The sequence below is a fragment of the Aspergillus thermomutatus genome (assembly GCF_002237265.1).
Source record: "Aspergillus thermomutatus strain HMR AF 39 chromosome Unknown NODE_156, whole genome shotgun sequence".
Classification (NCBI taxonomy): Eukaryota; Fungi; Ascomycota; class Eurotiomycetes; order Eurotiales; family Aspergillaceae; genus Aspergillus; species Aspergillus thermomutatus.
The window spans coordinates 1-67849 of NW_020798205.1; the positions used below are offsets into that span (position 1 = coordinate 1).

Consider the following 67849-nt stretch of genomic DNA (forward strand, 5'->3'; position numbering starts at 1 on the left):
CTCAAAGATATCTCCCTACGTTCTGAAGCTCAGGATCGCGCCTCCCAATTTTTTCTACCAGGCTCCAAAGCAGACGCCAGCTGTGGATTTATTTGCAGCACCCAGTGGTCCTTACTTCTTTTATGGCACATTAACAGATCCCTTGATGATCATGGAGATTCTCGAACTGGATGAGGAACCGAAGCTACAGCCTGCATACATTTTGGGATATAGATGTAAGATGTGGGGTCAATATCCAGCCCTACTCGATTGTCCGGGCTCTGTTGTTGAAGGCGCAGCGTATGAGACTGGAAATTACCGTGCCGACTCTTGTCTCATCAGATACACAGATGGCAAGGAACCGTCAGAAGATCTCGGATACACGTTCAAGTTTGTTGGGGATCCGGGGGAACTGAGCGAGGGCGAGTTTGACCTAAAGGTCTGGTTGAGACGGATGGGAAGACAAGCAGCGGCTGATAAGTTGGAAGCTGCTAGAAGCGAAACCTAGTGGATAGCCTTTATTGATTCCATTAAGAACTCGTCAAATCTGGATCTTGGTGGAAGATGAGGAAGGTGTACTCCTTTTTAAGTATCTTTGGCTTTCTCAACCTAAGCATGCGGCATCCTGACCCGTCAAAGGAGGATTTAGCCCGCTCTCAGCCGAGAAATCTTCCACGGTTACAGTCCAGGAATGACCCCAACGTACATGTACGCATTTCCCTATCAAGAAGACACTATCACTGCCAACATAGGAACTCATGACATGGCGACCTTCTTCCCAGAAACACATAAATACGTCCAAACCAAACCACATACAGAAGACTGGACTGGACTGGACTGCACTACACTAATCTGGTTCAAATCAATGGTTGTCTAGTGGAACAGAGGCTACCCTCCCCTACCCCTCAGTACCCCTTCAGCTGCGCCAGTGCAGACCTATCTATCGCCGAGCAAGACAACCCAACCAAGCCCTTGTAGAAAATCTCTTACTGAAGGGGCTGGAGATCCGCTGTAAACCCTGACAATGATCTTGTTCAGGGAAGAGATGCCTCTGAACTGCGCATTGATTTCCAGCAATACCTCTCGAACGAACTTTGTATTGATCAGTTCCTCCTTAATCAGGCCGCCGGAATTTTGGCTATAAATGAGGGTTTCCAGTGTTTTCAAGTTGGTGCACTCTCTTTGGAGAAGTTGTAAAATCTGCAAGCTATCTTCTCTGATCCTGATCTCTCCTGATGGACCCTCTATCCTCTCAGTGGCCGGAAAGTCGATGCATAGGTGGGATAATAAACCTGCATTCACGGGGCCGATGCAGTTTAAGAAGGATCTTAGGAGGCTGCCTTGGCGCTGCGTTGCTTCCTGTAGCGTGAACTGATTCGTACCGTATAGAACCTCGTTGGATATCTGTCGATTGGTGTATAACAGTGCAAGCCACTCATCGGGTTTTTCGGGCGCAAAAGTCTCTATTGGAGATCCCGGGTCCTGAAAAAGATAGAGTGGGTGTGGCACGGTGAGCACTTGTTCATAAATATTATTGCGAGCGTCGATGGGCAAGCTAAAGAAATTAACAGCAGCTGAGGCCCTTTGCGATCTAGAACCCGACATGGTAGGAGAACGTTGAAGTGTTTGCAAGCGGAAGGGAAGTCGTAATATTCTGAGAGGATTGTTGTGCAGGGACAAGGCAGATCTTGCTGTCCCGCCGCTAGGTATCCGCTTCCATCAAAAAGTGTGCCCTGTTTCCGTGTCCGATATGTTGAGAGGAGGAAAAATTGCGGACAGAAATGCCAACGCATAACTGGGGGCAGCTGGGTGATCACTAATGACGGCCCCTGCTGCTTGAAACTTAGAGTTCCGCTGAACTGTAATTCAAAAGGGTTGACAGCTTCTTTTCTTACCTGATATCTATCAAGTTAGTATTCCATCTCATCAGTAAAACGTTGCTGACCAGAGCGAGCAGCCCGCCTTCAATCGCTCAGCGTGAAACATGCACTGCCAGCTCATTGCCTCTCAGTCAAGCGACTAATGCCCCTAGGGAGTCGACCAACACTGGGAATGATGAAGCTTAAGTTCATTTGAATGGCCTTGAACGAAACCTGAATACCAATCAGTCAACTCTTGGTGGTGAGAATGGCAGTGTTATTGTTTCTTCAGACCTTTGGAGTGCAGCATACCACAAGGCAATTGAAAATCTTGGGGAGGAAATAGACATTGCTATTTTAACAGGGAAGGATGTCAACCAGCTGTTCAGAGAACTCGAAGAGATCAAGAAGGATGTTACTAATAAGTCTGCCTTCTTGAGAGGCATAAGATATTTGCATTCTTTACAAGTACCCCTTAAGAGGTTTAAGCTAGTATTAGATCTGGTGAGCTCACTGACCAACCTTGACCCGAGTGCAATAATAGTTCTTAGTGTAGTCAGAGGCGTGACTGCAGTAAGTTCAGTTAATAAAGACTTTATGCATACGAATCTCAGTAGGGAATATACATCAGAAGTATAATGGCTCATATCTACACAGATCGCCATCAGCTTTGCAACTGCTGATTTGAATTTCGCAAAGCAAATTGGAGAAATGCTGGAGCAAATTTCTTATATCGATGATTGCGACACGCTCGGCCAGAAAGCGGATAGGAAAGATATTCACAAGGTATGGCGCGGTGATCTTTTCTAAAGCCTTTCTAATGTTTGCAGGCACTCATGTTAGTATACCAGAAAATCCTAGAGTTCTACAAAGTCATATTTAAGATATTAACCAGGAGAGGAGCAAAGCTGATATTAAAAATAGTGTTAGAGACGGACCACCTTCCAAACATTATCCAAGACTTCTTGAGATATTCCACTAGTCTCCAAAATATCGTACAAAAAGCGACATGGGAGATTGTAGAAGATATCAAAGCCATGCTCTATGATCATGAAAGTAAGTTCCCACACACTCCATCCAACCTTTTGTACACATTCTTACTTAACCCTAGTTGCTAGCTGGCTAGGCGGCGACAAGATGAGCCGCCAGACTTAATACCATGCTGACCTGCAGGATCTCAGAGCCGATCAGGCTTGTGAATTCTTACTAAAAAATACTATTTTCATTAACTGGTATGATGCTCTGGATTCTTAGTAGTTGGTTATCCTTGGCGATATGGGCTGGGGAAAATCTGTTGCTATGACATTTCTTATAGACAGGCTGAGTTTAAGAAATAAGTGTTAACTCCCTCAGCCCAAGATATGCTATTACTATTGCCATGATGAGGAGACTAGTAAGGCTGTCTATGTTATCTCTGCTCTGATTCTTTTGCTCCTTGAGCAGCTTCTAGGCCTAAAAAAGTTATTCTTTTAGTGGTATAAACAGGCCCAGGCTTCTGGAATTTTTAATCTAGTAATAAGTATTAAAAAATAGGAAGAGTTCCTGGAAAGGCTGCTGCAAGCAATTGATTGCCTAGTTTTTATTATGATTGACAGTCTGGATGAATGTGATAGAGCATCTTGAAACTGTCTTCTTAGGTTATTGAAAACTTTATTGCAAAATATTTTGGGGTTTAAAGCACTACTGTCTTCCTGTCCTGAGGAAGAGATCTTGGAGCAGCTGGATGAAATGGCTAGGATTGAACTGGGTCCTGATGCTCAGTGAGATGCCATTCTTGTTGAGAAAATAGTTGCAAGGCAACTGTCTTATCTATTAATGAATGTCAAGGCGCTCGTTATAGTATTCGATATCCCTACTAAGTATTCGAAATCCTTAGTATATAGTATTAGTATTCAATATCACTATTGTGGGTGTGTGGTGTTCCCTACCTGTGGCGTGGGTATATGTAAGGATTGTAAAATTTTGATGTGTCCTTTTTGTACAAATAGTCCGCCGTATTCACCACTGTATATGGCCTAAGGCCACGTACCTTTTGAGGTTGCAGCACCTTAACATCGATTCATCTATGAGACTGTGACCTCAGATGACAAGAGATATCCTATACAACAAATGGCCTACAGAAAACACTACATTCCACTCGAATCCAACCCAGTACTCTTCACGCATCTTATTCATCAACTAGGCGCGTCGCCTATTCTAGCATTTCATGATGTCTTGTCAGTAGACGACCCAGAGCTTCTTGCGATTACCCCACGTCCTGCGCTGGCGCTGGTTCTGGTTTTTCCAACTTCAAGCGACTATGAGAAGAATCTAGAGGAGCAAGGGAGATTAATATCAGATCATTACAAGACAGGGGAAGGTGAAAATGTCATGTGGTACAAACAGACAATCAACAATGCCTGTGGGCTTTACGCTATTCTTCACGCGGTTAGCAATGGCGACGCGAGAGATTTTATCCGTAAGTAGAACATTTGAAAATAGTGATCAATGGGATAAAAACCGTGTAGCCCTGAAATGTACCACTCATGACTTTTTAATTCACTTTTCTCCTGTCTTTGGAAGGGCTGTTGATGTTTATAATCTACTGACTCATCGGAAATTGTATCCTTTAGTTCCAGACTCTCACCTATCTCGTCTGCTTGAGGTATGCGCGTCACTAAATCCAATGGAGCGCGCCCGGGCCATTGAGGATGATGCCGATTTAGAAGCAGCCTATAAGACAGTAGCTCTGCAAGGCGATTCAGAGGTCCCTGAGAACCCTGAGGATGAGGTCGATTTTCATTATGTCTGCTTTGTCAAATCTCATAAGAATGGCCATCTCTATGAATTGGATGGAGATCGAAAAGGACCAATAGACAGGGGGCTGCTAGGTCCAGATGAAGACGTCATTTCAATGAGTGGACTTGGTGTGATCCAAGAGTTTGTTCAAAGAGAAAAGGAAAGGGGAAATCAGTTCAGTTTACTTGTTTTAGCGCCGCAGTAAGTTCATTACTTGGGACCAGTGAGAGGCCTACTGAGAAGAAGTTCATAAAGAATAACCACATGGTAGGCCTGCAAGCGCACCTAAGTGCGAAAGCCTTGCGCGCGAGGACCCCGCCGCATTCAGCTTACTAGTCAACCTCTATGCTGTAGATCTGTACCTGCATGGAGCAGCCATCGACAGGCCGAGCGACGAACATGTTTGGCAGTCGCACTTAGAATGGACAGTATGATTCAGCTGATTATTGGGTTGTCCGGTGGGATGGGGACATGCTTGCTCTCCAGCGGACGTTCATCGGATGGCCGTTGATGAGCATGAGAGCGCGTTGGCAGGAACTGCGATCTTGACGGATGTTACGGCGGATGGCGTCGCGGGCTCGTTGAGGTTCTCGTCTAGTGCATTGGATAAAATTGAGGAAGAAGAAGGGTATTGACATCGTCTCGTGGCCGGTGTGGCTGTAACCCTACAGAAGTGGGAAGAGAGCATGATGGGTATAAATTTGTTGCGGCAGGAGGATCAAAGGAGATCATAGACTTTGCTTCGTTCCTGCGTCATACACGCTTACGCCCAGACCGACTAAAATCTGATATGCTTGCAAATCTGAGACCGCTCTCTCTCCAGTCTCCACTACTGCAACCACGGAGATTGTCGGCCGCGCCTCCAGCGGCCAAAGGAGGGTAACGAGCTGAGGGGTCAGGGTCAGACAAGGAGAAATACTAAGGGCAAAGCCTGGCTGCCTGGAGAACAAGAGACCGCCTGCTTTTCAGTCCTGCAAACTTTTTTCTCAACCCCATCGCATCACAGTCTCAAATCTTCATTCAGGATGGAATCCCCGGCTACAAACCCAGAGATGATCCATGTTGTCTGTAAGGCTGACAACCGCCAACACGCTGTGGTGGCACTTGCTTCGTCTCCGGGTCAAGAGCTCCCTTTCTCGTCGCTCCGTGCGCGACCAATACTTCTAGGATTGACTTCCAACAACCTCAGTTACGCCCGTGGAGGGGATTTACTGCACTGGTATGCCGGCGCGCTGGTCTCCACAGCTACCGTGGCCACTGACAACCACCAGGTGGAAAACGTATCGGGTTCCACCCACCGCCCCGTCCCCATACAACGATCAGTCGTCCTGGGGCATCGTTCCGGCATGGGGATATGCCACCATCACCGAGAGTAGTGTACCTGGAATCACGCCAGGTTCCATCCTCTGGGGATACTGGCCAACCTCGACGACACCCACTCTCCTGCGCTTGGAACCCGGTGATCTTCAGGGTCACTGGGTGGAGGTTAGCAGCCATAGACAACAGCTGATGCCCATATACAACCACTATGAACAAGTACTCCCCGGAGAGGAAGAGGAGCTGGATGAGAGGGGGTGGAGTACGCTCTTCCGAGGGGTCTGGGTAGCGGGATACCTGCTGAGTGAGTACGTGTTTTCTCCTGACCCACGAGCACGAGAACCAGTCCACCCGCTTGGCGCGGCGAGCAAGCTTCGCTGGTCCGCGGATGATGCGGATCTCTCATCTGCCGTTGTAGTGGTTTTGGCTGCGTCAACCAAGGTTGCCCGCTCCTTTTCATGTTGTCTCTTCGATCGGCCCAGGTCAAGTGGAGCCCTGGGATTGGTACAGGTTACTTCATCACCCGGTGCTTTGCAGGGGGTAGCAGAAAAGAGAGGCTGGGGGGATGTGTCCCGGGCATTGGAATATACAGAAATCCACCGAGCAACCGGGTGGATTGAGGGTCTACAGCCATCAAAGGTGGTGATTATAGATTGCGGGGCACGGGACCATGTCCTCAGTCAGATATGCCAGAACCTTCGAGAGTCGGCGCTCCGGTCATGCAAAACTGTTATTGTGCAGGTGGGCAGTCAACAGAAGGTTGGACTCTATGATTTTTTATCCGAGGCATTCCCGTTTGACTTCTGTTTTCCAGGTGTATACAACAGAGGAAGCCCAGGCAGCTCGTGCAGCTATGCAATCATTGGGGAAAATCCAGTACAACACCTCTGGCGTCCAAGACACAGTCATCGACCGGGAGGGGGCTGCAACATATTTCGGAAAGGTCTCGCGCAGGTGGAAAGAATGGTTAGCAGACCGTGTCTCCACCGTCCCAGACATGCATTTAGTCTGGGGACAGGGCATCGCTGGAGAGAATGGAATCTACGGGGGATGGGAACGACTTTCAAATGGAGCAGTGCGCCCTAAAGAGGGACTGGTTTATGTCCTGTAAAGAGATCTCATTGAAGCATGTTCTATCTACACTGTACTTAGTCCTCATGAGCATAACATCTTAAGGAATAGTCAACTGCTCAATATCATGCCATAAAGACAAACTTCTACACCGGTTACGTCCCAGAGAAGCGTGGTGAGTAAGAACTTGACCATGAAAAGCGTGCCCCAGGTCCAAGCTCTGTGTGTATGCACTGAATGGGAATGGGGGGCAATATTCACCAGTTCTTTATCGCAAGCTGTGATCTTTGTGACATGCTTTTGTTAGGCACTGGGGTTTGCTTATTACTAATTACAATTAAGAATGGATCTTCCAGTATTTCCTAGGACTGCTAGTCTAGGGTAGTTTCTCCCAGGTTTATATCAGGATATCTTTTCCAACAAGACGAAAAAAGCAATCTGTTAAGTGTCTATAAGTCTCACCCGTGGCCTGTTACTGTAGACGGCTTCTTAGTTACTGCTAATATTATCATGTTCCTCTGGCTCTAGACCTCTTCTGCATGTTTAGTTGATTATTTGGGCTTATTCCTGGTAGATGTGGATGTAAATAAGCAAGTATTCATGTCTTCCTATTAGGATTATGCCTTTGTCTGATTTCAAATTAAGACAAGAATCCTCTATATCTTCTCAGCGTATAGAAAGGAGCCTGATATAGACAGGGATCCGTGGTACCTGTAAGCCGAGAGCTTAAAATGGCTGGAACAATCGTAATTCATGTCACGATTGATATAGCCTGATCTGGTATTTACATCTTGGCCTGTCTTACAGCCAATGCATTCGTAAGAGACAGCAGACGGTCTCGCTCTTCGGGGGTAAATTCCCGTCTATCTGGACCTCCACGGCTGCCATCTCCTCCCTTCCGGCTCTTCTCCCCAGTGAAGATGTCTTGCCGAGGACGGTCTTTGTACTCGGTATGGAACCTCCATTTCTCAGTCAACTCCGGGGACAATTGTCTCTGGAACGACTTGGCAATATATTGTCCAATGTTAGGGAGGAACTTAAACGCACTATACCAAACGTTAGTATCTTATTGTGTACTTGGGTGGTGTACATACTGCCCGGTCCCGCCTGTAGCAATGAACAGATTGGGATGCTCAGGGTGATAGTCGAAGATAAAGTCGCCCGTCGGCGTCTCATTATACCAGCACAGGCATGTCTTCTCAAAACCTCTGTCCACCAGCTGAGGTAGGATCTCCTTGAGGCCAGCAAGGAGTCTCTGCATACCTTCCGCGGGGATGAAGTTTGCCCGGGCAGAGATGGCCCGACTGGGTGGGGAGGATACTTGCTGATCCGACGACAATGTGTATCCGAAACTGTGGCAGGCGACCTTGAGATATCCGGTCTTTTCGTGCGGCGGAAAGCTGAAGAATCCGGTGGAGAGATTGAAAATAATAGGCAGATCTTTGAGCGCCTTGACCTCCTGTGGTGTAAGCCGCACAAAACCCACAATCTGCGCCGTTGCCACCATTGAATTCCACGAGGGAATCAGACTAGCTGTCCATGCGCCCGTCGCCAGGACGAACCTGTCCGCTGCGATCCGTCCGCCATCGGCTGTCTTGACTGCTGTAATGGTGCCGTCCGAGCTCTTCTCCAACCCCGTAACCTGGCCATGGGGACCCGTCACAAACGACACCCCAGCAGCAATACACCGATCTCTCAGCTCCGCAATCGCGACGCCTGCATCCGCCCACCCAGCGGCATTATTATAGAACCCCTCGAATCCCTCCCCAATCGGCGTCCCACTGACAGCCGGGAACCTCGCGTTCAGCTCCGCCGCATCCGCCAACCCATGCCACTCGGCCCCCATCCTCGTCAGGATCTCCTTCGTCTTCCGGATGAAATCCGACCCCCCGGCCTGAACAAGCCCAGCCGGACCTGTCCTCTGCGCCGTCCACACACACGGCGTGCGGTGGAACGAGTCCGCATAGTCAGGGCTGGTGTTCCACAGATCGTACGCTTCCTTGCCCAGCTCTGCGTATACGGGATCGCCGTAGTCGAATCGGATCACGCGGGAGATATCGTTGCTTGACCCGTCGGGCACTGGAGGCATGTGTCTATCCAGAACTGTTATCGCGGTGAAGCCATCTTGAGCGAGGTTGAGGGCGGTCGAGAGGCCGAAGACGCCCGCGCCGACGATGGCGATGCGTTGGTTCTTGTCCATGGTGTATCAATTCGATAGCAAGGATAGAGTTCTTCACAGGGACAACGATGCTATTATTACTTGTGGTCTCTCATTGGAGGTGTGGGGTTGTATGGACGGATCGGGCAACCAAAACCGAACCGTCTTGGCACGGCTGGCGAGCCGGGCCCACAGGAGCTGCAGCGTTGCTTTCAGATCGGCGGTGGAATTGCACTCTTCTGTTTATGGGGTGTCTCAGGTGCGGGTTATGCTTATCTGTGTGGTGGAGCTCGCGGGGTCCCTTGTGTAGAGAGTACGTTGGGCAGCTGCGTCTGTACTTCACTCTGACCTCAACCTAAGATGATCTTCGAGTGTCTTTTGTTGCTCAGCTAAAACGTCGCCGGGTCGTAGACTGGGGTAGAGGAATAGCAACATTCGCAGACGGTTTTAGTTTATGTGGAAAGGTAACAACAAGAATCCAAAGAGTATACTTTCCAGCAGTCAGGGCATGGTTTGGAGCTCCTACAGGGAGTAAGACACACCATGCCAAGCTGGGAAACATGAATCTACCGTAGTACGGGACAAAATAGGGAATAGTTAGACTATCTAGCGCTTAGGGTATAGTGTTTACAGCTTCGTCGTACCGACTTGGCTATGATTACTGTCGGCATCGGAAGACATTCATAGTTCAACTCCATCGGGCCACCTATGACAAAGGGATAGCATGCCTTTTTCTGGTAATGTCAGTCTATAGTCGTACGTCTGATGTCTAGACTTCACATAGATCTAACCACAAAAATAGCACTTAGCACCTGCCAACCGGCCACACGGTGGAGCTCAACCGTGTCCGGCGCCACCGTCTCACATCGTCCGAACCTTCGAAGCGGACGAGAAGCGTACGCACGTTCCAAAGATCATAGGCACTCATGATGTTCTAGGCTGGTTGATTGTGTGGCAACTATCTGAGAGCATCACGATGGTATCACAAGACTCCGGCAGGTAGGTTGAATTCTCCGTCTCGGTCTCTGATAGCTATCATTCACTCCGATACTGCGGTTCTCCAACCGTTTCCGCTTATCGAGGTCTGAGTGCGAGATGATGAAGTAAGTCAAGTAGTGTTGGACGACGTGTTGCAGCTATATATAAGTCTGTTTGTCTTCGATGAAGAAATCCATCCGAGCAGCAGCCACTCTAAGCAACCTCAACCTGTCATTATATTCGAAGAAAGAAAGCGGTCTTCTCTATCTCATCCACCAAAATGGGCTCCTTATGGAACTACCTTGGCCTTGCCTCCGCCTCAACCAATGACGAGAAGAATGCCATGCGGGCTCTGCCGTCCTCATGGTACACGTCTCAGGAGATGTTCGAGCTAGAACGCCGGGCGATTTTCTCTCGCAAGTGGCTCCTGACCACTCACAAGCTGCGCCTCCCTAACACCGGGGACTGGTTACGCTACGAGGTCTCCGGCTTTCAATTTGTTCTCGTCAAGGACCGCGACGGAAACATCAACGCCTTCCACAATGTCTGCCGCCACCGTGCATTCCCCGTTGTCACCGAAGAGAAAGGAACAGCCCGCATCTTCGCCTGCAAGTACCACGGGTGGTCGTACGGACTAAACGGCAAGCTGGCCAAGGCCCCGGGATATCAGGACCTTGAGGGCTTTGACAAGAGCAAGAACGGCCTCCTGCCAATCCACGTACATATCGACGTCAACGGCTTCATTTGGGTCAACCTTGATGCCGGCGAGAAGCCCGAGATTGCATGGGAGGATGACTTCAAGGGAATCGATGTGCTGCCCCGGTTTGCGGATGTCAAGTGGGACGAATACACCTTCGACCACACTTGGGAGCAGGAGGGCGACTATAACTGGAAGATTCTCGCGGACAACTACAACGAGTGTTATCACTGCGCGACAACGCACCCTGACATTCCGTCCATTGCCGACCTGAGCACCTACTCTGTCGACACCAAGGACGGCGGCATCATCCACGATGCGCACAGCAAGCCCGAGCAGATTGCGGCCGGATTGAAGATCGCCAGCACATATTACTTCCCCAATGCCTCCATGACCGTTTCGTAAGTCTCCATTCCTCGCACCTACTAAGCATAAACCCGACTAACTGAGTACAAGTCCCCACTTCTTCTTCATGCAGCGCTTCGTCCCCCTCTCGCCCACCAGATCCATCATGAAGTACGAGGTCTACCGGAACAAGAACTCCTCGGACGAGGACTTCGAGGTGATCAACCAGATGTACAAGCGCATCATGTCCGAGGACAAGTACCTCTGCGACCTGACCCAGAAGAACCTCAACGCCGGCGTCTTCGTCAACGGCGAGCTGCACCCCACAATGGAAAAGGGACCCCTGTACTTCCAGAAGGTGGTCCGGGATCTCGTGGTGGAGCACTACGAGCGCGAGCAGAAGGCGACGCAGGAAATCTGGCCGGCGAGACAGAGCCTGCCGAAGAATGCGACCGTCAGCGAGAAGGATATCTCGTTTTGCTCGAATCTGAGTTGTCAAGCGACTGAGTGCTGCTCCAGTGTGCCAGTGCAGCCGCCCGCGACTATTGCGTGGTAATTGCGTTCATGCATTTGTCGTATATTTCTAGTAATGAGATTGTCTTTAGATATGAGGAATGAGTTATATATTTGCCTATCACCGCTGTCTGTCAGGCTGTGTCGATGATCCTAATCCCTTGTCTTCATTAGAAACCGTACTTCCCACTGGGTTCTATTGGCAGAAGGCAGGGTAATTGATCCTCAAAGATCATCAGAGATGCATATTATCGGACTGTTAGAGGATCGAGAAAACCGAGATGGATTCCCTGATTCGTCTTGCCATGAGGAGTCGAGCGGGGGATATCCGTCCTACTAGCAAAACAAGCTAGAGAGAGAGGGGAATGCGGGACAGCATAAACTTCCATAACTCGAACGATAGTCATGTTATTCTCTTCTGATTGGTACAGCCTATTGATAGCATTCTTATGGCACCATCCGCCGTCCAATAGGCCATTGTTGTGTCATACCTTGCCACTGATAGGACGCTTTGTGGAAGATCTAGCCAGACATGGACAACACTTCCCTGGTAGCTTAGCTTTTCCATTCATCTACGCAGTAATCAGGGCGATATCACGAGGCCAATCATGCAGGCCTTCTGTTGTCAATGCTCGATTTCCAGTTCCCCGCGCGATTGTGTCCCTTACTTGGACGGTTGATCTCGCTCCTGAGTCTTGAATGTCATCATCATCATCATCATCATCTTCTTCTTCTTCTATTGCTCAAGTATTCGCTCGATACAGTTTGCGAACTCGTTTGATTTGTTTAAGTTCATCTCGTTATAATTATCGTATCTATAATAAGTAATGACCCCACCAGAAGGCACTCGGCGAAGGCTTCGTTCCAACCACGCGTGTCTGAATTGCAGGTTAGCACCTTGCTATTATCCTCTACCGTCAGAGACTGAAGGTGAAAAGGAGAAAAAAATCTCGTTGTCCTGGAGAGAAACCCGCGTGCTCGTGCTGTGTACGGCTTAATCAGTCGTGTTTCTACCCACCCGTGTCCAAGCCAGGGTCAATAGGTGGCCAATCTGTACGAACCCTCTTGCTCGACATGAGCCGCGCTAATGAGATATAGAAGGACCGACTCGCCGAGCTCGAAGAGAAAGTGAACCTCATTCTAAAGGGAAGCTTGTATGTATTGCCCGGATCTGCTGCGACCTATTGCTCAGCCTGGCGCAGACCAAGCCGGGGAAGGGACTCAGCTCTCGAAGACGCCAAGGACCTCACAGAAACAACATTTACACGGAATAGCCAGCCTCAGGCTCGTCGCGGCTCGAGCTACAGCGACCCGTCTCCCCCCAATTTTGGTTTCGATGATGCCAGTCCCCAGCCTTCCTCGTTGGCCGTTGTCCGAGCCGTCGATCTGTACATGAAGTATTGCCACCGACAGCCCGTCTGGTGCTTTGATTTCGAAGAACACGGGGATCTGGACTCTTTACCAGAAGAGCTCATCTGTAGTATCATTGCGCTGACGGCACGGTTCTCGCATGAGGGGGAACACGGGCAGCACCATGCGGATACGGCAAAGAGTTTGATTATGCTCCGGATTGCGAATGGGACGGTGGAGTTGAGTACGATTGAGAGTTTGTGCTTGCTGGCGTATTCTTCATTTATTGGTACGTGTTCCGAATTGACTTCAGAGTTCAGCCTGCGCCCAAGAACTGACTGAAGTAGATGGCGATATGCACCTTGGTCGATTTCACCTCGGACTTGCATTTCAGCTCTGTCGATCTGCTCTGCTTGACACGGAGTCAGCATATACCCCTGAAGACCCCCACACGGAGCGCAAGAAGAGGCTATTTTGGAGTCTACAGCTATTAGAACAGTCTTATGGTCGGCAGACCGGACTGCTGAGCATTCCCTCGGAGATCTGGCGTCCGGTGGACTACTTCTCAGGGAACGGGAAGGAGTTGCAAAGAGATAGCGAGAAGCCTCCCCCATTGCCTCGGGACACAGTCGGCTGCTCTGCGCCAGACGACACCGGCATCTGGAGCATGACGATTCACTTTGGCTGGGTCTGGAGCAAAGTACGCACCTACGTGTCAGATTGTGCAAACAACCGACTACGCGAGCCCTGGCGCCACGAGTCGATGTATTCCATGGTTCTTTCAGACCTGACGGAAATCGAAAATCGCACACCACTCTGCCATCGATACGACCATGTGCGGTTCTACGATCGCCAGCCGGACGAAGTGACGCTCAACCGCGCGTACTGGGTTCCTTGGCTCAAATTGCAGTTCATGTACCATGCGATTCTCACCGTCCTCAACCATCCTTTTCTGTACATCATGGCCTCGCAGCATAATCCCAACCTGGCCATTCCGAATAGTTTCTGGCGCCGTTCGTCGGAGTTGGTACTTCTTCATGCGACGTGGATCGTGCGCATGATTGACATGCTATCGGACAAGGACGTACGGCTTACGGATCCGTTCTTCGCGCATGTGGCTGCTATCGCCGCGACTGTGCAGCTGTATTACTGCTGTGCTGGTGATCCCAGACTGAAGTACAAGTCCCGGGCTGATCTAGCCCGCTGCAGGGATTTTCTGAGGTCTTTTGTCCCGTTTTCTCGGGCCTGTGCAGCGTTGGTATGTTTCCCGTCCCAGGCGATGAAGTCAAAACTGACAGATCAGAACCGAACACTCGATCGTATGACCCGGATTGCATCTGGCTCAGAGAACATAGACTACGATAACTGGGTCCCGTCCAAGATCCATCTGAACATCCCCTTGATGTGGGATATCCTCCAGTTCACCTGCAGCGACAGTTCCTATCCCGATGTCCCACCCGGAAGCCTCCTCCATTCCTCGCTCAGTGCTTCGGTAACCCGAAACGACACAGAGGAAAGCTCTACACTCGAAATCATCGTGACTACCTCCCCTGAAGTGACCGTCAACACTGCAGACGGCGGCCAGGGCGTACCCATGCCTCTTTATCGGACCCCGAATTCGTCAAAGGGCGACGGTACAAGCACAGCTACAGTTCCAAGGTCTATGCCTCCCGCAGACGCAGTGGTAGCTCCAATCGACAGCCTCATGCTCAACACGCCCTGGCTATGGGCCGATTCCGCGCAGTTTGGAGACGTCGATGATCTCGACTATAGCACGTCAGCTCCGGCAGTAGGCGATGTTGAGGGTTCGGCATGGTGGAATCTGGGAAATCTATAACCTGCATACAAGCGCCAAGCGTTATGAAGTTATGATTCACGACTCCAGGATCCTTCAGACTGTGCGCTCCGCTTATATTCTAGGACTAGGACTAAATGCCCTGCCGATACGCGCCTGTACAGCCTGGCCGTCAAGCCACGAATGCAACAGGACTCAACCCAGCGAGCCACCTCCCGTGCGGCTTGAAGGTGATCTTTCCATCAGCAAGATCACAGCACACAGCAACTCCCAAAGTCCTAACGGCGAGTACTACGAATGCAACGTCTCATCGGATGACATCCCAAAGCGACTGCCTCCGCCCAATTTTGATATCCTATGCAATTAATTGAGTCCCCATCACTACGCTCAGCCCCAACGCAGATTGTATAGCTAAGGTTCAATATTTAGGATCAAAGCACTTGCCGTTGTTCCAACGCCGTTTGCCCTCGTTTTGCAATCGGCTTCCTTGCCATGTTCATCTGCGTCCATGACCCCGACGATAGCAACGCGATAAGGTATGATGAATTCTAGACCGGTCCACGACATTGATATCAAAAAAGGGCGTGCCATGGGTGAGTGCAAGGGAAATAAACTTTCATTGGTATAATCGCCAGATTAAGCACAGGGACAAAGTAGCATAGATGAACCAGTAAAAATGCAAGAGGATAAGCAAAGGAATGCGATTCCCAAACCGGCAAACTTTTCCCATCTTAACCCCACTTGGACACTTTGTTAGATCATGGCATATGGAGTTATGGACTTGCTGGGGGAAGTCGAGCCCCCGGAGAATGCTGCTCTACGTTTAGATGACGAAAATCATGAGATATCACAGAGATCAGAAGATATTGGTCTATTTTTACTCCTCTTGTCTGGATCCCCGGCTCCCGTTCCATGGCCGATCATCTGGTCGGTTGGTGCGGTTTGGCAGCCGGTTCGCCTTTGCCGCATCCCACGATTTGTCTATCATTGTCAACACCTTGCACGGCTCTCTATTATCGAGTTGCGGGGTAGTAAGAGGATGACAACACGATCATGCACATACAAGTATCACCATGTAGAGTCAACAGCCAGGACCCAATGCACCATCAAAATGGCACCCTCACCACGCATCGTCATCATCGGCGCCGGTATCGTCGGTGCGAACCTCGCCGATGAGCTGGTCTCTCGCGGATGGACCGACATCACCGTCGTCGAGCAGGGACCTTTGCAGATGCCCGGCGGCTCGACGTCACATGCTCCGGGCCTTGTCTTTCAAACCAATCCGTCCAAGACGATGACCCATTTCGCACAGTACACGGTTGAGAAACTCCTATCTCTAGAGAATGACGGGCAGAGCTGCTTCAACAAGGTCGGTGGCCTGGAGATCGCCACCACACCGGAGAGACTCGAGGATCTGAAGCGGAAGCATGGATATGCGTCCGCGTGGGGAATAGAGGCACGACTCGTTACGCCAGAGGAATGTACAAAGCTGTACCCGCTTCTGAACAAGGAAATTGTGCTTGGGGGTCTGCATATCCCCAGTGACGGTCTGGCGCTTGCAGCGCGGGCAACACAACTGCTGATTGAACGGACGCGGCAGGCAGGCGTGCGATACCTGGAGATGACTCCCGTCACCGGTATCGAAAAGACGAAGAATCGCGTCACCGGCGTCAAGACGTCCACCGGAGTCATCGGGGCGGATATCGTCATCTCCTGCGCAGGGTTTTGGGGCGTCGAGGTGGGCGCCATGGCCGGCGTGCCAATCCCCCTCCTACCTCTGGCGCACCAGTACGCCAAAACCACCCCTGTCGCGGCGCTGGCAGGTCGCAACATCAACAACCGCCCCAACGGGCTGAACGCCGCATTCCCCATCCTCCGTCACCAGGACCAGGACCTCTACTACCGCGAGCACGGCGACGCATACGGCATCGGCTACTACGGCCACCGCCCAATGCCCGTCGAGGCCGCCTCGCTCGGCTTTACACCCAAGCAGGTCGACGAGAAGAACATGCCGTCCAGGCTCGACTTCACAGCCGAGGACTTCGCACCGGCCTGGACAGAAACGCAGAACCTCCTCCCCGCTCTCCGCCAATGCCAGATCGCCGACGGCTTCAACGGCATCTTCTCGTTCACGCCAGACGGCGGGCCGCTCGTTGGGCCCGCCCCCAATCTCGAAGGCTTCTTCGTCGCAGAGGCTGTGTGGGTGACGCACTCGGCGGGGGTGGCGCGCGCACTGGCCGAACTGCTCACCCAGGGCTCCTCGAGCATCGACCTCGCCGAGTGCGAGCTGTCCCGGTTCGAGGAGGTGCAGCTGAGCCGTGCCTACGTCAAGGAGACCTCGTCGCAGAACTTCGTCGAGATCTACGATATCCTGCATCCGGTGCAGCCGCGTGAGTCGCCGCGGCAGTTGCGGGTGAGTCCGTTCTACGTGCGGGAAAAGGAATTGGGCGCGTTCTTCCTCGAGCTGGGCGGGTGGGAGCGGCCGTTCTGGTACGACGCGAATGAGAAGCTCGTTCAGTTTCTTCCGCCCGCGTGGCGGCCGGTTGAGAGGGATGCCTGGTCGGCGCGGTACTACTCCCCCGTGGCGGCGGTTGAGGCATGGAAGACGCGGAACGCGGTGGCAATGTACGATATGACTTCCTTCCACCGGTTCGAGATGTCCGGGCCCGGTGGGACGGAGTTGCTGCAGCGGTTGACGACAAGCGATGCACCGGAGCTGGGACAGATCACTTACACTCTCCTCCTGAACGAGCGGGCCGGAATCCGCAGCGACATTTTTGTGATTAGGCTCGGGGAGGAACTGTTCCAGATCGGCGCAAACACAGCGATTGACCTTGCGTATCTCTCCCGCGAAGCTCGGCGACAGTCACAAAAATCTCCAACGCAATGGGTTCAGGTGCGCGACGTAACAGGACACACCTGCTGTCTCGGCCTCTGGGGCCCTCGCGCCCACGATGTCATCCGGACGCTAACGACAGACGACCTCTCCAACACTGGACTGCCATATATGCATGCTAAGAACGCCACCATCGCCGGTATCCCCGTCACAGTCCTCCGCAAATCCTACGTCGGCGAGAGCGGGTGGGAAATCCAGACGAGCGCCGAGTACGGACTGCGCCTGTGGGATATTCTCTGGGTTGCGGGCCAGCCGCACGGTCTCATCGCCGCGGGACGCGCGGCCCTCAACGCCCTGCGACTGGAGAAGGGGTATAGGACTTGGGGGGTGGATATGAACAGCGAGCATGACCCCTTCGAAGCGGGGGTGGGTTCCGCGGTGCAGATAAATAAACAGGTGGACTTCGTGGGTAAGGCTGCGGTGCAGCGACTTGCAAGGAGACAACCTGTGCGTCGTCTGCGGTGTTTGACAATCGACGATGGACGGTCGACGGTGATGGGTAAGGAGCCGGTGTTTTGGAACAACAAGGCCGTGGGGTACGTGACTACCACTGTGTTTGGGTATACGATTCGCAAACCTATTGCGTATGCTTGGCTTCCTGCATCGATCCAAGAGGGCGAAGGGGTGGAGGTGGAATATTTTGGGAGAAGGATTAGGGCTACGGTTACGAAGGAGCCGGTTTATGATCCTAACGACCGGGTGCTTCTGGGAGGAGAAATCTTTGCTGGGGCCGAGGTGAAGCCGTTGAAGCATCTTCTGTAGGGCATGTGCTCTGTATGCATAGCAAATCCAGGGTTTTCTGAATGATAATGATTATGATTCATCTGCTTTGTATCAACCCGACTATTTTTCGCATAATCGAATTTTGGTTCCACTAGGAGTCACTCTCAACGCAGGATTTGCGAATTGAGTTCGAATTCTAGGCAAGGCTCAAGGAAGAAGCCGAATTAGTGGAATTGACAACGGTATAAATTATCGCAGGATATGTAATGCTGTCAACTCAGATCTGGCCGTCTTCGGCGTCGCTTCCTGCGGGCCAGTACAAGATTCAATCTAACTTGCAAAGCCCATTGTGCTTTCAGTGCATCACTCTATGGCTACGTGATGATGTACTATACAATGAGCAGGTGGACCAAGCGGCCACTTTGGGGAGTTGGATGACCGCATGATCCCAGGGAGACAAGATTTCCAACGACATTTACCTACATCCCAGTCATATTACTCTCATCGTTCACAGGGGATTTACCTCTCATATACACTACCCCTGAATGGACAAAGGCATCTATGAGACCTAATCATATTCTCGGCCCCTTTTGTCCCGAACCCAGATCGACTTATCCACCAGATTGGTGGGATTTGACATCCCCCGTATTCCCCGCATCATGGCCTGAAGATCGATTAGCAAGGCCCCGCAATGATACCGGGATGATGCCATGCGGAGGATTATTCTAAGTTAAGTTACCCCGGAAATCGCTGAAGGAGCCAAGTATGGTGCTGCAGGGACCCCGCGCTGAGCAATCGCCAATAGATGGGAACCGAGAATCCTTCAGTGAAAGCCATTCTCGTCAGCAGATTGACATCCCCCGGGCCAAGGGAACTCTTGCAGGATGGATGGAGGACTCTACTAAATTGCATGAGGGGCAAGTCATCGCCCACATGGGAGGCCCTGATATATATCATCCGGCTTAGCTTCGAGGATTCCCGTCAGAGGATGTGAACAGCTTTGACACTATATTCCGTAAAGATCGGGAATTCGAGAAGGAACAGTGAGCAAGTATGAGAAGCTTCAACTCCTTTTTCTGTGCCTCCGCATTGTTAGCAGGCCTAGCATCCATGAGCAATGCGGCACCCACTATCCGTCCCCAGCGCCAGATCCTCCTCTGTTCCGATAGTACGACGATGCCATATGGGACGAGTAGTCTAATCCAAGGGTAGCTTTTGCCTTCCAAATAAGGGGAAAAGAATGTACTGACCTCTACAGATGGGGCTACTACGTGCACAACTTCTTCGCCCTCAACATCACCAACCTCGCCCGCGGCGGTCGCAGCACTCGCTCCTTCATCAACGAAGGGCTATGGGCGTCTTTACTGGAGCGCATTGTTCCCGGCGAAGGTACATTTGTCCTCATCGAGATGGGACACAACGACAACGGCGATCCGACTACCGACGTGAAAAATCGAGCCACGCTACCCGGCATCGGCCCCGAGAGTGTCGTTGTGGCTAGCAATGCCACAGGTGGCACAACAGAAACAGTGTACACATTTGGCCATTACCTCCGGAAAATGATCCATGACGTGCGCGAGGCTGGCGGTGTTCCATTGCTGAGCGGGATGGTCCCGGTCATGTCCTGGACGGGCGATGTCCTTCGACATGACTGGCCTTTTGCAGATTATGCGCGTGAGGTATGTGCCAACGCCGAAATAGACTGGGAGGCGTGCAGCGGTGGTTATAAACTAAGACGAAGTACAGGTGGCCGAGGAAGAAGGGGTCGAATATATCGATCATACGAAATATGCTGTGAATCGCTGGCAGGCTTTCGGGTCGGTCAATGCCACTATGCCTTACTACCCACTGAACGACTATACGCATACAAGCTGGCCAGGAGCTGAAAGTAAGACTTATGGTTGAATGTCAAGAAGAACTCGCTGACCACTGCTATAGTCAATACGGAAGCTCTCGTGACAGCGGTCCAGTGCGGCCACTTCCACAGGAAGAAGAAGTCGCAATTGGCCCCCTATCTGAATAGAAATGCAAGCAAGATTGACTATCCTTGCTAATTTACAGTCGCCACGGATAGGGTGAGCTGTTGCAAAGATTGACCTCGAGGTGGAGAAGGGCATCCTCGGGATCAATCGATCTATTCCGAGTGCCTGCAGATCATGATGTTTCTGCATCAGCGAGATGTACCAAATAAAGATATTTCGCTCAAGTAGTGAAAGCAAGAAGATATTTCTCCAGATCGGGTGTTGTCCTTTTGACCGTAATGCTGTCTATGCCACCATCATGCTTCTTGGGGATCATATACCGCTCCGTAAAACATTATGGTGCTACTCCACAAGTACTATGAGTCTCCTTGTTCGGCAGGAAACTAGATAATACCTTTTTGTCATTTTCATTGAGAGACTGCCGAGAACGTGGATTTGCCTGGAACTAAGTTTCTGCCCGAATTGAGCATGCCAGGACAAGCCACCAGCTTAGGCCATTGTAGTTCAAACAGAAGAGGTACGGTATTAGGATCTGCTTAGCAAAAGGCACCAGATTTGTATTATTTAAGTGAAAGGCTTAAGCGTCAGCTTGCTGAGGCATGGACGCCCAAGCCCAAATGGAGACTCACTAGGTTACCCGACTGGCCCAGGGGACTTGACCTGCATTGATCAAAGCCACCAAGACAAGCTTGAGTGCGGCTTTCTCCAATGATAGTCTGCTTTTGCAATTGGTTACTGCCATATGAGGCAATGTGGGACTTATTTACAATGTAACCTCGCGGACTAGGAGATTAGCTGACCACTCATAAGCAACAGTCTACGGACGAGTTCCCTAATGGGAAGAGTGTTATGTAGACTGTATCTTAGCTTGTCGGATGTCGCCCCTCATCAGTGAACTAGCTAGCTAGCGAATAGCCAAGAGCCCCTGTTCATCGAACTCGAGAATGACTCGCTATATTAAATAGGAGTGAGCCGCGAATTTGAGGCATTATTCTAGATCTCGGCCATTTCCCTCATTCACAGTCACTCATTAACATTGTTTATTGCTCATCTCCTATAATTTTTAGTTTGTGCAATCCATACTGGAATTGTCTCAAGATCTTTTCATGCCCTCATTCTGAATTGGTCTTACTATAACCTTCCAGATTCGATTCTTCAGTTGATCAGGCAAGATGCATGCCCAAAGCATTCTTTCTCTTACCCTCCTGGCTGCAATTGCCACCACCGCAATTGCCGACGATATCGTCACCCTTTTCCTGCCCGAATTCGACTCGCAATCCCTTGTGGGAAAGGTCATCGGTATAGTAGGTTATCTCATATCCAGCATTGGTATCGCATGTTTCTTCAAGAGCAACGAGAGATATTGAACCCCGCCACCAGATCGATAACCTAACCTATATCTAGGACGGTCCCTTGACCACCTATGTCGTGGACTGCAATCCCAAACCCAAGAATCAGAACTTCATCGTGATGGGTGACTGTGCTGCCTCATCCAGCGGCTTTACCATCGTCCACGGACCTTCCACCTTCCGCGGTGTGTTCGAATATCCCCAGTAGTAAGTCTTGTTCACCAGTATACGTCTTCACATATCGGGTTTACGCTATTAGACTTCTTCCATATAATGGCTTACCAAGAGGGTAGTACCATGGCCGAGGACTGCGCGATCAGTGACTCCACCTCCGTTTCTTGTGTTATCTCTATGAACTACGGCTCATCTACCAGCGTCGGCACTATGGCTACTGTCGGTCCTGTGGAGGATATGTACCAGACTCTGACCATCACCGGCACCGAGAGTGCTAGTGTCCCGGCTACTGCTCAGGCATTTGCCACTGCTGGAACCGCCACGGCTACAGGATCCACGACGCTGACGACTACGGGGGCTTCAACTTCGGCGAAGGAGACGGGGAAAGACACTGCTTCTGTAACATCCCCAACGACTGCAGTCAGCAAAAGCACAAACGCCGCTGGGGCGCAGGTGACGGGTCTTGCTAACTGGGTGGTTGGTGGTGCGGCGGCTATGGCGGTCGTTGCAGTGATCTGACATATTACTTTCAGATATGTTCAGAGAAGAGTTTGTTAGTGTCCTATCTCAATATGTACTAAGGTCACTACCGATTCCTCCTCAATGGCCTCCGTCTTTATGGGAAAGTCTACCATTCCGATGGCCTCGGGTTTCGTTATTCCTTGTAGAATGACGGTTATTCGACACTTAATTGAGGATCACCTACTGTAGACAAAACGTGAGGAAAGCTCGGCCTGCGCAAAGTCTAGGAACGCAATGAAGATCTTGGCGCTATTGGGTAAGTGGCAGCCTTCCGTGGTCTCGGAGAGACAGCATGATCATGTCTACATCATAGTTAATGCTTATCAGAGGCACCATTCACATAATTTCCTTTTTTAACAAATCTGTTCTCGAGACAGAGTTCTGCACAAAAATGGAAACCAGTCCTGAATCTAAGATTGTTCATTATTCCGGCTCAGAATTTACAGACGAACAGTCTTTCCACAATCACCTGGTTGAGAAGATCTGCGAAGCAAGAGCGGCCAAAGATGTCATCTACGCCGAGCTTGTTTACGACAACATCGCTCCTTCCTGGACGTCGACCGTTAGTGATGCTTTTGAGCGGGCAAGATCCGGCTTCTGGTAAGCGAGTCTTGTCGGCGTAGCAGAACAGAACGACAAACTGAATAACCTATTTCCTCTTCGGTAGCAAGAGTTATAGCCCCTTTACTCTGATATTCAGGGCTATACCACGGGTTACCCATCTTCACACCGCAGGCCAAGTGTGGTATAATCGATGCCAGATTCGATGGGCCACCTCCGGGCTCCTGTCTGAAGATGAGGTCAGAATGATATATCCCGTATCTAATGCTGGTAAGACCGTGCAGCTCTGTTCATTCTATCCCAGGCCGTCCTGATTGGTAGAAGAGTATACATTTCCTGATGGTCCATTTTCTGGCATACAAAGGGCACCCAACCTAGCCATTGATGTTCCACCCGGGAATATGCCAAGCATAGTCTTTGAGATTGGTTGGACTGAATCTCTCGAGGAGCTTCGGGGGGCCATACGGGAATGGCTGGTCGGAGGCAACGGCGCCGTTCGTGCTGCGGTCCTTATAAAATGGACTGTCTGCCAGAAAACCTACTGTATTCGTGGAGTGTTGGAGTTTTACACACTTGACAGAAGCGGAATGCCTCATCTTGCACAACGTGAGGTGCGGATATCTTATTCATTGTTATCGTGTTACAGCTGGCTAACGACGAAAGAAGCAAATCTTCCCGATTCCTCAAAGCGTACCACCGGGTACCCAGGCAATACGACTAACACGGCGGATGTTTTTTGGCCGGTCAACAAGACCTGGCTCGAATCCGCACGATATTTTGGAGCTGGGTATCGATATGCTGCGAGACATAGGTCGGTTCAAAATGGAAAAGATGGGATATGTCCCAGCGTAACGGGAAGCCAGCAAAGCGAGCATTGTCACTATAGCGGTTTCCAAGAACTATGCCCATTTATCAAAATATTTCCATCCAAGGTAACCAAAAACGCCCAACGCAGGCACAAGTAGCGCCCCCAGCCTAAGCATAGCGGCTCTGGTTCTCTCCTCAAAGTATTCCTGCGCCTTGGCCTGGAAATTATCGACCTCGTTACCACGCGGATATTCCTCTTCTGGAATGGGCACACCCAGGAACGGGCAGATCTGCTCCCATCCGAGCCCATCTTCAAGCTTGACGACCAGCAGACGCTCTTTAGGAACCGTATTTTTGACGGCCTTGATACTGTAGTTGCATGTCAGCATCCTTCTGCACCACCCAGCCATTTGTCAGTAGTCACTTACTACTCAACATAGTTCCGACTGAGAGCAGCCTCGTTACCAGGCTGGCCCGGCTTTGTGCCGTCAGCAATGGCGCCGTACATGGCGACGTTGAGGGCCAGGAAACTGCCTAATTCTTTGTCGAAATGCTTGAGAACGCTCAATGGAAAGGAAGCCGACGCCTTGATCACAAAGCCCACGGTGCTGTTGACCGACTTGGCCCACCGATCGGGGTCACGCTCCGTCAGGATGAACTTGACCTCGGGATCCTGCGCGTACTCGTCGAGGAGGGCTGGGCCTAGGTAACTCGGGATCTCAACGAGGCACTGTAGCATGATGAGTATCCAGCTGGACAATCAGGTAAAGTAGACACATACATCATATTCGGCGGTCAACTTGTCGAAATCAGCTTTGTTGAACCGTCTGATGCCCGAGAACCGATTATGCTGCGCGGTTACTGCCTCTAGTAGGGCGGTGATGTGTGCCGTGCGGTGCACGAGTACGGCTTCGTACATGTGGTAGGGCTTGTAGCCCAGTATCTTCATGGCAAAGTAGAGGCCAAGTGTCCCAGTTCTGAGCCTGCTGTCAGCGACATGCAGGTATCAACAAAATGCTAGTAAGATATTGCTCACCGGCTACAGCTGGCGACGATCACCTTGGCCTTCTTCTTGTCCGCTGGCTCAGCCAGTCTGTCGATTTCTCGCGACATGATGCTGATCGTTTGCTTGGAAGCTTTGTTTACAGTCCATTCCAGGGGCATGTTTGCCTCTTATAGGCAATCGATGCCATGGTCCCGAGCCTTTGCCTACCTTTTCTACCCTCTAACATCTTGTGTACAACAAATAGCAGTAAGCACTACGTTCAGCTCCTTGTCACACGTGAAAGCCCCAAGCCTATCGCGAGATCCAACAGAGAATAAGCTTCGAATCAGGCTTACATTGGCTTCTGGACTAGTGCTTACCCGTCTGCTGCACTGTTGGTGAGGCTGAATGTTTGGACGACTCGTTGCTGTCCGTCTCATGATTACATCCTGAGACCATTTAATAAACTTTGCTCCGGCCGTTGCTGCGCCTCGTATACGGTATCCCCGTAATGAGAATGAGACCTTCACCCCTTGATGAATTCCTTTAGCACCTATCTCGGTAAATTCAAGTGCAAGTCACTAATAAGAAGGGATCTTGCACATAATTCGGATGGCTATTTTGATTAGATATTTTACGGCCCCAGGTCACGACGAAGGCCAGAGCTGAGCATGTCACTAGCAACTTCCTTTACGCCAGCTGAATGGAGCAGGGGATGCTATTTGGACAATTCATGAGCTTTCATTTAGATCGTAGTAAACATGAGATGGGTCTGCTGCCGTTTTATCCATCATTTCGAGATAATTGCCTCCAACTCAAAGTACACAACGACCGTGGCTACTCCATGTGAAAGTCAATAATATCAACATGAAGTCCCGGTGGTACTTCCACACTCTGCAGTTCCTCGATCTCCACATTATCCGGTGCCTCGACACTGCAGAGGATACAGTATCAGCCTCGTTCTGCCCATAGACTTCACGGTTAAAGGAAGCTACATACGACAGAAAATGTACAGGCGGAGTGGTCAATGTGGAATCGAAAACGTCTGGGAATTTGAGGTCGCGATCGTGGTATATCACGCGAAGACTTTCCATCCGCGCATTAGCTGTCATCTCCAGACTGCAGTGCATGATTGCTTGTTATCATACTTCTTGGCTAGCTTTTCCCCGTCCCCGTAGTACTCGTGCGCGAGCTCGTTGTCGTAATGGACGTCGAAGGTCTGTAGCAGCAGTAAGAACGGATACAATGCCTTGAGAACAAGAATCCCCGACAGCGAGGCGTACCAAGTCCTTTGTCATTTTGCAGTATATACAGAGGAGTTTAAATTACACCGAATGTACAGTTAATTTGGCTTTGGCTTTCACCGTTTTCCGTAGAAGAAGGTCGATGGCTAATTATATGGATGTGGCACTTATGCGGACGGTTAGAGTTCGTGGATGACGTCGGATGATGCAGTCCAGTCGAAGGCGATCGTATGACAATTGTATAAAATGTCAACGGCTTTGTCCATGACGCTCTCCATTACATTCCTGTCCTGTATATCCCTATCATCTAGTCTTGACTTTGTAGCTACGTAGACCCTACCCCTGCTTTTGTAACCAGGCATCGCCGCAGAGGCTACTGGGTGTACAGTAAAACTTCCAAAAAAATACCAAGATCAAACTAAATCCGATCTTCTTACATAGAAGATGCAGAAATTTATGCTATGGAGCCTGCATTGATCATGGCATCCTTTCAAAGATTAGAACATTAGATGCTCCGTATATCCTGACGCAACCCTTTTAGAGACGGCCTTCCTTATGGTAAAATCGTTATGTCATCTTGCTTTCCATAGGTAGCCAAAATCTGGACCTGTCCGTAAACAGTCTTATAGATGATATGCACATAGTATACAGAGTGATAATATACTGTCATTGCAACAACATCCCACGGTTTGATTGTTCTAGACACTCTCGTCTCAGGCCCACCAGCCAATGCTCTCATTAGAATATGATGAAAGACGGGTTATGACAAGGAAAAGAATCAGAATGTTTATAGATGGGGGCTAGACCTAGGAACTATCAGGAAGTAAAGACAGGAAATAGGCTACAGCCTATTAGTCTCTGCCTCACAACTAGTAGTCTATCATACGACTCTATAGAGTATTCTCTCGCCATGTCTTGAAAAGGCACGAAGCAATCACAGAGAGGAATTGCGCGTCTTAATTGATACAGTCCATGTCAGGGATGCGTGTGACATACAAATGCCTTCACAGATATTTACACACCGCAGGCATCCGGCCTGGTTGACAAAAGATGTTGCATGTCCGTGATTGGAACACCTTAAACTGGATTCTCGTAACAAGAGAACACTTCCTCTTGCGCCTGTTTGAATTCTCTCATGATTGTCGCCCGTCTTGCCGCGGATCGGGGTGTGATCCGGCACGCGAAGTCCCTGGCGCAAACCAGGAAACCTTCACTATAACCCGTCTCAGGATTGAGATCGGGCGGAATAAGATTACCAGCCTCATCTTTCCCAGCCTCGATGGAGAATGCCCAGATGAGCTTCGCGATTCCCAGAAAGAGGTTGCGCTCCGCAACGTGGATCCCCGGGCAGATTCGGCGTCCCGTGCCGTAGCCATAGTGGTCACGACTGTTGTAGTCGGGTGCGCCGGCCAGGTCGGAGGCCAGAGCGGTTTGGCCGCGGTAGTGGTCTGGGTCAAAGACGTCCGAGTTTGGGAAGCGACGTTTATCATGGTGGAGGCCCCAGCCGTTGACGATGACGGTTGTGCCCTTGGGTATGAGGTGGCCATCGATCCAGTCGTCTAAGGAACCCGTGAGCACAAGATTCAACAAGGCGAAAAGGGGGTAAATACCTTCTGCAGCAGCGTGAGGAAAAGCCAGAGGCACTGCCGGCCGCCAGCGCATGGCTTCCTTGACAACGGTAGCAGTGTATGGCAGGCGATCATAGTCGGCCCACACGGGGGTACGGTCCTCGCCTACCACGGCATCAATCTCGGCCTGTGCCTTGCGGAGCACTTCATTCCACTTGGTCATGGCATGAATGAACGCGAGGATGATGGCGCTCGAGGTATCCGATCCGCCTTCCAGCAGGACCCCGCCGAGAAAGTACAGCTGGTGGCGGGTGAGTCCGAGCTTGTCGTTCTGATCGAGCACGGAGTCTATGAACGAGCCTGTGCTGCCCCTTTTGTCCCTGCGTGCTTCGACGCGGTCAAGGTACTCGGCGTAGAGGTTGTTCATGTGCGCGCTGACGCCCTTGGCACGGGAGAGCCAGTCGCCGAACAGCCGCTGGGGAATGTAATGCAGGAAGGAGTAGATATCTACGGGAGGCGTGTTGCCGGGCTCCATGACTTGGGACCATTGATCCTAGTCTGATGAGTCGGGAGTCGCTAAAAAACCTGCATGGTAAAGGGTACGAAACGCTTACCATCATCTCGTACAGCTGCGTCATGTGTGGCGTATGCACAGATGGTGTCCGAATCCCATATACTTTTCTCTGTCAGCAAGCATTCATCTTCCTTTGACCCACATTGGACCACTGACCCAGACTCATAGTGATACTATTGCTATACCGTTTTGGATGCAGCATGTGCTGATCAGGCCGCACACAGAAATCACGTAACATCTGCACTGCCTCGGCATTTTGAACTCGTAGATGACTCTTCTCGACCATCGACTCCATGAAGTACTGATGAACAAGCTTACGGAGGGTGCGCCACAGCGCTCCATATTGCATGACCAATAGATGGTCTCCCCCGGTGATGGTATGCGCGACGAACGATGCCGGTCGGTTACTGTACTTGGAGCTCTTGCGGTCGATCAGCTCCTTCACGATTCGTCGGTCAGTGATTACAACTGCAGTGCCAGTTCCCAGTTTCAGGGAGTAGAGGCCTCCGTATTTCTCGGCCCACTCAGTGAATCTGGCGGTCAGTCGTGCCGGTGGATGAGGAGGATTGGTGGATGAGGAGGAATGGTGAAACATACTTGAGATAGGATCCTCTTCTGGGGATTTGGTGGATGTTTCCCAGAAAAGGCAGAGTTGGAGGGCCTATGGTCGGAATTATGGTCAATACATCTGTGGATGACTCTGTTCAGACAAGGGATATACCCGGTGGGAGCCCTTTCTCTCGGTGGCCCTTGGTGAGTATTAGGTATAGACATCCAAGAACGATGGTGATGATTACGATGGGAAGTGACTGCATCCTGGATTTTGAATTGAATAAATTGATTCAGTTATGTGAGACGCACCCTGATAGCGATATAAATATTCAGAACTGGCTACGCACAGCCTCTTTACCCCAGAATATCCCCAGAATATCCCCAGATTCTCCACAAGATCGGAACAAATTCGCAACATCTTTACAACGCAGATCCTTCGATTCATCCGAACAAAGCGCAAGAACTCGCAAAAGAGACCAATTATTCCAGAAATCCCTCCGGCAGGTCAGGTCCTACAAACACGTTGAGTCTTCAAGTTATTTGCTCGACGTTCAGGTTACGTACCCCAGACATGCAGGTTGTTTGGCGAAGCAGGCGATCGATTCGTAGGGTAGTCCTCATTCACCAAGTCGCCATCGACATAGTGCTCCAGAATGAACCCCGATGGATCGAACCTGGATATGGCTATCAGCACCAAAAGTTCCGTCTAACGTCAAATAACGCACCAATAGTCAAAGATCTGGCTGCCCATAATGTGTCTCCCCACGCCCCAGCAATTAGCATAACCCCTCTGCCGGAGCCAGTGGTGTCCCAGAAGCTGAGTATCAAAATCCGTAGTCTCAAAGGAGGAGTGATGAACATGGGATTTTGGCCCCTCAAAGAGAAAGAAACAATGATGATCCACCAGCTCCTCCCCCCGATCTAGGTGCATGAATGCGCTGATGTCCTTGCCGTGCTCGTCGTGGAGAAGCTGATAGATTAGCAATGCTCTCTCTGTACGCCTTTGGGTCGACCATAGTTACCCACATCACTGGCCTTGAAGTTGAAGCGCGTCGTGTAAAAGTCATACGCCCTGGCAAAGTCCGTCACGCACATCCCGAAGTGGCCCAATTTGTGGACTGGTGCTGGACCTGCTTTCGTTAGCGACTTGCTTTTCCGTCCAAGATATGATCAGCCTTACCAGGCTTGAATCTCTGACAGCTGTTCGAAGGTCGATGCTTCTCTGTGGGCTGGAAATAGAATTTAGCCCCAATCTATATACCTCAATTAGTCTCATCACTCACATAGTTGTACCGCGGTTCCTGCATCACGGCCGTCGCCTCCAAAGGAGTTTGCCCATAGACCAGATGGAAAGCAAACCCGTCAACCGGATCGGCAAAAGTTACACAGAGCCCTCCTCCTGGACAGTCTAGCTGATACACCTCACTGGTACTTGGCAATGTCCGCGCTGCATACTCAAGATCCGCCATGGACTCCACCACGAAGGCAGCACCACCAAATCTATCCACGTCGCCTTGTTGAGCGCAATAGACGAATGGCTCGGCGCTGGTCCCGCGGTAGTAAATAGTCTTGCCCACTCTTCCGGTCTCCTGAAAGCCAAAGTCCTCCAGAAATCGGGCTGCCTTATCCAGATCCTGGTGGGTGTAGTAGACGTGGGCCAGTCGGACGAGACGAATCTGGCGGTTACTGGCGGCGGCAGGACTCATGATCAGTAATCCAGGGGACGAGGTTTCTGTAAGCAAATAGCGAGAAGTCTTGGTGGTATTCTAGTATGATTTTACTATATCGTGCTCTTTTATATAATCGGGTACGACTTGTTGTTCCCGTCCCAAGGCTCGCGTGGATTCTCGGACTGTCTTCGGTGGAATTCCTTATATCTCTTTCGACGTCCGCATAACCCATCAACAAACAGACTCCTTAAATAGAGTTGACGATACAAGTTCATTCCAGTAATCGAATGAGCATCTAAGACATGCGAAAGAATACTCACTGCCCCGAATATAATGGGTAGTACCTCTACAACGACAATGGCTGGCCAAGCCGACGGAACAACAGATGGAATAATCAAGACGGAGTTTCTCGTTGTCGGCGCAGGGCCAGCTGGTGCTGCTCTGGCCTGCTTCCTCGCATCGTATGGTCCGTGTCACCATTAATCTCTCTCCTGATCAATAGCTCAAGGATCAGACCTCCAGGGAATCATGATCAGTGCTGCTCCGGGGACAGCTCACACCCCGCGAGCTCACATCACCAACTTGGCCGCTCTGGGTACGTTGTCATCCATGGAATATCCAGGGCTTCTCAATAATAGTTTGTAGAGTGTTTGCGTGATATTGGTCTGGACAAGGAAGTCAACAAGGTTGCCAGCAGTGGCGAGCGGCATATGCTTCACACACGTTGGTGCTACAGCATGGCGGGCGAGGAGTTTGCGCGTATCTATTCCTGGGGAAATGATCCCAGAAGAAAGGTTAGCTGGCTTCGATCTGAATACTCCAGTGATAATTGAAATACTCACGCTCTCCAGGGCGACTATCAAATGGCCAGCCCGTGCTCTCCCGTGGATCTCCCGCAAACGCTGCTCGAGCCCATTCTCGTCCGGCATGCAACCTGGCAAGGATTCACCACGCGATTCGATACCACGCTCCTGTCCTTCAAGGAGGAAGGGAAATATATCACCGCCTCCGTCCGGGACAATCTATCTCACGCGGAGTACCTCATCCGGACCAAGTTCCTGTTCGGCGCAGACGGGGCACGCAGCCAGATCGTCCGGCAGCTTAACCTGCCGCTTTCCGTGCAGCCTGGCCAGGGGGTAGCCATCAACGTGCTGGTCAAGGCGGATCTGACCCATTTGATGGCATATCGAGAGGGGAATCTGCACTGGGTGATGCAGCCGGACCGCGAGCACCCGAGCTTCGGCTGGATGGGAATTGTCCGGATGGTGAAGCCGTGGAACGAGTGGATGTTCATCTTGTTCCCAGAGAAGGGTCACAGCCCCAAGACACCTGTCTCGCGCGAGGAGTATCTGCGGCGAGTCCGCGACTTCATCGGTGATGACACTCCAGCTGAGATCCTCGACGTGTCCACATGGTATATAAACGAGATCGTGGCGGAGAGGTATTCTCAAGGCAAGATGTTAGTCCCCATTATCAGAGATACCTATCACGATGCTAACAGCTTTGAATCGAGGTAGATTCTGCCTCGGCGACGCAGTCCACCGCCACCCACCCCTCAACGGCCTGGGCTCTAATACCTGCATCCAGGACGCCTTCAACCTCGCCTGGAAGATCGCCTACGTCCACCGCGGACTAGCCGCCCCGTCTTTACTGGAAACATACTCCACCGAGCGCCAGCCCGTCGGCCACAGCATCGTCACACGCGCCAACCAGGCACTCCGCGACCACCACGGCATCTGGTCCGCCCTCGGCATGTTAGAAAACGACGTCGAGGCCCGTTGCAAGGCACTCCACGAGCTCAGGCAACCCACCGCGGCGGGGCAGCAGCGGCGCCGGACCCTCCGCGAGGCAGTCACACTCACCAGCCACGAGTTCCACGGGTTGGGTGTTGAGATGAACCAGCGGTACGCCGGGATGGGCGTCTACGACGCGGACGAAGTGCAGTCCTACCGTCTCCCCGGCCGTGCGGCAGAGGACCCGGTTTTGTATCACGAGCCGAGCACTTACCCTGGTTGTCGGCTGCCACATGTCTGGCTCAACACGGCTGTGCCGGGCGAGTTGGTCTCGACGATTGATCTGGCTGGTCATGGCGCGTTTGTGCTTTTCACGGGAATTGGGGGTGGGAACTGGAAGCAGGCGGCCAGGCATGTGGCAGACAGGCTCAGTGTGCCGATGCGGAGCTACTCGATTGGGTTCCGGCAGGACTGGGAGGACGTCTACTTTGAGTGGGAGCGTGTTAGGGAGGTGAAAGAGACGGGGGCCGTGCTTGTGCGACCAGATAGGTATGTGGCCTGGAGAGCAGTAGGGAGCTTGGGGGGCGTGGAAGCTTGTGAACGGAAACTTGAGGGCGTGATGAGAGCGATTCTCGGTCTAGACACTTGAAGCTCTACTGTGCATTAAATTGAGTACTGCATATCGCCTTTTCACATGGGATGCGTATCTGTGCCTATCAAAGAGTGTCATGTAGATTCGGAACCCCAGAATCCCAGGTCTAGGTCCAGTCCTGAATTATTGTCGATCAATAGTCCTTGCGACGAGGCAGTTCCAAAAAGGAACATGGGATCTAGCAGCTGTGCAGCCATCGCATCCAAAGATGATGGGTCTGTTGCCTCCGCAAGCCCTTCTGTTTGCCAGTCAATAGCATAGAATCGATGACTGGGCGGAGGCGTAGGGGGGGCGAGCGATGCTGAAGGAGTGCGCAAGTCCCGCTGGGGCAAGACATCTGGGGCCCCGGCAATTGTGCTAGATTGCGCCTGCTTTGCTCCATCATTGCAGGGTTGTCCCTTGGCCTGCCACTCCTCTAGTTGCTCTTCCAGCGCCTCGAGGTTCTGCTGCACTGCGGTATGCATGTCCCAGAAGCGAACGCACTTTTTGTACGTGAGATGGAGAACTTCATATCTGGATTTAATGACTGATCGGGTCATTCCAGGCCGGCAGAGCTGACTGCGCATTAAGTGTACTGCCGAAGCTAGCCAGATCGTGTTGGACAGGAACGGGTTAATGTGACGGATGTGGTCGTCGCTGCTATGGTGGACGAGGGCCTGGATATCACCCGCCGCGTCAAAGTATGCCTGGCCAGCCAGACGCTCTCCCGCATTTACATTTGTGTCTTCTCCGATGGGATCAGGCTCATGGCTGCCTACCGCCACGCGAAAGCGGCCCTTGAAGACGTCATAGCGGTAGATCATGATCCTCGCCAGCTGGGTCATCATGTGGATATTATATACTGCCGAATGCATCTGGCGGTTCGCAAAGTCGAACGCCAGATACCGCTGGTCGTATCGAAAGGCCCGTGGCAGGGCCAGCTGGAAGCAACGCACTGCGTTGGCAATGACTTCCAAGCGCTGACGAGCCTCGTCTATGCGATCCGACGGTGGCTGACCAGGAATGCCTCGGGGGCTCGAGATGCGCTGCGCCTCCTTCATGAGGGAATTGATCACAATGAACCACGCCTTGGCGGACTGGTTGCCACAGCTTTCCAGCGCCTTCCAGCGCCGGATGGGATCACGCTCAAGGAAACAACTCGGCCGCGCCGTCGCGCGGAACCAGTCCTCGTCACGCACGGGCAGGAACGTCTCGAGCTGTGACCAGTCTACAGCTGTCGGGGTTCGGCGGATCGTGGTGGCGAATACATCCATCTCCCAGACGGCCCACCAGGCCCGCCGTCTCTCTTCGTCCTCGCACCATTTGTCTGCGTCCGTGGCGGGCGAGGTGCACCGCACGTCCACTAGATGCAGGTTCATCTCGTATGCGAGTCTTACGCAAGTTCCAAGCATTCGCCAGGCTCGGCCTAAGACTCCTCGGGTCAGCTGGAAATGAGCGGCGAGGATGGACGCCTGCAGTAGGCAAAGAGGGGGGGTGAAGTCGCCGCACTCGTCGAGGGCCGCGTCAATCGCGCGCACTGCTTGGTTCAGGTACAACGTTGCTTGACGGTGCGTGTCATTCTGGGATCTTTCATGCGCACCCGAATGAAATCGCACCGCAAAGGTGAACATGGCGGCCAAGAGGGCAATCAATTGAGTAGGAGACGCGATGTGGGCCATTTTGTCCCGGAATGTGGGCTGGTGGAACAGACTGATGGCCGTCATATTTTCAAAGTATGTGTTGATCCTGGTCGTCATTAGCCACCTGCCTTCTGACTTGCTTTGTGAATGGATGCAGACATAGTCTCCACAACTGTTTCGCTCATCTTCAATACAGAACACGCGCGTTGCAGAGCGCCTTTGGTACGACTCGAGGGCACAGATACGCTCGGAGACGTCGCGTCCTTGTCTGATGCCGACGTCTCATGTGCTGGGTGCAGGATGAACGCTAGATCGGGGTCCTTGGCACCCGTCGACATCTTGACGGGGTGCGTGTCCGTCAGCAAGGGCTGCTCCCTTCTGTCCCCTGGTGAGCCAGCGTCGCTGCGAGGCATAGGCGGCGGGAGCATCAGGGTGTCAACTTCGACTTCGGTGTCTAGGCGAGGGGTACCGATTGGTCGCTCGTCCTCCTCAATAGTACTCTCTCGAGGGCGTTTGCGATGTCGCAGAGACCCGATCTTGGGGCCTGGCTTCATGGGCCCGGGTGGGTAGGAGCAGGTCTGTGAAGTCTGCTCGCATACCACACACCGAGGGTATTTCCGGTCACTACGACATTAATTCAATATTCATTCCATGGTCCTTCATATTAACCGACCATTTCACTTTACGTCTGCAGTCTCGTTAGACGGACGCCATGCATCGATAGAGTAGGGATGGTTTACCTGCGGCATGTTCGACAAGAGATATCTGAGCGACGATTCTGGAGAGACTGAGACATCTTTGCCAATTGTTTCAAGTGGTGAGGGAGGTATCGTGGGCTTCTGGTGGATTTCCCCCGTCATGGCGTTCCCCAGACCCCGCATGTGGAGGTTAATATCTATATCTAATTCTCTCATATGATTCGGCAAACTCAAGTACATAGAAGGAAAATCCCCCGAAGTCTGTCCGAAGGTCGACCCTAACCTCGGGTATCCTCATTTAGTGCAATCAACGAGTACTTGGACTTATTTCTCTTGACTATTCATAGTGAACTTGGTTGACCAGCGTCCCAATGCCCTCAATCTCCACGCGCATGTCGTCGCCATGTTTCAGCACCACTTTTGGGTTTCGCATCGCGCCAATTCCAGGCCCAGTGCCGGTCATGATCACTGTTCCTCTCTCCAAGGTTGTGCCCTGAGAAAGAAATGAGATGATCTGGGGGATATTGAAGATCATTTCCCTGCACCACTTATCAGTCATTGTCATTGGACTTCCGGAATATTGGATCTCTACCTGGTATTCGAATCCTGCACCACAGTCCCATTGTGAATGGCCTTGATGGCCAGTTGATGGGGATCAATCTCCGAGGGACTGACCAGTACCGGACCCAACGGGCAAGAGCCATCGAAGCCTGCGACTCATCAGCCCTGCTTCGTTTCGTTGGATCGAGCCATGCATTACCCTTTGAGAAGCACCATTGACTGTTCTTGAACTGCTGTGTGCGAGCGCTAACATCGTTGCTGCACGTGTACCCTAGCACATAATCCATAGCCTCTGACTCTGGAACATCGCGCCCCGCCTTGGACATGATCAGCGACAATTCGGCCTCGTAGTCACTTGACCCGTCCTGTGCGATCTTGGGAACGGGGATTTTGGCGGGATAGGGTCCGTTCAAGGCGGTCCGGGGCTTGATGAAGAGGACTGGCTCGTGGGGGATGGGCATGTTGGCTTCTCTGGCGTGGTCGCGGTAGTTGAGGCCGAGACATCGGATCAGGGGGACTGTTTCCATGTCCACTGGGGATAGAAGCTGGTCCCAGTTAGTTGTATTGAATAATTGAGGGACTGGAGTAGTGAATGGCACCCACCCGCGAGACATGTAGAGTCTCGTCTGTCACGACCCCGTCGAAAATAGACCCCCTAATGACTTTTGCCGTGACTGGCTCCCTGTTCAACACTGCGAGGCCAACGTCTGGGAACTGCGTCCCATCGACCTCTCCCAGGTGTATCCGTCCATCTTCTTCCGCGATGAAGCGAATCAGCCGAGTCCATTTGAGTGCCATTTTGTGTCTCTAGAGGAAATCATAAGGTGCAGATGACTATGTGGTGAGACTGCCATTGTAGTTATACCTTCCAGTCTAATAAGATCACTGTGCGACGGACCAACTTCGGTGTAACAAGTGAAGGTGAGGGTGGACCTTCGGACAGATTTCGGTAGTTTGAAGAGTACTGACCAGCTGGTTAACAGATTCAACCGCAGGTGCTGATAAATTATTACTTTCATGGTATTGCACCTGCGGGTTTATGTATATATTTCTAGAGGGAGGTAATGCTTCGACCGTTTCCCCACGCTGGATTAAGTACACGTTGCTCGCGGCAGGATAATCTAATGCCCATAGATATCCCCCTGTGACCGTTGGAATCATAAGAATCCCAAGAATAATAAAGACGAGATCTGCGTCTATGACCGGATTGACTTGTTCTTGATGGCTGGGATAAATGCCGTGCAGCTCCCTCCTACACGAACAACCTGAAGATGCTAGTGACAAACCTGAGAGTCCAAAACGTACTGAATGAGGAAGTATGACACGCGTGCTGAGCTGGTCAAAATGTGCATTCTCCTATGCGAGGAGGTTGTGGCGTTGGGCATTCCACGCACGGAGATATATGGATCGAGTTCGAAATCTAGCTGGGATACTGGATCATGAAGCTACAAAGTACGAAGTTACGAAGGATGCACATTGCCAGCGAAATGATCGGCTGCCTATATCATGTCTCCTGTCATTATTTCCTCACTTCCAGCTTTCCTCAACTATCCACTCCATCTTGTCCCGAGAGCCTACCTTTGCTAGAATCAAGTCTGCAAGTGCAGTCATCCACAATGATCTATTTGCCACTTGCGACCCGTCAATCTCTAAGTTGCCTCTTGCTCAATACGAACCGCTGATCCATGTAAATGATGCGATCGGCGCTCTTAAGAATATAGCTTGACGTCAGCGCGATCTCGTTCTTCCACAAGCCCCATAATTCCTTCCAATAGCCACTCGCCAGCACACATCAGTGGGGGTAGGACTGAGACCCTGCACATAAAGAGTGTTCATGGGCCATGAGCTATGCAATCACGGAACATGCCCTAATTCCATGACTCGTTACCTCTGGGTGCTTGCCGTGATCTGCAGGTCTAAAAAGTTCGGAGGAGGAGCTGAAACACTCCCACCTCTCGTTCCCTTCAAGATCATGAAGATCTATTCCCTGTACTTTGCTCCCATGCAATCCGCTACCGGTGGGGTACTGTCAATGCGTGCCGGGGGGTTCGTGGTTTTACCAAATACAGCAGGGAATTACAATCATCGAATCGTTCATCTGAATCTTTGCAGATCAACTTTACTTGTTTCTGCCTGCTGCTATCCTGTATATGTGACGTCGTGGGTGCTTCATTTCGATAACACGTTGCCAATTGTCTAGACTGAAATGTTAAATACAGGCTACATTCCCCTGCCTTAAGGTCGAGAAAACTGATAGAAAGAATCTTGTCTCAACCAAATACCTTGCACTCAAAATCAGCCATCATGCCCAGTACCAAAGGTCAGGATAAGGGAACTACTTCCCAGCCACCCAAGGACGCCAAAACGGACCCCAAACAGCAGAAAACCTTGAAGGAAATAGAGGGTCAGATTGAGAATTCGGAGAAAGGTGAGAGATGCCGGTGGTCATTTAGCGGCACAAGTTCACAAAATTAACAAATGGGTCAAGCAAACGAGACCGACCGCCAAGCGATGTTCAATATCTACTTATTTGATACCGTGTCCAAGACAAGCCAGATGGAAAAGTTTGTCACCATCGGCAGCATCAAGAATGTCCAGGACACATCCTTGGCCGATATTCGGAAGAGCTTGATCAGCGAGAACGCCCTGTCCTGGAGACAGTAAGTGGACCACCTATATGGTATGACTTAGAGACCCATAATAACTCCTGGATAGAAAGTCCAGCAAGTTCTGCAACGACGAGGGAGCGGAAGTGGACGATAAACTAAGCTTTGATATGTACCTGGACTTTCTGAAGAGCAGCGAGGAGAAGCCCAACGATGGAGATGGATCGAATGAAGAGAATGGAAGCAAGAGAGCAAAGGGCAACAATGGTCACCCAGTGAGTATGCCCCCTGGATTGTCAACCAAGTACTATGCTAATGGCGCGCTGCTAGATCACTCGGGAAACAAACACGGGCAAATCATACAAGGTTTACTTGAAGCTGCGTAAATTCCCAACCGAGTTGGACGAGAGCACGAAAGAGTTCCTCAAGGAGAAGTTAGACCTGTCGATCAATGTATGTGCTCCGTCCTTGTCGCAAATGCTTGTTTATACTGAACGCTGTACTCAGAAACCGGACTTGACATCAGCCGATGTCAACAAGCTTACGAGTTCTTACAATCACAGCAATTTCATGGCCCTGGCTAGCAAAACCATCACGTAAGATACTGGCCCCCGCGAAGAGTATTTACTGAGACTGAGGCAAACTATCATTAGACATCCGGCGGACATGGGGGAGAGAGAATGGTACATCGTCCTGCAGAACAATTCAATTCTCCATGGCAACTATGTGAGGCAGCTTGCCAATGGCCAGAGAAAGGTCGAACGTGCCATGTACCCTGGTGCGTGAATTCAGAACCTCACGGGCTTGATTGATTCGGGACTGATGCTTGACTGGTGCAACAGCTTTTGCATTGAAGCCACGCAAGTTCCATGATTTCGAAATTGTCTTCAACAGCGGTGGGAAGGGTGGTGCGACCCCGTCAGCTAGCGACACCGAACCTGTGGTATGCATTCCCATCTTGTGGTCATTCTTTGTGCTTCTGCTGATCCTTGGACCATGACCAGGTGCATCACCTGAGGATCCCTAGGTTTCTCGTCCAAGATGACTCTTACATCAATGTTTCTGAGAATAAGACTTCAGTTGCAGAGGCAATTGCCGACAGTTCGCTCTCTGAACATTCAGCTGAGGTCTCTGTGTAAGTTTCCCACGAACGCACAAATCCTACGGGCTTCATTTTGCTAAGAAATGCAGAGGGGGAGGAGCATTTGGCGTCACTGCTGGTGTCAAGGTCGGATACAAAATGCAGGAGGACACAAAAACAGCCTCCAACACGACTTCGGACTCGAAGCGCATGACGATTACCTATAATGTGAGTTACCTTGGCATCCACATTTCAATGCCCTTGCTGAGAACCCTCACCTCGTAGTTTCCCAGAGTTGTCCTCGAGCTTGATGGAGATAGCCTTGATATCTCAGATGAATGCAAGGAAGACCTCGAGACCATATCTACGAAAGAGGGAGTGCAGTTTTTTAGAAGAAAATACGGTACTTTCTTTGCGTCCCGTGTTGAATTAGGGGGACGACTCCATTCCTCAGAGAGTAGCGATTCCTTTGCAGAGGGCAAGGTGGAAGAAAGAGCTCGGGCACTGAAGATTTCTGCTGCCGCCTCCTTCTCATCTACATATGCTCAAGGCTCTGCCAGTGGTAGCTATGAGAATTCAAACAACCATAGCTCGAATCGCCAGAACAGCAGCTTGAGCAACAATCTGACATGGGAGGCCAAGGGAGGTGATACTTTATTGTGCAACAAGTGGGTTCCTCTGCAGACGCTTCGTCTGAGCTTATCCCCAACTGACGTTTCTTACACAGCCCCCCTGCCTGGTGCGGTACTGTGGCGTCTTACTACAATTGGAGGATCTCGAAGGTCAGTTCTGATTGCTGTCAATCTCACTCAAGCCGCGCCAGTGCTAATAATCCTTTCAGCAAGATGATCTCCTTTCCATAGAAGACATGATATCACTCATTCCGGGATATGAATACGTCAAACAAAAGTTCAATCGCTTGGCCCCCCTCAAGGAGAGCGAAGTAACAAAAACGCCTGACCCTGTCCCGAACGACTGGGACGGCTGGGTGACATTTTGGTTGAAGCACCCTAATGAGTTCCTATATCCAACCGTCTGCGAAAACGCCTCACCTACCATAGACAATGGTCAGTACAGTCATCTCATTCTGAATGGACAAAATAATACTTATACACGTTCAGCTTTCTCGAACTTGACCCCACGCCTGAGTGAATTACTCAAAGAATCCGCCCGGAATTTTGCCTCATCTCATTCCGTCAAAATGAATGCATCCATCGATGATGATTCGCAAATCTTCCAAGCTGGTACAAAGTTCTATGAAGTCTACGATGGAAAAACAGTCCGGTACAGGGTATGTATCTTGAATCTGCACCAGCCTGCATCACCGTCATCCTAACATCTGCATAGTTCAAACCCGGCTTCCAATATGTGGTTTGGAACAAGAAGACCAACATGTACCTGGGTGCGAAGCCTCCAGTTCCTGGGGTAACCCAAAAGGCCGAACTATGCACAACGAACTGGGCAAATAGCTGTACTTTCAAGTTCACACATGCCTTCCCAACAGACAAGATCTACATTGCGAATCGCGATCTTGTCCGCGTGGAGATCTTTGATCCTCAAGGCAACCCCATAGGCCCTATGAAGGATGTTCCACCTCTGGGTTCGTATGGAACAACTGGTGATATATTCCAGTTCCGTTACCTAGGCGAACCTTAAGCAGTTTCGGGCTAAAGATAAACAACATTTTTTACTTACACTAGACAACTGTGAATAAATCCCTGGTTTAACCCGCCATACCATCCTGCCATGTATTTTAGCTTTCATAGCCTCACAGATGACAGGTCATCAGGGAGGGTCATACCTGCGCCAAGACAACATCAGCCTTCTGCACCTTGTTTGGGATTATCTTAGGCTGTGTTATGTTGCATGGAAGCTTCTAGCCATCTGCGCGGATCACCCTGGCAAGCCTTACACAGTTCTAAACTAATAACAGTAAGTGATTTGGTGGGCAGCTCACACAGGAAGGCATGGCTGAAAGTACTAGTCACACATGCATACACACGCAGTGGCCCTGAAACAATATGAAATAAGAACAAGGGGAAATTAAAAGAGGGATATAATAATATAGGAAAGTAAGGAGGAGGAAACTTGGGAATAATAGGAATCAGCCCACCTCAAGTAAGGGATGCAAAATGTCTCCAGTGATATGTCCTTCTTTGATAGGTCATATTGTTTGAATAAATATAACAAGTTGTCTCTTTGTCGCCAGTTCATGGTCAAGGCACCTTTTCAGGGTCAAATCCAATACTGAAACAACTCAGATGCTTCTGCAAGTCCTCACATAGTTCAATATGCATTTGAGCAACATCATTTTTGCCTTTGCGTTTGTCATGGCTGCTGCAGACCAAAACATAGTATGAAATCCAGATGCACTTATTTCTCAGCTCTCGTACTAACGAAGTTCGGGTTTGATTGTTTAGTCTGCTGCAAATCTCGAGTACCCTTCAGTCACCCTAGAATACACAAACATCGACCCCAGCGGAATGACCCGGTGGAAAAGCACTTATGTCCAAGCACAAGACGGTGTTTGTAACCCGCTTGAGTTAGCCAAGGGGAAAAAGTATGTCGTCGCGTCCTGATCCACTGGCTATATAGATTACTGATCTTTCCCAAAGCTACAACTTTCTTGTCACCTCCAGTGGAAACTGTGATTTCTTCAGGTAAGCTCCAAGCTCTCTGTGACAATGATGAAACGACTGATGACCGGGGTTGCAGCGCTGGGGACTGTTCAGGGGCTGCAGAGAGTATTGATGGCAGTGGTGCTTTGGCTATGAGAGCTCCCAAGAGTCTTAGATGCCAAGCATGAAGAGTTAAGGGAAGGCTATTACTGATGCTGTCTTGAGATGGCTAACACAGCGGCGACTTCAAGCAGATACTGATATTAAATAAATCAAAAGATGTTTCTTGTATTCCTGTTCTGTCAGACTGGTTTATCATAATGGTTGACCAAACGAGCAATCGTCTGACTGAGATTACTAAAACGTCTATTCGGATTCTCTATGAATCTACAACACCACTCAGCAATGTCACCATAAAAACTGCTCATGAAACTGAAGGAACAAGGGTGTCTTCATCCATGGGATACCCAGCCATCTCCTGGAGCGAGCCTTTGCATGATAATGCAGGGAGGCTGATCCGTTACTAGCTACGGTTGGGGGTATGATGAGATGACTCGATCTATTTGCTGCCCTGGCCGAGTGAGCGATTTGAGCAACCCAGACAATGTCAGTGGCAATTTCAGCGATTCTAGAATGCAACGATGGTGCCAAACCGGTGTCTGGTTTCAATTACGGTGGACGAATGGGCGTTTCACTCTCAGAGTGAAAAGAGGAAGATATTAACGAATGGAAACTAACTAGACTCGATATGACTACAAATGGTGCGGAACTCATGCTCAAACTAATTTGTATGCTTTGTCTTTATGTTGTAGGCACACGTATCAGAGTTCAGAACAGGACCACAGACATTAAGAAGTCAACTCTCCCCGGTTGTGTACCCTCACTTTTGTTCGTCGAAACAGCCTTTACAATGATGGTCGAGACGATATTGCCCTCGTTTCACCCAATTGCGGATAAACTGCTGCAGCAAATGTCCATCGAGAGCAACGTACTTGATATCCGGACGGTCTTGCAACGCGCGTGCTGTGTTCGTTGGGTCGTAGATGGGAGTGTTTCTGCTCGTCTGCAGCCGGCTCAAGTCCCCATGGACAGGCTCGTCGAGCAACGGCATCATCGGTTCCAGTGTGTTTTCGGGCGAGTTACGGATCTTCTCCACCCATCCTCTGTATTCGATCATCTGCACGGGATACCCGAGGTCGCGCAGCATTTTGTACTTTTGCTCGTAGTCGACTGACCGGGACCTGTCCGGCGGCACGATGTGATATGCTCGACCCAGATTGTCCCGGCTGGACGCAATGTGTAGAATAGCCGCTGTGACATAGTCGACCGTCACGTACTCCAGGCGCTGGGTCGGGAGATGAGGGAAATAGCCACTCTGGATGCTGCCCATGATCAGCCGGGAGAAAAAGTCGTTCTCATTCGCAATGGCCTTTTCGCTGTGGCCGATAATAAACCCAGGTCGGTAGATTGCAGTCGGGAGACCACTGGCTCGCGCTCGCTGAACGATTTCCTCGGCGACGACTTGACTGGCCGAGTATCCCGTATCATACGGGGCGGCATTCAGATGCGGCATCAGCGGCTCATCCTCATAGACGCGTTCCACCTTGTTGATATATCCCGTGACGGTCCAGACGTCGATTGAGGAGACATAGTGCAGGGCCTTGCGACGGCCCGACATCGCCGCACGAATGACGTTCCGCGTGCCCACAACATTTGGCACATAGTGCGCCTCGTACGGCTCGCACCAGTTGACCCGTGCACCGACGTGGAAGATGACGCTCGCCCAGTCGGTGAGCCATTTGAACTGTTCTTCCCCCAGCCCGAGGGTGTTATCCCCCAGGTCGCCCTCCAGGACCATGATCTTCTGGGTTGTTTCCAGTCGACCATCCCAGAGGTCATATTTTTCCAGCGTCTGCTGGATACGAGCGCTGGCACTGAGGTCACCCCGCCCTCGTGCAAGGCAGGCGACTTTCCGAACTGACGGCATGCTTAAGAGCTGATGGAGGACATGCGCACCCAGAAAGCCTGTCCCACCGGTGAGGAACACGCGGCCTTCGTCCTCTGCCTGCCAGTCGGGAGGCAGGAGATCAATGTCCAGGTGCTTGGAATCCTGCGCCCATCGCTCCAAGTCAGATTGTTCGGTATTCTTGCCGACCGAGCCAGCCATGAACTTGGCAAGTCGCTCGACCGTTGGGTTTTGATGGAGCTGGGCAAGGGTGATGCTCTTGCCGCAGTCCTGCCTGATCCGTCCGAGGAGTCGAGCAGCCTGCAGGGAGGTCAATCCATGGGAGAAGAAGTTATCGCTAGGAGTAGTCTCCGACTTAGGGAGGTATTCCTGAAGTATTGATGCGAGATAGTCTGCCAAGTCCTCCATCTCACCGTTGTCGACTCTTGTTACCTCCTCAGTTGTATCTTTCGGATGGCTTCCCCTCTCTTCATCGCATGGCTGCTCGTCACCATTGTCCGGCTGCAGTGCCTTCCTATCAACCTTTCCATTCGCGGATAAGGGGAAGCTGCGCTTTTTGTACACCATGCCTGGCACCATGTACGAGGGCAACCTCTCTTTCGCCCAATCAATTAGCTCCTCGGATCGAAAATCTCTGTCCCAGTCGGCGGGGATCACATATGCCTCGAGATAGTCCACATCGCCTTTCTGATCGAACTTGACAACGCACGAGTGGACCTGTGGGTGCTGCTCAATGCAGCATGCAATGTCCCCCAGCTCTACCCGATACCCCGAGACCTTGACCTGGTCATCAGCTCGGCCAATGTAATCGAGGACACCACTGTCGTCTCTCCACTGAGCAAGGTCGCCCGTTCGATAGACCCGGACGGGTTCATCGGACGAGACACCCAACGTGGCTGCGTCTATAAGGACGAAACTCTTCTCGTTCTCATCAGGACGGTTCAAATACCCCGGCGACACCTGAGGTCCCGCAATACAGATCTCCCCAGTGCGCCCTGGCTCGGCAATAGGCGTTAGGTTATCATCAAGGAGATAGATCTTCGTGTCTCCGACAGACCGTCCAATACTGATACGCGGGCGCTGAACCTCCTCTTGATCCACCCGGCCCATCGTCACATAGATGGTCGCCTCGGCGGGACCGTACCAATTCCACAGATTCTCCGGAGGTGCGGTCTCGAGGACCTTGCGCATGGCATTGGAGCTGACCGCCTCGCCCCCGACAACGACATGGCGCAGTCCGCCAAAGGTGGCGGGTGCGGTGAGCGCGACAACACGGAACAGGGCGGTGGGCACAATCATGACAGTGATTCTGTGCTCATGCACAAAATCCTGCAGGGCGAATGGATCAGCACGCACCAGATCAGGGACTCGAACGATGGTCGCCCCCGCCAGCAGTGCTCCCCACATCTCGCAGACGGACAGATCGAATCCGGGGGTGATGAGGGCTGTCATCCGGTGTCCAGGTCCTCCAGCATCCCCTTGAGGCGGTCCGCGGGCACGGCCGGATTGATGGGGACACAGCTGCCTCCTGCACGAAGGACCGCAACCTGAGCCATGACCTGGGGGAGCCCAGCGTCGGCCAGAATGCAGACGGGCTTTTCGGGCTCCAGAGACTGCTGGTCTAGTAGATCAGCAAGTACGTCGGCCCGCGCGATTAGTTCCCGGTAGCTAATGCTGCGGTCACCATCCACGACTGCAGTGGAATCGGGGGCCGCATTGGCTTTCTGGACGAGGATTGCTTCCATTTTGATGGTTTTGACGGAATGTCAAGGATTGTAGCGACTTGCAGTAAGAGTTGTGACAACCTTTAGTTGGTATTCAACGCAAGAAATAGCTTTGAGAGACGGTTTCTGATGGTGAGAAGGCAGAGGACGAGGCTATTGCTTTATACCCATCTTGAGAGATTTTTGCTCCGTGTCTGTGTTCGTACTAAGACCTTTTCACGAGCATTCCCTCGTCATCTTGCAGCAGAAGAGGAGAGTGATGTCGCCATCTCCCTCCTTCGTTGGACCGTTCATCAGCCCAGCCGTGATACACGCTGCTCGATCTGAAAGTTGGAAAAGTGTGTATAGGGGTCATATGAGTGCATACCACAGGAAGCAAAGGGGGATTCTACATCATGCTTTACGTGATCAAGAGGCCCAGGGAGTGCCTATGGCAAACGATTCGTGTGGTAGCATCCGAAGATAGTTTCTTCTCCCCCCTCCAGGACACCTGTTGGTGTGTTGCCACAGTCCGGTATATCGTCTGCGTCTGGAAGAATCCATTGGTGATTTCTCATGTTCAGTGAAAGATGCCCTCTGGCTGGAACGACGAAATAGACTTTCTCATGCATGCAATGAACTTGCTACGCGCGGACGACGACGAAACAAGTGACTTCTGGTTACACAGTTACATCTTTGCAAACCCTAATGTGGGAAGTCTTGCAGTGAACAAGTTGTTCACAGGGTCTATGCGCTCGGTTGATGATCATACATATTCCTCATTGGGTGGCAGCTTGACTACGTGGGCTTACAGGCCTAGGAGATACCCGTCGATCTATGCACTTCCGTACCCCAGGCCGTCATCTGCCTGTGTACGCAATATCAGTGTGTTGTGCTTCTTCCTAACTCCCAGAGCGTGACTATGAACATATTCCAGGTTTCCTTGAGATTGGCATGATCATGTACTGCATCGAGATTGGTGCAACCCGATATGAACGCTCTGCTGACGCAGATCTCTCTTCGTCCTCCAGGGAAAGGTGGAATACAGCCTTCTGGGCCACGAAGAGTTCAGATCCAGTATAGGCTGCATACGCCTGGTATGACGACATGGTATTGAGTCACCGTGGAGAGTACACGTTGACTCTGAACGTATATAGACAGGTTACCATCCATCCGGGCATCAGGTTCTACGAATGAGCAGGCAACTGCCAATTCAGCTTACTTTACCCGGCTTTCTCGATTGTCCCCAGATTGAAGACTTTCACGCTCTCCATGGCTCGCAAGATTCACAGAAGAGCTGAATGCACTGGTTGGGGATCATCAGAGTATCCTTCCTCCAGGTTCCCCCGATTTTGACCGTAGCATGATGCGATGGTCAGACATTGGCTATCAGTCAGCTTTACGTACCTTCGCGTCGCCTTGCCATACCATGGAGACTGATAATCATGATACCAGGGCGTCGCAATCCTTCCTCAAAGCACTGATAAAGTCGCACAAGTGGTCAACTTCGCGAGGGACCGTGGTATCGACCTGGCCGTTCGATGCGGGGGACATTCGACCGATATCTCTGCATCGACTGACGGAGGGATCCTCATCGACCTTCGGCGAATGAACCAAGTCGATGTGGATATGTCAAACCATACAGTCACTGTCCAAGGCGGCGCTCTATGGGCCGACGTGCACCGTGCCATTGCAGAGGCTAACCTTGCAGTCGTCAGTGGCACCGCAAGCCATGTCGGTGTTGGGGGCCTCACAGTTCGTGGCGGATACGGATGATACCTCACTCCGCAGTACGGCTTGGGTCGCCGATAATCTTCTCTCGGCGCAAGTGGTCACGGGTCAAGGGCAGGTTCTCACCGCGTCGGCTGAGGAAAACCAGGATCTGTTCTGGGGGATCCGGGGCGCCGGGGCGAATCTGGGAATCGTGACCTCGATGACGTTCCAGGCGTATCCCAGCCGCCCGCTGGTCTGGAGTGGCATCCGAACGTTCGCCTGTCAACATCTGTGTGAGGTTATTCAGAGCCTCAATCACGTAATGCGGCATCCCCGCGGCAAGGCTGCGGCTCAGTGTGTTCTGGGAGTGTCCCTGGAGACGCGACAACCGGTCATCAGCGCGGTGCTGTTCTTCGATGGTACCGAGGAGGAGGCGGAACGGCATTTCGGCTCTCTTCTTGAGGTTCCCTCGTTGGCTAGCGATATTGCCATGCGGTCTCTGGCGGAAGCGAACAGTCTCCTTGATCCGATGATGCCGCCAGGGGGTCGCAAGAAGTTGCTGGGGCTGCAATTCGCACCGGTCGTTCAGCCCGAAACTGTTAGGAAGGTGATGGAAGCGCTGGCGACGCAGATCAAAGCCGAGCCAGAGATGGCCCACAGCGTAATCGACATTGACTTTATCGATCCCGAGGTGCTATCCCGAGTACCCATTACGGAGACTGCGTTTCCTCAGCGGACCAAGCACCTCCAGGCGTCGATGCTTCTTCAATGGTCGAGCGCTGGTAAGGATGATGAAATCCTCGCGTGGGGAGAGAGTGTGCAGCAGTTGTGTCGAGAGGAAATGCGCCGCATCGGTCACGAGCCAGACGAGTTGGTATCTAACTTTGTTGGCTACACTAAGGGTGAGTTTTCTTTGCTTGAATGGCCCCTCTCGTCACACCCCTCTGCTTATCGCACACTAAATAGACGAATTTTAGAGGCCGGCAAGACAGCCAAAGAAATGTACGGCCTGAATGCAGCGCGCCTTGTCGAGGTCAAGAAGAAATACGACCCTGAGAATGTCTTCAACAAGTTGAACCCAATCAGTTAAGGCTCATATGTGCCTGAAGAGGGCTGTGCGGCCATGACAAAATTCATGCAGGCCATGCCTGCCATCTTCACCCGAAACTGGATATTTTCAATATCATGCAGAGTCGTATTTGAGTATAATTGGCCAGGGTTGGTGTAGATCGCTCGCTACGCATGATGCAGACCTCCACTTCGGTAGGGTCTCAGATGCAACTTAGGGATCTCAGGTATATTCGCTTCTTCAGACACCGGGCACTTGTATTCCATATTAGGCGACCTACATCCTGCCGATACGTTCCCTGTAATCCACGAGCAGTTGGAGTGACACAAAGATTATCCCTGTTTGACGTGGCACTCGAATATCCGAATATCAGGGTCAGGACGTGTGACACGAGGCAAGTGTGGCTCATTTGGCGCAATAGGCCTCCCATTGTCCCTAGACATACATGATACTACTTCTGTATTCTATTAGTATTCAACGGTTATTGTCTACTGATTTGTATTTATAAGTAGACAATCAGGTCAGCTCAGATAGGTACCCCAGACAGTTATTACGGAGAATATCTCCGTAACCTGTTGCGGGGCTATAGCTTTCCTTGCAAATTAATAAGTCTCATTAATCAGTTTAGTAAAATAGTTAGCAACCACCCGATTTCGGCTAGAATTAAGACACTACTCGGTAGTTCATGAACAGTTACCTGAGCCAAGTGTCTGGTATTAGCGTCGATGATTATTTGAACTTGTGTGCGGTACCGGATGTTGAGATGCATGCCTGAATATCACTAACTGGCTTTACAATGTCTCTTTTAGTCTACTAGCCTGTTCTTGACTCTTGTGCTCTTATTGGTCTATGTAAAGTTCACGTCAGCGTCGAGGTTAGGAATCCGGTGTTAAGGTGCTGGATTTTGATCAAGCAAGTTTACTTCCGGATATAAATCAAGATCCTTACTGTAAGTTCTACCACTGGAGTTGAACTAACCAAGGTGAAACCCTGAAAATGTAGCAATTTTGTGCGTGCTCGCAAACACGAATGCTATGCTACGAACCCGGCGCAAGATTGTATATCTTCTTGATATCCCGCAAAGTCTCCTCAAAATCAATCGCCAAGTCCCTGAGAAGACCAGTCTCCACATCGAATATCCAGCCGTGCACAACAGGGAACTGCCGCTCATGAAAGCTCTGCTGCACCGCTGCCGTCTTGATCACGTTCCTACAGGACTCAATCACGTTCAACTCCACGAGGCGCTTGTATCTGGCAGTTGCATCTTTGATCTCATCCAGCTCCCGCTCATGCAGACGGTAGACATCGCGCACATTCCGAAGCCAGGGGTTGAGGAGCCCCAGGTCCGAAGGCGTCAGCGCGGCTTTGACCCCGCCGCAGTGGTAGTGGCCGCAGACAACAATGTGCTTGACCTGCAGATGTCGGACGGCGTAGTTGATGACGGACATCACGTTGAGGTCCGTGTTGGGGACCAGATTCGCGATGTTCCGGTGGACGAAGACCTCTCCGGCTTCGAGCCCCATGATCTCGTTGGCTGGGACGCGACTGTCACTGCAGCCGATGTACCTGGTTCTGTCAGACAAGATAGCCAGGACCATTGTGTTCTCTTACAGGTATTCAGGGGTCTGCCCTGCAGAAAGCTTCTCGAAAAACGCGGGGTCCTCTTTCATCTTTGTCGCGACCCAGGCGCGATTGTTCTCGAAGATACGCTCATGCGACTGTTTGAGATACTGCGGGACAGTGTCCCGTTCTTGGTCGGAAGGCTCCATCATGAACAAGTGAGAAAAACTGATTCAGATGATTTGAGGAAAGGTAATGGTACGCCGCGAATATTTGTGGGGTACAGAGGGTGGCCTGATGATGTAAAATATTGTGGCGTTCGTCGTGTGGGGCGTAGTGGTATGCCTGAGGCATAGGTCTGCCAACTGGTCTGGAAGTTCTCAGTCACTTTTACTCGGATGAATCTACAGCTACTGAGTTACTTTTCAACTGTATATATGATCTGATGATACTCATGTTGTCTTTGAACGACAGGTAGATCGCCGATCAGTGATCACCGTTCTGCTTCTACTAAGTGGTAACCTGTTCTCGACGCCTTGTCGTAGACCATGCCCCAGATATTCAGCTGGTGCTTCTGCACAGCGTCTGCAGCCTCAGGCGACCGGCTTAACGAGTGCACCTGCTCAAGGACATTCAACTCCACCAGCGCGCGGTCACGTTCGGTTCCTGTCAGACTGTCGAGAGTGTGATGATGACTCGAGCGTAGAGTGTCCAGTATACTTATCCGTCAGTATAACCATAGTGACAGGTATTGATGGCTATTACCTGCTCCAAGGTTTTTGCAAACCGGGATTCGCTTCTCCATTTGCTATATGACACCCATAATGTCCGCATATCACAATATTCCGGATCTGGCCGATGTTAGACGCGGCCTCTCCTAGGGGAAACAAACTCACCTTCAAAGACTCCAAAGCATATCGCAGGGTCGTGTTGCAAGATAGGTCGTCCACCATCATGTTTCCCAAACTCCTATATTCGAATACCTCATCTGAAGGAAGGCCCAATGTCTCCAGTTCATCGCACCCGCTATCCGAGCAGCCAATCCACAATACCTGCTGGCCTGGCTGTCGGCGCCACGGTACAGAGTCCGAATGCAGTGGTTGGAGTTGATATCTGTCAATAATATGCTCGCCCATCTTGCTGTACGAAGAAGCAAAGCGGTTCAAGGTTGGGTTGAATCTGGAAAGAGTGCGGAAACCGAAGACCCGGGAACAAGACATGGATGTGTGCTGGATGCGCTCAATTGCACGACGCCTCGCTGGGCTCAGGCTTAAATAAATATGTGTCTATGACTCGCAGTTGCCACAAACAAAGGCAATTGTCGAGAAAGATGAAACAAAAAGGGAGTCTAGTCTCTCAATCTCCGGGTCTACGGTCTACCTTTCTTTCGGCCGAAGCGGCGATCGCTCGGCTTTTGCTTAGCTTCGTCCGAGACGCAAATCATATTTAGGTTGATCTATTAGGCACTAGACTACTACTAAATAAGCTAAATATGGGCTTGAGTGAGGCTTTGATGCTCTATTGCTGAAGAGTGTTGACTATTGAGTCAATTGTGAGATGACGATGGACCGAGGCGATATATATCCCGCACTTTGACAATCTTTGCTCCGGGCCTAGGCAATGGTCTTTCGGGAATTTCTTGCACAAAAGAGGACTACTACCTTGCAAAAATTCGGTTTTGTCGGATTTGGAGGGCCGCCATATTGGCTTGCCTGCGATCAGATTACCAGTCTAGGCCAGCTTAAAATGAGACTGATCAATGAGATGCTGTGATATGCTTGTCGAGTGAAGCAAATCATTGCGGCGGCAGGAAAAACCGAGAACATACAGCCACCATCATCATCTGTTATCTGTTGATGGAATAGATATATGCCGGCGAAGGATCTGACGCCACGAGTCCGCGGATCTTAGCTCGTCGTCGTTACACGAAAGACCATCTCGTTAACCATCACATAAGTCATCTAAAGGGGCATGAGCAATCGAGAAGAACAAGGTTGATAGCAAGGGTGACCATAGTACAAGCCCGAAAGCAAAAACATCAGGGGCTTGATTTTGACGAGATCGGCACCATGTCTGAAGTCCCAAGTCCATGTGCATCGTAGCCCCTCCCCATCTGGCTAATCCAACAATGGACTATACTGGCATCCTCTGGAAGTGCACAATCTACTTCAAATACTTCTCCCCCATTTCTCCCCCCGTGGCAATGAGTGAATAGTCAAGCGCAAGCAAGCTCAACAATGTGAACCCAGCTGACACATACGGCTGCTCCGCCAAAGTGAAGCCAGCCGAGACAAAACCGGCCCCGTCAGAGACCCACTACAAGCCCGCCTCGACGAAGTGGAAGATGGCAAACTTCTCAGCATAGTCCAGCTCATCCACGCCGATAATGACGCGCAGGGCCAGGGTCAGAGTCGTACAGCTTACGGCTCCCGCGGAGGAGAAGTAGCTCATGTCGTCGTGGGGTACTCCTGTTCCCGCTCTGGCACCCATGCAGATTCCTAGGAGGACATAGTCCACGATGCCGACACCGTAGACCTAAAAGAGGGGAAGGGGTTTGTGAGCGAAATACCCAGGGAGAGAGCAGACAAGAAAAAAATTTGATTGAAACCTACAAGGCAATATTCCGTCGTCATACGAGATTCAGCCCAAGGGGTACTCCAGGGAGGAACCTTGGTGATGAACTTCACAACCAGTTTGATGAGATCGAACAAGTTCACATTTGGGATGATGTCAAACGCCGCTGCGGCTTTGACGACGTCTAGGCCGCTGACGACCCCGTTCGCCAAGCCGCTCACATCCGAGGACACCATGGACAAAAGATTGCCAAAGTATGTCAGGGCGGTGGCATCGACGGCGAGGATAGTGGATGATGCGGAGGGGCCATGGGAGATATGGTTATTCCAAGAATCCTTGGTGAGAGAGGTGAGGTCGGGAGGAGCAGCTTTGGTGAGAAGCTTGCTGAGGAGCGTCATGGGGATGGCCACGACGAAGGAGATCACTCCGGCAAATGACAACGGTTCGCCGGTCAACTTCCTCCAGAGCTCGGTTATGATGGGAAATACCAGCTCTTTATCTGCCCAGCTGTGCAGCGTGGTGAGCCTTTAATCGCTTTCAGAAGGGCATGGGCGAGGTCCGCTGCCACATGCACGATGCCGTCCAAGAGATCGGCACCCAGACGCTTGAAGATCTCGGTGATGCTCATGTCAGTCGAGAACCATTGCGTCACATCTCCAAATATATCCTGCAAGGTACCTTGGACGTCTTTGAGGAGCTTTTTGATGAGCTCATAGGCATCTCCCACGGCACTCATATTACCCACATCACCAGGATGGATTGCGTCGGCTGATAATGATGCCCCGGAAAATGAATCGCCATCCGCACCGTACAGCAAGATATTGAATTCCCAGTCGTATTTCACGCTGTTTTGGAGCTCGGTCACCTGCGGGTTTGCCCCGTCGGTCACTGACTTCATGGATACGGAATCAATGGTCGGCACATGTTTGACCCGGTTGGAAAGTTCCTGGCAGTAGTTGTCGACTAGGTGATCCAAATCGTCAATCTTCTCAGCCGCCCAGTCGAAGCCGGAATCGAACCAGGCCTTGACGCTGTGAGCCGTACGGATGATATCTGGCCAGAAACTCTTTGACCAAATCCCAGGCAGTCTGGAGGAGGTTCATGACGAAATCCATTGCTATCAAGACGGCATCAAAGCCATCCAGCAGGATTTCCACTGGCTCCTCGAAGAAGTGGAATACGATCTTCCACGGTCCGTTCGGAACTGGACAGTCAGTAAGTCGGAAGAATCAATAAAGGATCTCATTTCAGATAAACACAATTGGGGAGAGCACTTACTCATCTCGTCCACCTTCTCCACCCAGACTTTGATCTGGTGAATTGCCTTGTGGCCCCAGCCGACAACCTTATTCCACAGGTTACGGAACCAGCCGAACTTACCGACTGGAGGCCGGCGGGCGGCCGCAAGTGGACCGATGGAGGCAGACTCTTGAGTGGCAAAGTTTACAGCGGCTTCCTGTAACTTTGAAAGCGCCAGAGCGATTTCCTCTGCCCGCTCCAACGTCAGGGAGCCCGGGGAGACCAGGGGCCTTCCCAGTTGGGTCTTTGCGTTGAGAATGTCCTGCCCGGTTTGGAGGGCGTTCAACTTCATCAGCACTTTGGAGGAAGGTCGCAAGGGGCCCGTGGAAATTGGAATGCTGCCTCCACCGTTGCTTGGACGAAGCGCGGTCACATTCACGTTTCCGCAGGTGATCTTGCTCGTGGGGATGACGATGTTGAGGACCCCGTTCTCATCCGCCTGGTGCCAGGAGGCGACGGGGCCAATCACTGACGACTTCCCGTTGCAATAGCACTGCAACAGGTCCGCAGTGGTGACCTGCATCTGGCATCGATGGACAATCGAGGGATCCGCCGGGTTTTGGGCCTGGAGCCGGATCACGAAGGCGTCTGTGGGTGTGGCTTCTGCCGGCGCATCAACGTGAAAGGGCTGTTCATCCCAGTACCCTGTGGTCTGAGTCTGTTGCCAAACTGTGAAGAGCCCATCATCGTTCGTGGTGGTCAGCGTCTGCACCAGGGTCTGTTGCTCAGTGTGCTCCCACAGCATCCCCGAGACCGTGCGGCCGGCATGGCCGGGCAGAAATTGGATGGCCTCCCCGTCCGCAAAGTGCCTGTGGGTGGTGTTATAATAATAGGCGGCCTCAACGTCATTAGTATACCAGATGCTGAGCTGATCGTCCTTTTGGGAGACATGGATCGAGGTAACGCCCAGCGGGCCGGGCACGGTGGCTGTCGGTTTGGCGGCATGCGTCAGGTACTGTTTATCCACGTACAGAGAGATCTCCTCCCCAGCAAGAATCAGTGCCGAGTAATCGGTTTCTGGATTGTTATACGTCGCCAGGCACGTAGCCTCTGTTCCTTTTGGTCAGCATCCTGTTCCTCCAGAAGATAAGGCCTTTGACAAACTTGGATGAACGGGAAAGTCCACGGGAAATTGATCAACGCCGTCCGCTACGTCGTTGCGAAATTGGAGGAACCGCTTCTGCTCTTCATGGCTGTTGTAAAGCACAAAGACTCCTTTCCCAAATTCGGTGACGCCAACCGTGACAGCGAGGATATCTGTGATGTTCCCGCGCAGAGCCCAGTCATCGTTCGACCTCAAGCTATGGTCGCTCTGGTTGGCCATGACCGGCCGCAGAACCACCTCATCCGGCCTTCCGGGGCGGGCGCAGGAGATAAAAAGGGACGGTAGAGAATCATCATCGACAATCTCACTCTACGCGGGTTGTTTGGTCAGTCCCTTCCAGCCCAACCCGGCTAGCTTAGCACCCAGCAGAAAACGACAGGAGATACCATACCAAGAACAGCTGTTTGGGCTTTGAGACAGTGCCATGAAAGGTCTTGGACTTAGGAGGCGCCGACAGTTCATCGGCAGTCAGGCTATGGAAAAGATGTATCCCGCATGTGTCGTCCGAGGCCCAGGTAGAGAACACAAAGGAGGTCTTGTCATCGTATTGCCGCAGCTCAAAGTCCACAATCGAGTCGGGCAGGTTGAAGAACTTGACGGCATCATAGGTACTCCGCCGGCCCGACTTGGGTTCGTCAATACCACAAAGTAACCATCCTCGCCCTGGCTGACCAGAGCTGGATGCAACGATCCATCCCGGAAGGCAAGGAACTTGCCGCCCGCAACCACCGGCACGGCGGCTCGGTACGTCGTCATGAGCTCAGCGTCCTGAGTGACGGTCGCCATGGTGGGCAGTCTGGCGGAAAGTGGCTGCTGACTGGAGACACCACAACCACTCCGTGCTATACAATACGTATTCATACGGATTTGAGGAAAGAGGGGTAAAGTCTCGTATTGTCAAACTTCGTCAAACTTCTCGAAACTATTGCCCGTACTCTTCTTATCCGAGTACACCCATGCCCGACCAATTCCCGCACTACACATCTACTAGTTCGGGGCGTTGACAGGGGCGCAAGGGACTCTGTCCGGGACACTTTGCTTAGTTCGGACTCTCATGACAGCAGAAGGCAACAAGGAAGAGGTCCAACTCACCCGTTCATAAAAAGGTCCACATACAGGTCTGCGGTACTGAACTCCGGGTCCTGCGCCTTGAAGTTGTCATATCCCGGGACGAAGAATCGGTGTAAGTTGCTCAGGCCAGCGAGTTTGGCCATCTGGGATGTCACCGTGCTTGTCACTACATTATCCATCGCCGCATATATCTTCTTACACCAGTCCGGGGTGTCGTTCTCAGGGTGGCGAGCCCACATCACCGGCCCAATCTTGACTTGCAGGCCACCATCATCAGTGTCCATCTCGGTCACCCAGAAGTACGCGTCCCAGACCCAGGAGTAAGATTTCCCTCCATCTTCCAGGCGAACCCCAATGAATGCGCCGAGTCGGATGTTCCCCTTCACAAATTGAACGGTCAGATTCTGGTCTTTTCTTTTTTTTTTGTTCAGCGTTGTCAAACCCGAGATAAGTTCAGGGGTGGGTTGACCACTGACCGACGTAGTGCTCTTCGTAGGAGGGCAGACCCTCAGGCAGCGCAGTCTCCCACTGATATGATCCAAACACATCTCGAGTAAAATTGTAATATTCGCTGTCGATATCTGGATGATCAGGGTTGTACCCAATGTCCCACTGATCGGGAATGATCGGCCAGATCTGCGTGTCATAGGCTACCTGCCGGTATTTCTGCAGGAACCACCCGTCCCAGAATTCTTCTTTTGAGACGCACAGCTTACCCGCGTAGTCCTTCAGCGCTGGCCGGCTGCTCAGGGTCGGGGTGGTGGAGGGCAATGGGCGGTTCTGGGTCATGATTTGCAGCAAAAGGAGCCCGTTTTCAGGGTCAATTTGACAGTCGAACCCCGTAGGTCCGAAACGATAGCGCTCATCCGACACTGCCAGTCGGCTGTCAGTCGTCTGTCCCGCACAAGGAGGTGAGGGAGATCCGCAGGGTACCTTTGTGGTCCGGAACGAGCTTCAAGATCAAGCCTAGAGGACCAGCATCCCTAGGCGTGTGATCGGTGCTGGGCCAGAACCAGCGGGCCAGGTCGAAAGCTACCTGACCCTTGGCCCACCCCTTCTGGTGTTCGATCTCGCTGGGGGATGGGGGTTGGGTCGCTGTGGGATCGAACGTGGGACAATTCCAGTCGGATTCCAGGTACGCCGGAGCGAGCTTGATGGTGAGTCCCCAGGAAATCAGATCCGTCAGCTCGCCATCCTCAAGGATGGCGGCATGGGCTGCCACCTCCTCGTCAGACAGCTGATATTTCGCTATAAAGACGACACGTCAGAGTTTCTTTGACTGGGCCATCTGGAGGACTTGACTTGGTGTGCTCGCCACATACCAAAGTACACCGGAAACTGGACGTGCCACTCGTCGATCTTGACATCCCCGAAGGTACCTTCGCGCAAGGTCACTGTATACCACAAGTAGTCTTTCGGGAATCCTGCTGAGAACGTGCCGGCCTCTTTCTGCACCCCCGTTATCTTGGTTACCGCATTGCTTGACCATTGGATACCCTTGCGGCCGTGTTCCACTTTCCAAATCGTTTTATGGATCTGGTTTAGGAGGGTCAGGTTCGAGGTGAAGACTTGATTCCATCCCGCGAAATCCGAGTTCTCCGAGTCTCCCATGGTTTAGAAGTGATTTGCAGTGATGTTGGTAAATTGCCGGACCACAATAGATTCAATCTTTAGGCCTTCAGGTAGGCATGGGTTTGAGTACGAGTCAATCCATTTGGCGACGGGTCCTGTGTCTCATCAGTTTTTAAAGCCCCTGGATTCTTCGATACTGCTGGTAACATGTCAATCTACTAGTGGATACGAGATTCATACAAGGTCCATACTAGGGCCACACCTAGTCAAGCAGCTGAAGAGAACGCCCCATCTGGTTCCTCCTCAGCCAGCCATAAAAGATGGAGCCCAATGACCGTCAGCAAACGGAGGGGAACAGCCGTTGATATTGGCTAGAACGGTCAAGCAGAAGCAGCTAAGACAGCCACCTGGACTCCCCATCGTTTATACCTCACCCCCAACTCAAATGACGATTGCATCACCTTGGTTCAATCTATAATCTCAAACTCAAGCAGTGGGTGCGCGCATTACCAGGGAAGAGATCATTGGTCGACTGACACCAGCTGAAGTGCCCGGTCTACGCCCCGCTCATGGGCTGCACACCACATTGTACCTACGCGTCAAGACACAGCCTTTTCTAACTCAGCCAAAAATCGACATCCCTAGTAATCTTCTTGGAACTATTCTATCCCAGCCAAAACAGCCCGTCCTGCCCCTCCGAAACTGCAAACTGCCCTTTCTTAATTGGTCCGGGTGCTTTCGTGCGGGGAGTCGGAGAGATCACTACTCTGCTGTAATTCCATAGCATTGCCTGCCAATCAACATCATTTGACCTTGTTAGTTAGTGTCCAGGCTTTAGTGACAACCCCAGTAATATGGTCATTGTTAGAATTTCATTGAACTAGGCTGACTGGAGTTTGCTAAGCTATTTTCTGTCTTTCTTAAGATGGCTATTATAAGAGATGCTGTGTTAAATACAGAATCTGCTTATATAAATCCCGGTAGCCTGTCTTGACTAGGACCTAACTCACCTGCAAAAGCATAGGATGGGTTGGATCAGATAGTCGCGTCCAGTTCTAGAATGTGATAATCCCTGGTAAGCAGCTAGGTGGCCATGCTCTGATAGGGTTGCTTCATCCGGGCCTGGTGTGCCTGAGAAGCTTACACTTCTGTATGTACTGATATATTAAGATTATTTCGGTTTTGCTAGGCAGCTAGCATACTCTGTATATAGAAGAACCTTGCATAAATTAAATATGAAAATTAAGTCAGGTTAAACCTTATTAATATTAAAGACTTGTTCCTCCTACCCTCAATCCTCTTTGAATCTCTTTGTAATATTAGGGATGGAGTACAGAAAAAGGAAGAATGAAACTAATCTAGAGCAAGTTAAGCAAGTAGGATATTGCAATTAGTGTTCCTTGTACTAAGCTTCTGATTGATTTGCTTGCATGAATGAAGCATGTGGGAAATTGCCATGACTCTATAACAGTGGAGTAATAGCTTGCGCAAGGCTCTTGTAATGCTTAGTCCCTCTTCGCTATGTTTAATGTGGGGAGAGTGTTCATAGAAGGAAGCTAAGTGTTCAACAAGTTCGCCTTCTTGCTTGAACAAGTCGAGGGCATCATGATGATTAAGGTTGTCAACAAGCCCAACTTTGTTGTAATAAAGCAATTTGATATGCTAAAGCTGAACATCAATCAATTCACCTAGTTATATTATATCTCTTTGTCTTTGCTTTTGAGTATGCTGATTAATTTTCCTTGATTAATTTTCCTAATAGATGGAGGTGCTTTCATCTCAAATGTGATATTATCTTTGTTCAAACCAACGTCCTGGTCTGGTGGCCTTGAGACCTGGGGCTCTGATGCTCTAACATAAGACTTATAAAGATGAAGAAGATTGAGATGCATGTTAGTTTATGGAATTTCACCATTAAAGTGATTCTGAAGCTTAGTAATAAAACTTAACCATTCTACTTAGTAGTCGCCAACTGCAGCCCAGGGCCCCAGAGTCTTTTCTTAAGATTATAGGCTTGGAAATTATCAAGTACCACCCTTCTCAGTTATTTATCCCACTGACCATTAACTAGCTCATAAGGGGGGTCTGTCTGGAGGCTCCTATAAAGAGGCCACCCAAGTACAACATCATCTACACTGAATGAATGGCCGTGGTCCAGTAGCCACCTTATTTCATTAATACTGAGGGATTCAATATGTTGAACCATGCCAATTACGTTTAATCATTATCACGGTTGAACTGGTCGGACCTGGAATGTCGGGTCCTAAGCAATCATTTCTCATGGGGTATATCGAATACTAAGCGGGACTGGTGAGCAATCTGAGAATCATATGGAACGGTTCACCCAATTTCACCCAAGAGTAGGCCTCGAAATGGGACCGCAAGGACCGCAAACCAAACCGGACTGGACCGCTGCGGTCCGGTCTTTGGTGCAAGACCTTAGGACCGCGGTGCGGTCCTAGGATTTTTAGGACCGCACCACTGCAATCTGGTTAAGACTAGCGGTCCTATAAACAGGACAAACATAGGAATCCCTGTGACATGCATATTTTGTGCAAAATCTATATGTATTTTTAAGTATTTTGCTTACAGATTAGTTTCAATATTAGATAGATATACTCAGATGGAATGCAATATAAGCGAAGTTTAGATTATAATGGTTTTTTCATTAGTAACTCTACTAGATCAATGGCTATTCATACACAAAATCTTCATCCCAGCTTAAACACTTTAGAAGCCGCCCTGATGAGCGCCTCTGAGTACTACTCTCTTGTTATAAGCGGCTGTTGTTAGGTAGAGGAATCTCATCAACTTCATCTAATTTAATTAGAGGCCTAGGCTCATCTGAGATAGCTTTAGCCCTTCTCTTCCCAAGCGCACGCTCACTAGAAGGTTGAATAGCTTGAGATGTGGCCCCAGTAGCAGATGGTTCATCCTCATCATCACTGATAGGATCAAATTCATCTTGTTTTTTCTGAGCGTCCTTTTCCTCTTTTGCTATTTGCGTTTCTTGGGTAGTAAGGTACTCTTCCATCAGGGAAAGCCGCTCAGATTCTATATCGAACTTTGTTGTACACATAAACAACATTAGCTCCTTGATTATTTTTGGTTTCAGTGAGCCCCGGCGGTAGTGGCAGATATCCCAAGCAGAGTTGAATAACCGCTTGACGCCAGAACCACTAGCTGGAGTGGTAAGAATGTCTCAGGTGAGGCTTGCCAGGATAGGGTATTCATATTGATGATCCCTCTAGTATACCTAGGGATTCACTAGTTGCGTACCTATAGAGGTTAGTGTAAGAGAAGTAAGAGGTGGAGGATAGAGCTTACCACTTCTAAGATACTGCAAAAGCTCATCATTAGCAGTTATTTATGGCCGTAGAGATTCAGCTAATGTCACAAGGATATCAACATCAGAGATGCCTCCTGTTGAAGACTGGGCAGTTAATGTAGACTATGTCTCTGAATAGCGATGCTGGTAAGGTTGAATATAAGCCTTAAGGGACTTCTTATATCATGGCCGCCAGTGTGGCCCCCAGTCCTTTATGGAAAAGAACTCAAGCTTATTCCATGGCGCCAAGATGGTCCTAATTGCATAGAGATCACCATCAATCTCATCAGTCTTGCTATAATACTCTGAAAGCTTGATTTTCGCAGCCTTGAGCGCTGATAGCATCACCTTCTTCTAGCCAACCTTCTTACGCGCAAGCTGTGCCCTAGACTTCTTAAGATGAGCGAATAGGGTATTATAGATTGCAAACACACTGTGGATGGTAACCTCTGTGGTCTGAGAGAGAGAGGTTGTGAATTTAAAGAAAGGCTGGGTGATAGATAGAAGATAGTCAATCTGTCGCCATTCATCCTTATCTAGCTTCAGATCAGGATGACCATACTGGGAGCAGTACTCGTCAAAGGTAGACTGTAGCCGCCTGGCCCGCCGTAGCATAAGATATGTTGAATTCCAGCACGTCTGAACATCTTGTATAGGGACAAGCTTTGGTTCTTTCATCTGAAGATCCACAAAATTCTCTCAGCGTTGGGGACTTTTATTGATGAAGATTGCTAGCCGTCGAACCTAAACAATGATTAGTAGTTAGGATAGCAGAAGAGAGAGAGTCATACCTTATTCAGAGTATCCATAATCTCTCTGTTCTCTCGCCAGGCCCTATTCTCTCCCTCAGTCCATTCTATCTCTTCTCTATCATTCTGGGGGATCGCTTCCATCTCACTGAGTAGCTCCTTCAAACTCAGTTGGATAACGTGTGCGATACATGGCATATGAATAATGGGTGTATGGCTCGGAATCTCAAGAGATGTAAGGGCCTCTTAAAGACTACCCATTAACATAGAGTTATTAGACGCATTATTAGTAGTAATAGTCAACACCCAGTTAGTAATCTGATATTTCTTAAGAAGTTTGAATAGAATAGTGCTCAGATAAGACCCAGTATGCGAGCCATGCAGGGGTTCAAAGCCAAGTAAGAGCTCACTGTAATTCCACTCTTGGTCAAGAAAATAGCCTGTCACTGCCATAAAGGCCTGGTGAAAAGGTGAGGTCTAGCAGTCTAATGCAATAGAGAGCTTGGCACCCTCCAGAAGCTTCTGAAGCAGAGTATATTAACATTCTTCGACCAATTCTTGAAGATGCTGGCGGACGACATACACAGAAGGGATTTCGGGGAAGGATGGAGCAAGCCAGGCCATTTCAATAAGGGCGCAAAATTCTGGATGCTTAACAAGCTGGAATGGTAGCCGCGAGGCAGTTATGAAGGTGATTACCCTCTCCATCCAGGCTTGCTGAGTGAAAGATGCTTTTTAAGGGGCCTAGTGTGCCTAGTAAGGAGGTTTAATAAGATAAAGGTTCAGAGGAAAGATAGAGATATCCATACCCCATTATGTATCAGCCGTCGAATATCCTGCGACTAAGGCACCAATTTCCGATAGTTAATCCCTTGCAAATAGTGTCTATTCATAGTAGATATTCCACAGTGGCGGTCAGCAGGATGGGCAAGGATATGGTAACATGTCTTACACATAACCTTAGGAGACCCATCCTGGATAGCAGCTACCTAGTGGAAATGGTCCTAAGACTCCGCGTGGTGCTTACCCTCAAAGATATTTTATTTCATCTCACTTCCATACTCAGTCTTTAACCACCATGTGATGAAGTCATCATTCACCATCTCTGTCCAGAGGATATAGATCTTCTTCTTTGGAGGACTAACGCGTTTAAGTGTCTCAGGGATGGCGGGCAGAAGCGCTGGCTGTGTGAAACTAACATTAGGTGTGGAATTCGGCGTGTTCTTGCCATATAAAGGGTTAAATGGCCCATCAGATGGAAGGGAGGAGAGGTTATCCAATGGATTTTCCTCGAAAATTGATGAGGGATAGTGATCGGAGAACTGAGAGGCCTGGCTCTGTGACATTATGATAAATTAAGTATAAGATGGAAAGTGGGAGCATGTAGAAGAGACTTACCAGAAGACTTTTTAACTAGGAGAAGAAGAAACAGTTAATTACTAGGGGAAATGCCTACTAGCATGAACAAAGGAATGGATAGATTAACTCAGAAGCTATCCAATGATTAGGTAGTAAGTCCTATAATATTGCAGTCTGATGCAGTTAAGACCGCATAAGACCGCATTGGACTGCATTGAACCGTATTGGACTGCATTGAACCGCATTGGACTGCATTGAACTGTATTGGACTGCATTGGACCGCATTGGACTGCATTAGACTGCAAAAAACACCGCAAGAACCGCAGTAAAAACCGCAAAACCCCCAAATAAAACTGTAAAGACCGCGAAGACTGCATTAAGAACCTCTGTAAGGCCCACATGACATGGAAACCCCCCTAATTCTTGCAAGTCCGCCCTCTATATAGGAAGAAACCATCTTTCTATAGGGATTATTAGGATATATTAGTCGAAAAGTATGAATATTTTAGGAGGAATATACTTTAGTGAGATGTAAGCTTTCTAAGTATATGCTAATTAGCTAATTTAATTAGACTAGCTGGGCGTGAATATTTAATAAAGAAATCTTTTTGATGATGGCGGTAGACTACTCATGTAAAAGTATATATTTCCCACTCATATGCTTCACTAACGACCACTCCTACTCAAACTCACTACTCAGAGCCTAAGATCTACTAAAAATGCAGGAATAAGTAGGGTTTAATGCTCAATATCTCATATACAAGTAGATTTCATCTAATTTCATAAGGGTTGGTGCTTAGTTATAGTAGATGCTGATGTAGGAACCAAAACAGTGTTTAATAATAGTAAAAAAATTAGATAAGTCAGTAAATTATACAGCCAAAAAAGGAAAATCTTGGCAAATTTATGCAATTACGGTCCTGTGTAGTTAAGACCGCAAGGGACCGCATGGGACCATGGTCCGGTCCGGTCTCAAAATATTATGACCGCAAGACCGCGCGGTCTGGTCCTTGGTCACCGACTATAGGACCGGGACCGCACCATTTCGAGGCCTACCCAAGAGATACAGGCCAGACCATGGTTCGTGTTGGACTATATTTGCGCGGATCTCGAGTGCCTATCATGGTTGAACCATGCTGCTGGTTGGTCTACTGCAGGCCACACTGACCTTATGGCCCAGATTTGATGTTCACCATGGTTGAGAAAAATGTTACTCTGGGTTTCAACATGTTTATCCATGCTGCTCACGTGGATTATAAGTTGTGGTTGAGCTGGTTGAACCTGGCTGTTGGTTCCTGGAGCGATCACTAATGTTTAGCGAATATTAAGTGGCGCTGGGGATCGATCCTTGAATGAAGAGCGCAAGTGTGCCAATTTCCCTTGTGAAGGGAAATGGACAAAAATGGAGCATCTTACAATGCTGGACCTCAGGTGTTCGCCTTACTTGAACAAAGCTATTGATTTTGGGTGATCATCTATTATCCAAGAGCCTGATGCTAATTGGGCTGACTGTAAACTGTACAAGGACTTAAAATCCAAAGTGCGCAGCTTTTATCCAGACAAAGTGATACAGACTTCTGCATTATAGAATGATGTCACTGGTGCTTGAGAGTGCAACATAATGAATCATATTCCTTATGTTGACTACATAACACTAACATTGTTGGACCATGAAGGTAATTTAAGCTGTCAAAAATTCAGGGGCTGGGCGAGTGCTGGCTGCTATACTGTAAACCACACTGAACTTTATGAGGTGCTCAGTACGGTGCCAAAATAAATTTTTTTACCATGATTACCTCCCACCACACCATGCTAGAACAACCACACGCACCACCTTACTAGATGACATGCCTAGGGCCTATCCAGCATGCTTATAGAAAATTAATATTTTTATATGATATATATGGTAATTATTATTATCCTAATCTATATAGTAGGGATATCAAATACTATAATATCGATATCGAATTCTCATATAGTAGGGATATCGAATATGATATAGTAGGGATATCGAATATGATATAGTAGGGATATCGAATATGATATAGTAGGGATATCGAATGCCATAGTATCGATATCGAATATCATGTAGTAGGGACATCGACTACCATATAGTAGGGATATTGAATACCATATACTAAGGATATTGAATACTATTGTAGGGAATATTGACTACCATATAGTAGGGATATCAAATGCCATAGTATCAATATGAAATCCTATATACTAAGGATATTGAATACTATTGTAGGGAATATCGACTACCATATAGTAGGGATATTGAATATGATATAGTAGGGAATATCGACTACCATATAGTAGGGATATTGAATATGATATAGTAGGGATATCGAATGCCATAGTATTGATATCGATCGAATACTATATACTAGGGATATCGAATATGATATAGTATGGATATCGAATACCATATACTAGGGATATCGAATACTATAGTATAGATATCGAATTCTTATATAGTAGGGATATTAAATCCTTATATAGTAGGATATATATATCTTAAACATGCAGCACCTATGGTGGGGTTCCCCCCTTTCTTTTTATATATAGATAGATTATAGTATTCGATATCGATAGTTCGATACTATGGCATTTGATATCCCTACTATATGAGAATTCGATATCTATACTAAGTATTTGATATAGTAGGAACTCAATGGTTTAATTTTATTTTATGATAGCATCTTTATGGAAATAGTGGCTATGGGTAATACAAGTGGGTGACCAAAAAAATTTTGTTTTGGCTGGTTTGTACATTCAGTCTGCCGTAGGCCCGTAGCTCAGTATCCATGCCATACGCACCCACACTGGCGAGCGGTGTGGGTGCGCCACACCATAACCACCATTTACACCATAACCACCAATTTTGAACAAAGTCATATTTTTGAGGCTATTCCCAACACCTATCTACCTAAAAAATATCACCATTCTCATCTGCTGCCTCTGCTAATCTATTTAATACCTCATTCTCCTGCATAGGTGCTGGTGGTGGCTTCTTATCATACACCTTCTCCCACTGCCTTTATAACCTCTTCTCCTCTGCAACAGCCTCTTTAGCCTTCCTTACTGTAATTAATTGATTTGCATTGCGTACTTTTAGTATACCATCTTGACTAAGTGGTTTAACCTATTGCTTAGTATATTTGCGCTATAGGGGTGCTTGTGTGGCCCTAATTTGACTAATTATTTTGTTCACTATAGCAAGGTTCTTAGTGGCAATTTGACTATGTTCAAATACTCATTGGAGGTTCTGCTGCAGCTTTGGTGTAAGAAGATCTGCGTGCTTGGATAGCTTCTCTAGTTAGCTTCGGAATAAGAAGATGTAGTGTGTAGATACGATACCTTTGCCTGGTTGAAAAAAGCAGCTGAATGGGATGACCGGATGAGTGGGTAGATAAAGATAAGGAAGATCTTTAGATTCAACCTTGGAGAGGGGTTCCTTTAAGGATATAAGCCTAAAGCCCTTTCTTAACCAGGCTAATTGCAGGTACTAGAGATGATTTTTAGGAAATACTTTAATCACTAAGTTAACTTATAGTGTGTAGGCTATATAGTAAATAGCCTTATATTATTATATAGTCTATAGGAAGATTAAATATTAATATTTTTAATGTAGATTTATTTATTCATATTTAGAACATCCCCATTCTAGTACCCAGATAATGATGGTGCCTTGGTTAAACAGATGGTTAGGTTTGTAGAGGAGTTGCTAAAGGACTAATAGCTAATATAGGATTATATACAGTTGAACTTAAAGCATTAGTTAGAACTAAGGGAAGGTGAGTGAATACCCTCCATGTAGACACAATACAGCCAGGTTTGCTGATTTTACTAGATTGCCAGCTATTAGAGTTAGAAAACAGGTTTAATAAGAGGGTGCATGAATCATGATCCAACACTTGCTCGCCTTGTTCTAGTTATTTGGGGATTGATGCAATTTCTGCTATTAAGTCGTATGAAGGCTTCTGAGGCACTTGATTTGCTGAGGTCCGAAAAATAGATACTGTATCACTTATAACCGTTTTTCCCTTTTTAATAGCCCCCAGTTGTATGGTTTTCCATATCGAGGACACCAATCACAGATCACTTGTGGTCGGTTGTGCTTGCCGCTGGATATCGTGTTGTGGGCTGCAGCTCAGCTCTATCAGATAGACCAACCACCTTCATGCTCCTTATGCATCAATACGAGACGTGCAGAAGCACTTAGTCATTAATAATACTACTAACTATTAGCTCTCTATTGCATGCTTAGAAGTGGCTGAGCTGAATAAGGGCATTTCATCGCTTGCCGCCCGCCACAATTTTGGTATGTACATGGTCATCCACCATTTTCTCAGCTTCCATAAGGTGTACAAGCCCATGATAGGACGTTTGGATAGCATTGGGCTTACAGCCCGTTCGTCACACAATAATAATACTGATCTAGAGTTTCTTCGGGGTCATTGCGCCCGGTCATCCGGTCTGAATGGGCATGTTGGGAAATATAAAAGCCTCTCTGACTCCTGGATGTTCCTGTTGAATTGAACACACTTGCCTTGCTGCCCTTTCTCAACTGCTCAAGTATTTACCATCCTAGAGAAGTTTAGTCTTATCCTTAAAGAAGCCAAATCCTCCATCACGATGAAGCTTGCGACCATTACGGCTGCCGTTCTTTCGTCTGCCTTCCTGGCAAGCCCGGCTGTCATGGCAGATACATTGAAATATAATCGCGAGTATGACTACGCTCGAAATACTGAACTCGCCTT

General features: G+C 49.9%; 19 protein-coding genes across 19 annotated transcripts; 9 read left to right on the top strand and 10 right to left on the bottom strand.

The window, feature by feature from the left end:
• Positions 1 to 5641: 5641 nt before the first annotated feature.
• CDV56_101062 (DUF2855 family protein) lies at positions 5642 to 7044 on the top strand (the record flags this gene model as incomplete). The annotated part of the gene is made up of 3 exons (XM_026754681.1): positions 5642 to 5835; positions 5888 to 6692; positions 6748 to 7044. The coding sequence occupies 3 exons, from the start codon at positions 5642 to 5644 to the stop codon at positions 7042 to 7044; spliced, it is 1296 nt and encodes a 431-aa protein (XP_026612766.1).
• Positions 7045 to 7788: 744 nt separating this feature from the next.
• CDV56_101386 (NAD(P)/FAD-dependent oxidoreductase) lies at positions 7789 to 9204 on the bottom strand (the record flags this gene model as incomplete). The annotated part of the gene is made up of 2 exons (XM_026755005.1): positions 7789 to 8050; positions 8099 to 9204. The coding sequence occupies 2 exons, from the start codon at positions 9202 to 9204 to the stop codon at positions 7789 to 7791; spliced, it is 1368 nt and encodes a 455-aa protein (XP_026612767.1).
• Positions 9205 to 10420: 1216 nt separating this feature from the next.
• Positions 10421 to 15207, top strand: CDV56_101756 (putative C6 transcription factor; the record flags this gene model as incomplete). Its single annotated transcript, XM_026755375.1, has 7 exons — positions 10421 to 11238; positions 11294 to 11656; positions 11710 to 11734; positions 12794 to 12849; positions 12898 to 13334; positions 13393 to 14860; positions 14931 to 15207. The coding sequence occupies 7 exons, from the start codon at positions 10421 to 10423 to the stop codon at positions 15205 to 15207; spliced, it is 3444 nt and encodes a 1147-aa protein (XP_026612768.1).
• Positions 15208 to 15951: 744 nt separating this feature from the next.
• On the top strand, positions 15952 to 18498 carry CDV56_102507 (GcvT family protein; the record flags this gene model as incomplete). Its single annotated transcript, XM_026756126.1, has 1 exon — positions 15952 to 18498. One exon carries the CDS (start codon positions 15952 to 15954, stop codon positions 18496 to 18498), a length of 2547 nt encoding a protein of 848 aa, XP_026612769.1.
• A 1071-nt stretch (positions 18499 to 19569) lies between these two features.
• On the top strand, positions 19570 to 20513 carry CDV56_102966 (rhamnogalacturonan acetylesterase superfamily protein; the record flags this gene model as incomplete). Its single annotated transcript, XM_026756585.1, has 4 exons — positions 19570 to 19667; positions 19718 to 20138; positions 20206 to 20347; positions 20398 to 20513. The coding sequence occupies 4 exons, from the start codon at positions 19570 to 19572 to the stop codon at positions 20511 to 20513; spliced, it is 777 nt and encodes a 258-aa protein (XP_026612770.1).
• A 1100-nt stretch (positions 20514 to 21613) lies between these two features.
• Positions 21614 to 22483, top strand: CDV56_103196 (uncharacterized protein; the record flags this gene model as incomplete). Its single annotated transcript, XM_026756815.1, has 3 exons — positions 21614 to 21745; positions 21846 to 21997; positions 22165 to 22483. 3 exons carry the CDS (start codon positions 21614 to 21616, stop codon positions 22481 to 22483), a joined length of 603 nt encoding a protein of 200 aa, XP_026612771.1.
• Positions 22484 to 22877: 394 nt separating this feature from the next.
• On the top strand, positions 22878 to 23090 carry CDV56_103341 (uncharacterized protein; the record flags this gene model as incomplete). The annotated part of the gene is made up of 1 exon (XM_026756960.1): positions 22878 to 23090. The coding sequence occupies one exon, from the start codon at positions 22878 to 22880 to the stop codon at positions 23088 to 23090; it is 213 nt and encodes a 70-aa protein (XP_026612772.1).
• Positions 23091 to 23946: 856 nt separating this feature from the next.
• Positions 23947 to 24967, bottom strand: CDV56_103445 (uncharacterized protein; the record flags this gene model as incomplete). Its single annotated transcript, XM_026757064.1, has 4 exons — positions 23947 to 24223; positions 24283 to 24584; positions 24636 to 24831; positions 24891 to 24967. 4 exons carry the CDS (start codon positions 24965 to 24967, stop codon positions 23947 to 23949), a joined length of 852 nt encoding a protein of 283 aa, XP_026612773.1.
• A 709-nt stretch (positions 24968 to 25676) lies between these two features.
• CDV56_103632 (uncharacterized protein) lies at positions 25677 to 26137 on the bottom strand (the record flags this gene model as incomplete). The annotated part of the gene is made up of 4 exons (XM_026757251.1): positions 25677 to 25773; positions 25839 to 25925; positions 25988 to 26058; positions 26123 to 26137. 4 exons carry the CDS (start codon positions 26135 to 26137, stop codon positions 25677 to 25679), a joined length of 270 nt encoding a protein of 89 aa, XP_026612774.1.
• A 1023-nt stretch (positions 26138 to 27160) lies between these two features.
• CDV56_103787 (uncharacterized protein) lies at positions 27161 to 30483 on the bottom strand (the record flags this gene model as incomplete). The annotated part of the gene is made up of 9 exons (XM_026757406.1): positions 27161 to 28204; positions 28266 to 28327; positions 28382 to 28758; positions 28823 to 28886; positions 29342 to 29451; positions 29503 to 29747; positions 29804 to 29907; positions 29958 to 30006; positions 30061 to 30483. The coding sequence occupies 9 exons, from the start codon at positions 30481 to 30483 to the stop codon at positions 27161 to 27163; spliced, it is 2478 nt and encodes an 825-aa protein (XP_026612775.1).
• Positions 30484 to 30780: 297 nt separating this feature from the next.
• Positions 30781 to 32829, top strand: CDV56_104150 (uncharacterized protein; the record flags this gene model as incomplete). The annotated part of the gene is made up of 5 exons (XM_026757769.1): positions 30781 to 30913; positions 30962 to 31042; positions 31093 to 31241; positions 31299 to 31906; positions 31965 to 32829. The coding sequence occupies 5 exons, from the start codon at positions 30781 to 30783 to the stop codon at positions 32827 to 32829; spliced, it is 1836 nt and encodes a 611-aa protein (XP_026612776.1).
• Positions 32830 to 32906: 77 nt separating this feature from the next.
• On the bottom strand, positions 32907 to 35005 carry CDV56_104361 (fungal specific transcription factor domain-containing protein; the record flags this gene model as incomplete). Its single annotated transcript, XM_026757980.1, has 2 exons — positions 32907 to 34557; positions 34611 to 35005. 2 exons carry the CDS (start codon positions 35003 to 35005, stop codon positions 32907 to 32909), a joined length of 2046 nt encoding a protein of 681 aa, XP_026612777.1.
• Positions 35006 to 35486: 481 nt separating this feature from the next.
• Positions 35487 to 36508, bottom strand: CDV56_104603 (fumarylacetoacetate hydrolase family protein; the record flags this gene model as incomplete). The annotated part of the gene is made up of 4 exons (XM_026758222.1): positions 35487 to 35688; positions 35742 to 35859; positions 35910 to 36255; positions 36314 to 36508. 4 exons carry the CDS (start codon positions 36506 to 36508, stop codon positions 35487 to 35489), a joined length of 861 nt encoding a protein of 286 aa, XP_026612778.1.
• Positions 36509 to 38014: 1506 nt separating this feature from the next.
• Positions 38015 to 41053, top strand: CDV56_104814 (uncharacterized protein; the record flags this gene model as incomplete). The annotated part of the gene is made up of 14 exons (XM_026758433.1): positions 38015 to 38138; positions 38199 to 38370; positions 38426 to 38591; positions 38647 to 38769; positions 38824 to 38912; positions 38970 to 39094; positions 39159 to 39259; positions 39321 to 39451; positions 39508 to 39625; positions 39683 to 40065; positions 40125 to 40179; positions 40239 to 40464; positions 40519 to 40688; positions 40745 to 41053. 14 exons carry the CDS (start codon positions 38015 to 38017, stop codon positions 41051 to 41053), a joined length of 2292 nt encoding a protein of 763 aa, XP_026612779.1.
• A 1842-nt stretch (positions 41054 to 42895) lies between these two features.
• CDV56_105202 (non-ribosomal peptide synthetase) lies at positions 42896 to 45388 on the bottom strand (the record flags this gene model as incomplete). The annotated part of the gene is made up of 1 exon (XM_026758821.1): positions 42896 to 45388. The coding sequence occupies one exon, from the start codon at positions 45386 to 45388 to the stop codon at positions 42896 to 42898; it is 2493 nt and encodes an 830-aa protein (XP_026612780.1).
• A 41-nt stretch (positions 45389 to 45429) lies between these two features.
• On the bottom strand, positions 45430 to 45726 carry CDV56_105410 (uncharacterized protein; the record flags this gene model as incomplete). The annotated part of the gene is made up of 1 exon (XM_026759029.1): positions 45430 to 45726. One exon carries the CDS (start codon positions 45724 to 45726, stop codon positions 45430 to 45432), a length of 297 nt encoding a protein of 98 aa, XP_026612781.1.
• A 584-nt stretch (positions 45727 to 46310) lies between these two features.
• Positions 46311 to 48487, top strand: CDV56_105477 (FAD-binding oxidoreductase; the record flags this gene model as incomplete). Its single annotated transcript, XM_026759096.1, has 5 exons — positions 46311 to 46569; positions 46622 to 46761; positions 47140 to 47397; positions 47441 to 48299; positions 48375 to 48487. The coding sequence occupies 5 exons, from the start codon at positions 46311 to 46313 to the stop codon at positions 48485 to 48487; spliced, it is 1629 nt and encodes a 542-aa protein (XP_026612782.1).
• A 1016-nt stretch (positions 48488 to 49503) lies between these two features.
• On the bottom strand, positions 49504 to 50238 carry CDV56_105716 (carbonic anhydrase; the record flags this gene model as incomplete). The annotated part of the gene is made up of 2 exons (XM_026759335.1): positions 49504 to 50032; positions 50078 to 50238. 2 exons carry the CDS (start codon positions 50236 to 50238, stop codon positions 49504 to 49506), a joined length of 690 nt encoding a protein of 229 aa, XP_026612783.1.
• Positions 50239 to 52342: 2104 nt separating this feature from the next.
• CDV56_105922 (uncharacterized protein) lies at positions 52343 to 57686 on the bottom strand (the record flags this gene model as incomplete). The annotated part of the gene is made up of 12 exons (XM_026759541.1): positions 52343 to 52561; positions 52639 to 52984; positions 53089 to 53624; positions 53674 to 53804; positions 53879 to 54949; positions 55004 to 55313; positions 55396 to 55596; positions 55647 to 55821; positions 56097 to 56484; positions 56552 to 56947; positions 57009 to 57323; positions 57398 to 57686. 12 exons carry the CDS (start codon positions 57684 to 57686, stop codon positions 52343 to 52345), a joined length of 4377 nt encoding a protein of 1458 aa, XP_026612784.1.
• Between the last annotated feature and the right edge of the window lie 10163 nt (positions 57687 to 67849).